General features: G+C 39.0%; 2 non-coding genes and 1 pseudogene across 2 annotated transcripts; 1 reads left to right on the top strand and 2 right to left on the bottom strand.

Annotated features, from left to right (window-relative positions):
• Window positions 1–7,934: 7,934 nt before the first annotated feature.
• Window positions 7,935–8,038, bottom strand: LOC112799228 (small nucleolar RNA R71). Its single transcript, XR_003200804.1, has one exon. It is a non-coding gene; the product is annotated as a small nucleolar RNA R71 (small nucleolar RNA).
• A 38,444-nt stretch (window positions 8,039–46,482) lies between these two features.
• On the bottom strand, window positions 46,483–46,586 carry LOC112799508 (small nucleolar RNA R71). The gene has a single exon (XR_003201084.1). It is a non-coding gene; the product is annotated as a small nucleolar RNA R71 (small nucleolar RNA).
• Window positions 46,587–53,510: 6,924 nt separating this feature from the next.
• On the top strand, window positions 53,511–54,227 carry LOC112794863 (uncharacterized; annotated as a pseudogene).
• Window positions 54,228–72,089: the final 17,862 nt, after the last annotated feature.

Genomic DNA, 72,089 nt, shown 5'->3' with positions numbered 1-72,089 from the left:
TGGAATGCAAAATGCACCAAGCAGTACTAAGGAAGCTTCATCTGAGGAAGAAGCTTATGATCCTGAGAACCCTTCAATAGAAGAGGTGAATTACATGGGAGAACCCTATGGAAACACCTACAATCCTTCATGGAGGAATCATCCAAATCTTTCATGGAAGGATCAACAGAGACCTCAACAAGGTTTCAATAACAATAATGGTGGAAGAAACAGGTTTAGCAATAGCAAGCCTTTTCCATCATCTTCTCAACAACAGACAGAGAGTTCTAAGCAGAATACCTCTGACTTAGCAACCATGGTCTCTGATCTAATCAAAACCACTCAAAGTTTCATGACTGAAACTAGGTCCTCCATTAGGAATTTGGAAGGACAAGTGGGTCAGCTGAGCAAGAAAATTACTGAACTCCCTCCTAGTACTCTCCCAAGCAATACAGAAGAAAATCCAAAAGGAGAGTGCAAGGCCATCAACATGGCCGAATTCTGGGAGGAAGAAGAGGCAGTGAACACCACTGAGGAAAACCTCACTGGACGTCCACTGGCCTCCAATGAGTTCCCCAATGAGGAACCATGGGAATCTGAGGCTCAAACTGAGACCATAGAGATTCCATTGGACTTACTTCTGCCATTCATGAGCTCTGATGAGTATTCTTCCTCTGAAGAGGATGAGTATGTCACTGAAGAGCAAGTTGCCAAATACCTTGGAGCAATCATGAAGCTGAATGACAAGTTATTTGGAAATGAGACTTGGGAGGATGAACCTCCTTTGCTCACCAAAGAACTGAATGACTTGTCTAGGCAGAAACTGCCTCAAAAGAGGCAGGATCCTGGGAAGTTTTCTATACCTTGTACCATAGGCACCATGACCTTCAAGAAGGCCTTGTGTGACTTAGGGTCAAGTGTAAACCTCATGCCCCTCTCTGTAATGGAGAAGTTAGGGATCTTTGAGGTGCAAGCTGCAAAAATCTCACTAGAGATGGCAGACAACTCAAGAAAACAAGCCTATGGACTTGTAGAGGATGTTCTGGTAAAGGTTGAAGACCACTACATCCCTACTGATTTCATAGTCCTAGAGACTGGGAAGTGCATGGATGAATCCATCATCCTTGGCAGACCCTTCCTAGCCACAGCAAAGGCTGTGATTGATGTTGATAGAGGAGAGTTGATCATTCAAGTGAATGAAGAATCCTTGGTGTTTAAGGCCCAAGGATATCCCTCTGTCATCATGGAGAGGAAGCATGAAGAGCTTCTCTCAAAACAGAGCCAAACAGAGCCCCCACAGTCAAACTCTAAGTTTGGTGTTGGGAGGCCACAACCAAACTCTAAGTTTGGTGTTGAACCCCCACATTCAAACTCTAAATTTGGTGTTGGGAGGTTCCAACACGGTTCTGAGTATCTGTGAGGCTCCATGAGAGTCCTCTGTCAAGCTAATGACAATAAAGAAGCGCTTGTTGGGAGGCAACCCAATGTTTTATAATTAACTATTTTCTTTTGTTATTTTATGTCTTTTGTAGGTTGATGATCATAAGAAGTCACAAAATCCATGAAAAAAGCAAAAACAGAATGAAAAACAGGAAGAAAACCAGCACACCCTGGAGGACGCACCCACTGGCGTTTAAACGCCAGTGAGGTTAGCTGGTGAGCGTTTAACGCCCAGTCTGGCACCATTCTGGGCGTTTAACGCCAGAAAGGGGCACCAGACTGGCGTTAAACGCCAGGAAAGGGCAAGAACCTGGCGTTAAACGCCAGAAATGGGCACCAGCCCGGCGTTTAACGCCAGAATTGGCTTAAAACGTGTTTTTGAATGCCATTTGGTGCAGGGATGACTTTTCCTTGACACCTAAGGATCTGTGGACCCCACAGGATCCCCACCAACCCTACCACCCTCTCTCTTCTTCACCCATTCACCAATCACCTCAACACCTCTTCCCCCAAAACCCCTCACCTATCAAATCCCATCTTTCTCTTCACCACCCACATCCATCCTTCATTTTCTCACACCCTAAACACTACTTCTCCCCCTTTTGGCCGAACCACAAAGCCATCTCCCTCTCCTCCATTTCTTCTTCTTCTACTCTCTTCTTTCTTCTTTTGCTCGAGGACGAGCAAACATTTTAAGTTTGGTGTGGTAAAAGCATTGCTTTTTGTTTTTCCATAACCATTTATGGCATCCAAGGCCGGAGAAACCTCTAAAAAGAGGAAAGGGAAGGCAAAAGCTTTCACCTCCGAGTCAGGGGAGATGGAGAGATTCATCTCAAGAGTGCATCAAGACCACTTCTATGAAGTTGTGGCCATGAAGAAGGGTCAACTTTGATCAAAGGTTGGACCAAGTCCTCATAGACATTTGTGAAGAGGGCGTTCAATAAAAGAGAGATTCAAGAGGGAAGCCGGTTCAACTGAGAAGGCATGACCTCAAGCCCATCACTAAGAAAAGGATGGAGCAACAAAGACAAGGAAGAGACATTGAGGAGCTCAAGCACTCCATAGGATCTTCAAGAGGAAGAACAAAGCCGCCATCACTAAGGTGGACCCGTTCTTTAATCTCCTTGTTCTTTATTTTCTTGTTTTTCGAATTTTATGCTTATGTTTATCTATGTTTGTGTCTTGTGATCATTAGTATCTTAGTGTCTATGCCTTAAAGTTATGAATGTCCTATGAATCCATCACCTTTCTTAAATGAAAACTGTTTTTATTACAAAAGAACAAGAAGTACAGGATTTCAAATTCATCTTTAAAACTAGCTTAATTAGTTTGATGTGGTGACAATACTTTTTGTTTTCTGAATGTATGCTTGAACAGTGCATATGTCTTTTGAATTTGTTGTTCATGAATGTTAAAATTGTTGGCTCTTGAAAGAATGATGAAAAAGGAGACATGTTACTGAGGATCTGAAAAATCATCAAAATGATTCTTGAAGCAAGAAAAAGCATTTCTATTCAAAAAAAAAGAGAAAAACGAAAAAAAAAAGAGAGAAGGAAATAAAGTTGTGATCCAAGGCAATAGGAGTGTGCTTAAGAACCCTGGACACCTCTAATTGGGGACTTTAGCAAAGCTGAGTCACAATCTGAAAAGGTTCACCCAATTATGTGTCTGTGGCATGTATGTATCCGGTGGTAATACTGGAAGACAGAGTGCTTTGGGCCACAGCCAAGACTCAATAACTAGCTATGTTCAAGAATCATCATACTTAACTAGGAGAATCAATGACACTATCTGGATTCTGAGTTCCTAAAGAAGCCAATCATTCTGAATTTCAAAGGATAAAGTGAGATGCCAAAACTGTTCGGAGGCAAAAAGCTACTAGTCCCGCTCATCTAATTTGGAGATAAGTTTCATTGATAATTTGGAGTCTATAGTATATTCTCTTCTTTTTATCTTATTTGATTTTCAGTTGCTTGGGGACAAGCAACAATTTAAGTTTGGTGTTGTGATGAGCGGATAATTTGTACACTTTTTGGCATTGTTTTTAGTATGTTTTTGGTATGATCTAGTTAGTTTTTAGTATATTTTTATTAGTTTTTAGTTAAAATTCACTTTTCTGGACTTTACTATGAGTTTGTGTGTTTTTCTGTGATTTCGGGTATTTTCTGGCTGAAATTGAGGGATCTGAGCAAAAATCTGATCCAGAGACTCAAAAGGACTGCAGATGCTGTTGGATTCTGACCTCCCTGCACTCGAAGTGAATTTTCTGGAGCTACAGAAGCCCAATTGGCGCGCTCTCAAAGGCGTTGGAAAGTAGACATCCTGGGCTTTCCAGCAATATATGATAGTCTATACTTTGCCCAAGATTTGATGGCCCAAACCGGCGTTCAAAGTCACCCTCAGAAATTCCAGCGTTAAACGCCGGAACTGGCACCTAAATGGGAGTTAAACGCCCAAACTGGCATAAAAGCTGGCGTTTAACTCCAAGAAGAGTCTCTACACGAAATTGCTTCATTGCTCAGCCCAAGCACACACCAAGTGGGCCCGGAAGTGGATTTTTATGTCTTTTACTCATCTCTGTACACCCTAGGCTACTAGTTTTCTATAAGTAGGACCTTTTATTATTGTATTATCATCTTGGTTCTTCTGGTTCCCTCTTTGGGGCCGAAACCAATGATCACTTTTGTTCTTATGTATTTTCAACGGTGGAGTTTCTACAAACCATAGATTAAGGTGTGGAGCTCTGCTGTACCTCGAGTATTAATGCAATTACTATTGTTCTTCCATTCAATTCCGCTTGTTCTTTGTCTAAGATATCACTTGTTCTTCAACTTGATGAATGTGATGATCCGTGACACTCATCATCATTCTCACCCATGAACAAGGTGACTGACAACCACTCTTGTTCTACAAGCGATCAAGGCTCTAGTGAATATCTCTTGGATTCCTGATTGCACGATGCATGGTTGATCGCCTGACAACCGAGTGCTCGTCTGACAAACGAGCCAACCATTCCGTGAGATCAGAGTCTTCGTGGTATAGGTGAGAACTGATGGCGGCATTCAAGAGAATCCGGAAGGTCTAACCTTGTCTGTGGTATTCTGAGTAGGATTCAATGATTGAATGACTGTGACGTGCTTCAAACTCCTGAAGGCGGGGCGTTAGTGACAGACGCAAAAAAATCATTGGATTCTATTCCGGCCTGATTGAGAACCGACAGATGAATTCCGCTATGCTGTGACAGAGCATATGCAATCACTTTCACTGAGAGGATGGGAGGTAGCCACTGACAACGGTGAAACCCTTGCTTAAGCTTGCCATGGAAAGGAATAAGAAGGATTGGATGAAGACAGTAGGAAAGCAGAGAGACGGAAGGGAAGGCATCTTCATGCGCTTATCTGAAGTTCCTACCAATGAATTACATAAGTATCTCTATCTTTACCTTTGTGTTATTTTCGTTTATCATCATACATCCATTTGAGTTTGCCTGACTAAGATTTACAAGATGACCATAGCTTGCTTCAATACTAACAATCTCCGTGGGATCGACCCTTACTCGCGTAAGGTTTATTACTTGGACGACCCAGTGCACTTGCTGGTTAGTTGTGCGAAGTTGTGTAATGCCATGGTATTGAGCTACCAAGTTTTTGGGGTTCATGACCGGGGATTATGAGAGTTGTGAAAAAGTATTGTTCACAATTTCGCGCACCACCATGGAAAGGAGTAAGAAGGATTGGATGAAGGAAATAGGAAAGCAGAGATTCAGAAGGAGCATATCATCTTCATACGCCTATCTGAAATTCCCATCGATGATCTACATAAGTATTTCTATCTTTATTTTCTATTTATTTATTATTATTATTCGAAAACTCCATAACCATTTATTATCCGCCTGACTGAGATTTACAAGATGACCATAGCTTGCTTCATACTAACAATCTCCGTGGGATCGACCCTTACTCACGTAAGGTTTATTACTTGGACGACCCAGTGCACTTACTGGTTAGTTGTGCGAGGTTGTGAAGAAAGTGCTGAGTTATAAACGCGCATACCAAGTTGAAATCCATTATTAGAGATCACAATTTCGTGCACCATGTTTTTGGCGCCGTTGCCGGGGATCGTTCGAGTTTGGACAACTGACGGTTCATCTTGTTGCTCAGATTAGGTAATTTTCTTTTTGTTTTATTTTCAAAAGAAAAAATTTCAAAAAAATTTATCCCTATGGCTTCAGAATTTTTTCGAAAAAAATATTTTAATTGAAAATAAATTATTCTTTGGCTTCAGAATTTTTAAGAATGGATTCTAGAGTTTCATGAAGCATGTTGAATCCTAGCCGGCTGTAAAGCCATATCCAAATCCTTTTGGAATGAGACTTTAACTAATCACCTCAATGCATGTAATGCCATCCTAAAGCTGGATGGCTATTAAGCCATGTCCAACCCTTGGATTGGAGCTTTAGGCTAACATTGAAAGATTCCTGGAATTCTTCTTAAAAATTTTGAATTTCTTATTTTCTTTTTCCTATATGTTTTTCAAAAAATATATACAAAAATCCAAAAAAATCATAAAAACATAAAAATAAAAAAAATTTGTGTTTCTTGTTTGAGTCTTGAGTCAATTTTTAAGTTTGGTGTCAATTGTATATTCATCTTGTTCTTGTATTTTTCGAAAATTCATGCATTCATAGTGTTCTTCATGATCTTCAAGTTGTTCTTGGTAAGTCTTCTTGTTTGATCTCTAAATTTTCTTGTTTTGTGTCTTTTGTTGTTTTTCATGTGCATTTTTGCATTCATGCATTTTTGCATTCATAGTGTCTAAGCATTAAAGATTTCTAAGTTTGGTGTCTTGCATGTTTTCTTTGCATCAAAATTTTTCAAAAATATGTTTTTGACGTTCATCATGATCTTCAAAGTGTTCTTGGTGTTCATCTTGACATTCATAGTATTCTTGCATGCATCATTGGTTTTGATCCAAAATTTTCATGTTTTGGGTCATGATTGTGTTTTTATCTCTCATCATTAAAAATTCAAAAAAATAAAAAATATATCTTTTCCTTATTTCTCTCAAAATTTTGAAAGTTTGGGTTGACTTAGTCAAAAAATTTTAAAATTAGTTGTTTCTTGTAATTCAAGTCAAATTTCCAAATTTTAAAAATCTTATCTTTTTCTAAAACTTTTTCAAAAATGAAATCTTTTTCATTTTTCTTACTAATTTTCGAAAATTTCTTTTTAAAAAAATATTTTTCAAAAATATTTTTCTTAATTTTATCTTTATTTTTGAAAATTATGCTAACAATTAATATGATTGATTCAAAAATTTGAAGTTTGTTACTTTCTTGTTAAGAAATGTTCAATCTTTAAATTCTAGAATCTTATCTTTTAGTTTCTTGTTAGTCAAGTAATCAATTTTAAATTTTAAAAATTAAATCTTTTTAATCATATCTTTTTATCATATCTTTTATATCATATCTTTTTCAAAATTTTATCTTTTTCAAAAATTTGATTTTAAAATATCTTTTCTAACTTATTAACTTCTTATCTTTTTAAATTGACTTTCAAATCTTTTTCAACTAACTATTTGACTTTTTGTTTATTTCTTATCTTTTTTTTTTCAAAACCACCTAACAACTTTTCTATCTCTAATTTTCAAAAATACCTCCCACTTTTTCAAAAATTCTTTTTAATTAATTAATTGTTTCAAATTTTAATTTTAATTTTAATTCCCCTTTAATTTTCGAAAATCATTAACTCCTCTTCAAAAGTTGTTTTCGAAAACTTCTCTCTCTCATCTTATTCTATTTATTTATTCATTTACTAACACTTCTCTTCATCTCTAATCTCTACCCCTATCCTCACCCTTGTGTTTGGATTATTCATTCTTCTTCACTCTTATTCCATTTCTTCTTCTACTAACATAAAAGAATCTCTATACTATGACATAGAGGATTCCTCTTCTTTTTCTATTCTCCTCTCTTTCATATGAGCAGGAACAAGGAAAAAGGCATTCTTGTTGAAGATGATCCAGAACCTGAAAGGACTCTGAAGAGGAAACTAAGAGAAGCTAAATTACAACAATCCAGAGACAACCTTACTGAAATTTTTGAACAAGAAAAGGAGATGGCAGCCGAACCCAATAACAATAATGCAAGAAGGATGCTTGGTGATTATACTACACCTACTTCCAAGTTTGATGGAAGAAGCATCTCAATCCCTGCCATTGGAGCAAACAATTTTGAGCTGAAACCTCAACTAGTTGCTCTAATGCAACAAAACTGCAAGTTTCATGGACTTCCATCAGAAGATTCCTACCAGTTTTTAACTGAGTTCTTGTAGATCTATGAGACTGTTAAGACTAATGGAGTAGATCCTGAAGTCTACAGGCTCATGCTTTTCCCTTTTGCTGTAAGAGACAGAGCTAGAACATGGTTGGACTCATAACCTAAGGATAGCCTGGACTCTTGGGATAAGCTGGTCACGGCCTTCTTGGTTAAGTTCTTTCCTCCTCAAAAGCTGAACAAGCTTAGAGTAGATGTTCAGAGCTTCAAGCAAAAAGATGGTGAATCCCTCTATGAAGCTTGGGAAAGATATAAGCATATGACCAAAATGTGTCCTTCTGACATGTTTTCAGAATGGACCATGATAGATATATTCTATTATGGTCTGTCTGAGTTCTCTAAGATGTCACTGGACCACTCTATAGGTGGATCCATTCACCTAAAGAAAACGCCTGCAGAAGCTCAGGAACTTATTGAAATGGTTGCAAATAACCAATTCATGTACACTTCTGAGAGGAATTCCGTGAATAATGGGACGACTCAGAGGAAGGGAGTTCTTGAAATTGATGCTCTGAATGCCATATTGGCTCAGAACAAAATGTTGACTCAGCAAGTCAACATGATTTCTCAAAGTCTGAATGGATGGCAAAATGCATCCAACAGTACTAAAGAGGCATCTTCTGAAGAAGAAGCTTATGATCCTGAAAACCCTGCAATGGCAGAGGTAAATTACATGGGTGAACCTTATGGAAACATCTATAATTCTTCATGGAGAAATCATCCAAATTTCTTATGGAAGGATCAACAAAAGCCTCAACAAGGCTTTAATAATGGTGGAAGAAACAGGTTTAGCAATGGAAAGCCTTTTCCATCATCTTCTCAGCAGCAGACAGAGAATATTGAGCAGAGCACCTCTAACATAGCAAACATAGTCTCTGATCTGTGTAAGGCCACTTTAAGTTTTATAAGTGAAACAAGGTCCTCCATCAGAAATTTGGAGGCACAAGTGGGCCAGCTGAGTAAGAAAGTCACTGAAACTCCTCCTAGTACTCTCCCAAGCAATACTGAAGAGAATCGAAAAAGAGAGTGCAAGGCCATTGACATAATCAACATGGCCGAACCTAGAGAGGAAGGAGAGGACGTGAATCCCAATGAGGAGGACCTCAAAGGACGTCTCTCAAGCAAGAAGGAGTTCCCTATTGAGGACCCAAGGGAATCTGAGGCTCATATAGAGACCATAGAGATCCCATTAAACCTTCTTCTGCCATTCATGAGCTCTGAAGACTATTCTTCCTCTGAAGAGGAAGAAGATGTAACTGGAGAGCAAGTTGCTCAATATCTAGGAGCCATTATGAAGCTAAATGCCATGTTGTTTGGTAATGAGACTTGGGAAGGTGAACCTCCCTTGCTCATTAGTGAACTAGATAAATGGGTTCAGCAAACTCTACCTCAAAAGAAGCAAGATCCTGGTAGATTCTTAATACCCTGTACCACAGGCACCATGACCTTTGAAAAGGCTCTGTGTGACCTAGGGTCAGGCATAAATCTTATGCCACTCTCTGTAATGGAGAAGCTGGGGATCATTGAGGTACAACCTGCCATATTCTCATTACAATTGGCAGACAAGTCAGTAAGACAAGCTTATGGATTGGTAGAGGACGTGTTAGTAAAGGTTGAAGGCCTTTACATCCCTGCTGATTTCATAATCTTAGACACTAGGAAGGAGGATGATGAACGCATCATCCTTGGAAGACCTTTCCTAGCCACAGCAGGAGCTGTGATATATGTTAACAGAGGAGAATTAGTCCTTCAATTGAATGGGGACTACCTTTTATTTAAGACTCAAGGGTGTTCTTCTGTATACATGGAGAGGAAGCATGAAAAGCTTCTCTCAGTACAGAGTCAAACAAAGCCCCCACAATCAAGCTCTAAGTTTGGTGTTGGGAGGCCACAGCCAAACTCTAAGTTTGGTGTTGGGAGTCTACAACATTGACCTGATCACCTGTGTGGCTCCATGAGAGCCCACTGTCAAGCTATTGACATTAAAGAAGCACTTATTGGGAGGCAACCCAATTTTTATTTGTCTAATTTTATTTTTCTTTTATTGTTCTTTAATATTTTATTAGGTTCATGATCATGTGGAGTCACGAAAAAATACTAAAATTAAAAACAGAATCAAAAATAGCAGAAGAAAAATCACACTCTGGAGGAAGGACTTACTGGCGTTCAAATGCCAGTAAGGAGCATCTGGCTGGCGTTCAATGCCAAAACAGAGCATGGATCTGGCGTTGAACGCCAAAAACAAGCAGCATCCTGGCGTTTGAACACCAGGAATATACCCTGAGGAGAGCTGGCGCTGAACGCTAGAAACATGCTGCAATTGGGCGTTGAACGCCTAAAATAAGCATCACTTCGGTGTTTAAACGCCAGAATTGTATGCAAAGGCATTTTGCATGCCTAATTGGTGTGCAGGGATGTAAATCCTTGACACCTCAGGATCTGTGGATCCCACAGGATCATCCCAGCATCTGTAGACCCCATAGGATCCCAACCTACCTCTACTCACCTTCTCTCCTCTTCTTCACATTCATCCTCTTTTCCCCATAAACACTCTTCCCCAAAAGCCCTTCACCAATCTCCTCAATCTCTCTTTCCAATTACCCACCTTCACCACTCTCATCCATCCACTCCTTGGCATAAACCCCACCTACCTTCAAAATTCAAAATTTTTTTCCCAGCCAAACCCACCCTAAATAGCCGAACCTACTCCCTCTCCCCTCACTATATAAACCCCTCCATTCTTCTTCATTTCGCACAACACAACCCTCACTTCTATACCTTGGCCGAATACACCTCCCCCCCTCTCTCCTCCATATTTTCTCTTCCTCTTCTTCTTTTCTTTCTTCTCTTGCTCGAGGGCGAGCAATATTCTAAGTTTGGTGTGGTAAAAGCATAGCTTTTTGTTTTTCCATAACCACCTATGGCACCTAAGACCGGAGAAACCTCTAGAAAAGCGAAAGGGAAGACAAAAGCTTCCACCTCTGAGTCTTGGGAGATGGAGAAACTCAACTCTAAAGCTCATCAAGACCACTTTTATGATGTTGTGGCCAAGAAGAAGGTGATCCCCGAGGTCCCTTTCAAACTCAAGAAAAATGAGTATCCGAAGATCCGACATGAGATCCAAAGAAGAGGTTGGGAAGTTCTGACCAACCCCATTCAACAAGTCAGAATCTTAATGGTTCAAGAGTTTTATGCCAATGCATGGATCACTAGGAACCATGACCAAAGTATGAACCCGAATCCAAAGAATTATCTTACAATGGTTCGGGGGAAATACTTAGATTTTAGTCCGGAAAATGTGAGGTTGGCGTTCAACTTGCCTACAATGCAAGAAAATGCACGCCCCTACACTAGAAGGGTCAACTTTAATCAAAGGTTGGACCAAGTCTTTATGGACATATGTGTGGAAGGAGCTCAATAGAAAAGAGACTCCAAAGGCAAGCCGATTCAATTAAGAAGACTGGACCTCAAGCCTGTGGCTAGAGGATGGTTGGAGTTCATCCAACGCTCCATTATCCCTACTAGCAACTGATCTGAAGTTACTGTGGATCGGGCCATCATTATTCATAGCATCATGATTGGAGAGGAAGTAGAAGTTCATGAAGTCATCTCCATTGAATTCTACAAAATAGCCGAAAAGCTGATGAGCGGATAATTTATACGCTTTTTGGCATTATTTTTAGGTAGTTTTTAGTATGATCTAGCTACTTTTAGGGATGTTTTCATTAGTTTTTATGTTAAATTCACATTTCTGAACTTTACTATGAGTTTGTGTGTTTTTCTGTGATTTCAGGTATTTTCTGACTGAAATTGAGGGACCTGAGCAAAACTCTGATAAGAAGGCTGACAAAAGACTACTGATGCTGTTGGAATCTGACCTCCCTGCACTCGAAATGGATTTTCTGTAGCTACAAAACTCCAAATGGTGTGCGCTTAACGGCGTTGGAAAGTAGACATCCAGAGCATTCCAGCAATATATAATAGTTCATACTTTGTTCGAGATTAGACGACGTAAACTGGCACTCAACGCCAGTTTCATGCTGCATTCTGGAGTCAAACGCCAGAAACACGTCACGAACCAGAGTTGAACGCCCAAAACACGTTACAACTTGGCGTTCAACTCCAAGATAAGCCTCAGCTCGTGTAACATTCAAGCTCAGCCCAAACATACACCAAGTGGGCCCCGGAAGTGGATTTATGCATCAATTACTTACTTCTGTAAACCCTAGCAGCTAGTTTATTATAAATAGGACTTTTTACTAGTATATTAGATATCTTTGAACGTTTAGTTCTTAGACCTTGGGGGCTGGCCTCTCAGCCATGCCTGAACCTTCATCACTTATGTATTTTCAACGGTGGAGTTTCTACACACCATAGATTAAGGGTGTGGAGCTCTGCTGTACCTCAAGTTTTAATGCAATTACTATTACCATTCGTACTTCAACCTGATGGATGTGATGATCCGTGACACTCATCATCATCCATCCATATGAACGCGTGCCTGACAACCACTTCCGTTCTACAAGCGAAAGCTAGAGTGCGTATCTTTTGGATTCCTTAATCAGAATCTTCGTGGTATAAGCTAGAATTGACGGCGGCATTCATGAGAATCCGTAAAGTCTAAACCTTGTCTTTGGTATTCCGAGTAGGATTCTGGGATTGAATGACTGTGACGAGCTTCAATCTCGCGATTGTTGGGCGTGATGACAAACGCAAAAGAATCAAGGGATTCTATTCCAACATGATCGAGAACCGACAGATGATTAGCCATGCCGTGACAGAGCATTTGGACCTTTTTCACTGAGAGGATGGGATGTAGCCATTGACAACGGTGATGCCCTACATACAGCTTGCCATGGAAAGGGGTAAGAAGGATTGGATGGATGCAGTAGGAAAGCAGAGATTCAAAAGGAATACAGCATCTCCATACACTTATCTGAAATTCCTACCAATGAAATTACATAAGTATTTCTATCCTTTATTAATAAATTAATTATCTCTTTATATTTTCGAAAACCTAATAATCAATTATTATCCGCCTGACTGAGATTTACAAGATGACCATAGCTTGCTTCATACCAACAATCTCTGTAAGATCGACCCTTACTCACGTAAGGTATTACTTGGACGACCCAGTACACTTGCTGGTTAGTTGTGCGGAGTTGTGACAAAGTGTGATTCACGTTTGAGAGCGCTACCAAGTTTTTGGTGCCATTGTTGATGATCACAATTTCGTGCACCAAAAGCCCTCTACCTTGGCAAGGCTAGCTTTTCCTCATCTTATTTGCCATCTATGTTATTCAGCTGGAGTTATCATAGAAGGAGACATCCCCATTGAGGAGGATAAGCCCATCACTAAGAAAAGGATGGAGCAAACAAGAGAGCCCACTCATGGATCCCAAGGGACGCATGAAGAAGATCATTACCAAGAAATCTCGGAGATGCCTCAAGGGATGCACTTTTCTCCCAACAATTATTGGGAACAACTCAATTCTTCTATAGAAGATTTGAGTTACAATATGGATCAATTAAGGGTGGAACATCAAGAGCACTCCATCATTCTCCATGAAATTAGAGAAGATCAAAGAGCAATGAGGGTGTGATGCCAGGGCATTTTGGCCACTTTCACTAACCTTTTCTTTACTGTTTTTAGGTAGTTTCATTGCATTTTCTTAGGAAATAAGCTAGTTTTGGGTAGAAAGTCATTTACATCCTGATTCAAGCATGCATTGTGCATTTTACATAATTTCATGAGGATTTTGCATGATTTTAATGACAAAATTGATATTGCATCCCCCATGACTTGGATTAGAACTTTGATGCACTTTATTGCTTGATTTTAGGACAAAGGAAGCAAAGAATGGGAGTAACTTGCAAGGCTAAGGAGAAAAGTGATTGCCAATAACACTCTCAGAGCCATCAATGCCACGTTAAGGAGTCACGTTAACTAAGTTAACGTGAACTCTAACGTGGAGAAGAGAAGTTGAGCGAACGTTAGTGACACTTAACATTGTCACTAACGTTGGCAATTGCTCACAAATGGCCACGTTAGGAGCCACGTTAACCTAGTTAATGTGGGCTCTAACGTTAAAGGGGGAAGAGAAGCCAACGTTAGTGACACTCAACATTGTCACTAACGTTGGCCTAAGGTGCAAAGTACCACGTTAACTCCCACGTTAACTTGGTTAACGTGGGAGCTAACGTAAGAGATGAAGAGTTGTCGACAACGTTAGTGACACTCAACATTGTCACTAACGTTGAAGCAACCACACAACCTCTAAGAGCCACGTTAATTTCCCCGTTAACTTGGTTAACGTGGAAGCTAACGATGAGGAATAAAGGATGGGCCAACGTTAGTGACACTCAACATTGTCACTAACGTTGGGATGGCTAAGAGTGGCCACGTTAGAAGCCACGTTAACCTAGTTAACGTGGACTCTAACGTGTGACCTATGGGCACATTGGAACGTTAGTGACAATGTTGAGTGTCACTAACGTTCTCGAAGGTTGGCAAAAGCCACGTTAGAAGCCACGTTAACTTAGTTAACGTGGGCTTTAACGTGAAGCAAGAAGGGGCACACTGGAACGTTAGTGACAATGTTGAGTGTCACTAACGTTCTCGAAGGTTGGCAAAAGCCATGTTAGAAGCCACGTTAACCTAGTTAACGTGGGCTTTAGCGTGAGGCTAAGGGGTGCATTGGAATGTTAGTGACAATGTTAAGTGTCACTAACGTTCTCAAACTTATACTTTCACTAAATGTTAAACACCCCTAACGTCTTGAGCTAAAGTCTCTACCCACTTCACACTTTCTCTCTGCAAGTAAAGCCAAGCCCAAATGAAGAAAGGAACTGCTTCAAACTCAAGATCTAAAGGCCCAAGACTTGAAGAGCCAACTAGAAGCTGAGAAGAGTAGTATATATAGGAGTAGCTTTGAATTGTTTAGAGGACGGACGGGGAGCTAGGAAATAGAACTACTCTTTGTATTTTACTTTCTCTGCACTTTTGGCTTTATCATGTATTCTCCATCTTTGATTTTGAATTCTAGAGCTATGAACAACTAAACCCTTTTTCATTGGATTAGGGAGCTCTGTTGTAATTTGATGGATAAATACTAGTTTTCATTATTCTTCTTCTATCTTTCCTCTTGATTTTACTTGAAAGCTTTCGATCTTCATCCAATTGGATAGTTATCTTGGAAAAGAAGCTATTCAAACTTGGATCTCTTCGGAACCTTGAAAGAGGAATGAAGAGATCAGCTAGAAATGCTTTCTCATGCTGGACCAAATTGGGTGTGGATGGGTATGTGGCTATAACCCTCTCAACACTTGATTTGGGAAATGCATGTGGTATAATCAGTGACCATACTTCATCTCTTCTCATGAGCAATTGACAAAGGAATTGGCTATTGATCAAGATTTGAGAGATTAAACCACAAGAAATTGTTGTCCAATCACTTAAGATTGCCAAGGAGATCAATGAGTGCATTGATTGAAGAAGAGATGAGAATGAAATTGATCCGGAGAATGTAACATCTCCTGAGCCCAATGAACTCCCCATTTCTGATCTTACCCATTCTCTTTAATTTCTGCAATTTACTTTTATGAGCAATTCCCCCATTCCCAATTACAATTCTGCAATTTACTTTCAGTCATTTACTTTTCAGCCATTTTATTTTCTGCAAGTATCAACTCTATTCATGGATTCGCTCAACTAGAACATTCCTCTAATTAAAGTTGCTTGATCAATCAATCCATGTGGGATTCAACCTCACCCTATTGTGAGTTTTTACTTGACGACAAATTCGGTACACTTGCCGAATGGAGATTTGTTGAGAGACAAGTTTTCCCCCGATCAAGTTTACGGCGCCGTTGCCGGGGATTGATTGTGCATCGACAATGATTACATTAGAGGATCACTAGATTGAGCATTTTTGTTTTGTTTGATTTAATTTTCTGTTTGAGTAATTTGCTTTCTATCTTAGTTAATTTCTCCCCTCCCCTGTTTCTTAGTTTTTCTTTGTTATTTACAATTCAGTTCACTAACCCCACTAACTGTTTGATATAATGCATCAATGACACTAACAGTAATCCTAACGAAATACTCTCTGCATTTCTTTTCCTTGCTTGTACTCTGTTGGTTGTATGACAGGGAGAAGAGGCGGGGCTTCAACTTCCTTTGATTCTGAACCTGAGAGAACCTTCTTGAGATTAAGAAGGGAGGCAAAAGAAAAACGTGTGGTTGGTGCTGAAAAAGAGGAGGAACACTTTGAAGAATACTTTGAAACAACCATGGAAGACCATCGTGAGGAAGAGGTTCACAACCATGGTGGAGGAGGTAGAGCAAATCCTGGTGGGGAGGATAGAAGAGTCTTGGGCTCTTATATCAACCCAAACCCAGGGAACTGCGGAAGTAGCATCCAAAAGCCAACCATCCATGCCAACAATTTCGAGCTAAAACCTCAGCTCATCACTCTTGTGCAGAATAATTGCTCATTTGGAGGAGGTGCTCAAGAAGATCCGAATCAACACTTGACCATCTTCTTGAAGATTTGTGACACAGTGAAGTCCAATGGAGTCCACCAGGATGTCTATAGGCTGCTCTTGTTCCCTTTCTCACTCATGGATAAGGCATTCAAATGGCTCGAATCCTTCCCAAAAGAAAGTCTGACAAATTGGGAGGAGATAGTGAATAAGTTTTTGGCAAGGTTTTACCCCCCGCAAAGGATCAATAGGCTGAGAACTGAAGTACAGACGTTCAAACAGCAAGATGGGGAGACACTTTATGAAGCTTGGGAAAGGTTCAAAGACCTAACAAGAAGGTGTCCACCAAATATGTTTAATGCATGGATGCAGTTGCATATCTTCTACGAAGGCTTGTCATATGAATCAAAGAAGACAGTAGATCATTCCTCTGGAAGATCCTTGAACAAGAAGAAGACCATTGAAGAAGCCATAGATGTCATTGAAACTGTAGCTGAGAATGACTACTTCTATGATTCCGAAAGAGGGAACATTAAGGGAGTAATGGAGCTAAACAGTGTGGATGCTCTGCTGGCTCAGAACAAGCTCATTACCAAGCAGTTAGCTGACCTCACCAAGAAGATGGAGAGGAACCAAGTGGCAGCAATCACCACCTCATCAACAACCCAAGAAGAAGTTGAAGAAAAGGACCTTGAGCAAGCCAACTACATTGGGAATTCACCTAGACAGAACCATGATCCATACTCCAAGACATACAACTCTGGATGGAGGAACCACCCAAACTTTGGGTGGGGGAATCAGCAAGAGCAAAGGCAAGACCAGAGACGTTACAACTCCAACAACAATGCAGCTCATCAATAATTCACACAGAGGACATATCAACACCCCCACATCAACACATCTCATCCATCTACCCCTAATCCCAACCTACCATCATTTGATGACAGAATCTCAAAGATAGAAACCCTCCTTGAAAGCATATGCAAAGACATTCAAGACAATAAGGTGTTCAAAGAGGAGGTGGGAGCCAGTATGAAGAATCGGGGAGAAGCAATCAAGAAGCTGGAATTCCAAGTGGGATATTTATCTGAGAAGATTCCCAAACCCACTGATAGCTTCCCAAGTGACACGGAGAAGAATCCGAGAGGTGAAACGAAGAAAGTAAGATGGGAGGATTGCAACATGGTCACTACAAATGATAAGGAGACTGAAGATAAGCCAAGCAATCTGACAGAACAACCTGAAGATACCTTAGTAGAGAAGGAGAAGAAAGACCATCGAGGACCAGAAATCTCACAACAGGAGCTGCTGAGACTATATGCACCATTTCCCCAACTGCTTAAGGGTGCTGTGGGAAAGAGAATATACTCAAGGTTCTTGGACTTGTTTGCATCCTTGAATGTGAACATACCATTCATCAAGGCCATTCAGCAAATGCCAGCATTCATCATATATATGAAGGAACTTCTTCCCAGGAAGAGTTCACTCAAGGGGGGCCAGACTATAGTGATGAACAAAGAATATAGTTCTCTGATTCAACCTGAGCTACCTACAAAAAGAAGAGACCCAGGGAGTTTTCACATCCCTTGTGCCATAGGGGAGACACTTTTTGATAGAGCACTTTGCGATTTAGGAGCAAGCATCAACTTAATGCCCCTATCCCTGGTGAAAAGGATGCAGATCAATGAGATACTACCCACAGATGTAGTCATAAGGTTGGCTGACAAGACTCAAAAGCAAGCAATAGGTGTGGTGGAAAATGTGTTGCTCAAAGTTGGAAAATACTTTCTCCCAACAGACTTTGTCATCCTGGACATGGAAGAGAGTCACCTGCACCCAATCATACTGGGGAGACCATTTCTCGCTACTGCTAGAGCACTCATAGATGTGGAGAAAGGAGAGCTAATACTGAGAATCCATGATGAGCAGCTTAGCTTTAATGTCTTCATAGAAGAAGACCAAGAGTACAAGGAATCAAGCAAACATCATGATGAGTTGTTAAAGGAAGAAGCAAGCACTGAAGCACAGCCAGCTCATCCTGAGATTTACTGGGTTGATGGACAAGGCAAACAGCGAGTGCCACAGGTCAAGGAAAAATTGGAAGAACCTAAGCCACCAGAGGCTCGTGAGGACATCAACAAAAGCTCATCAAAAAAGGAGGCGACCAAGAATAAGAAAACAGCACCGGGGGCAAAGAAGAAGGTACCAAGGGGGTGGTGGAACAAGAAGATCCCTACGGAAGATTTCTCTCCAGGGGATAAAGTAATCTCAGCCTACTTCACAGACATCCCCCCTAATCTCCCTACTGTGCCATCTCAGTTACCTAAGGTTTTCACCATCAACAGAGTTCTCTCCTTGGAGCATGTAGAGATAATTGATCCAACCAATGGATATAAGTCCACTGCCAGAGGAGAAGACTTCAAGCACTACCAACCTCCTTGATGAAAGCAAAACGTCAAGCTAGTGACGCTAAAGAAGCGCTTCATGGGAGGCAACCTATGTTTTATATGCCTTGAGAAAATAGTGAATAAATCAATATTCATGAATTCCAACCGAAACTTGACAAACACATGTGAAATTCTTGATATGCAGAATATAGTGAAGAACAAGTTTGGTGTTCAAAGCATTATTCTTAAGGCTTTGAACATAACTTTTCATCACAGTGCTCCAAACTAAGTTTGGTGTCACCTTATGGTGCCACCAATGTGCATATAAGGATACACAGTTAGTTAGTTAGTCGGAGTTCATGAATAAACAAAAAACCCTTTTTCTTGCTTTTATTATGCTAGCCGTAGAATTCAATTTGGTTCAGACATTCCTTTTTACTTTTCTCATTTTATTTTATAGGGAAAAGGAGAGGAGCATTGAAGATGATTGATTGGGCAATCAAATGTGGAAAGTTTGGCCACTTCATGATGAGGAGCCACACACGTGACTCAAGGAAGAATGTATTGGAAAATGTTGCCATGCAACATTGAAGAGAGAAGACCCTTGAAGACCGAGCAATATCCATCATAAAGTGGTGATCCTTGTCCCTTATCCATGCACTACCCCAACCGTCCATCAAGCAACAACTCCAACAATCCACAGCCTCCATTCACTTACAACCTCCCTATATAAGTGACCCTTGTTCCGTACCCATCCTTAACTTTCTTCACACACTCTTCATACATATCCATTTCGAAACGCAGCACTTCTTACCTCATTACAAACGTTTCTCCTCACTCTCTTCATTGCCATAAAACCCTAAACAACCAAAAGTCTCCACAACCTTACCACCTTCACATAATAACTATCATTCATGGCATCTTCAAGTGCCAAGAGAAGGAAGGGAAAGGAACCCATGGAGGAACACCCATATGATGAGAAGAGGTTTAGAAGCTTGCATCATGCATTGGAATACGGGTGGATGGTTGATAAGGAAATCATCTATGAGTTGGGATTTCAAGTTAAGAAGAGTGAGTGCCCAGAGATCACAGAAAAGTTAGAAAGGAGAAGATGGGAGCTCCTCACTGACCCTGTCACTAAGGTGAATCCAAACCTCATAAGAGAATTTTATGCAAATGCAGTCCGGTATGATAAGAAAGATGAGTCATATACAAGCTTTGTGAGAGGAAAGATAGTGGATTTTGGTCCCATGAGTGTAATGAGGGCATTGAAGCTACGGTCTATACCGTTTGAAGAAGAAAGTTATCGCTCAAGGATGGACAACAACCCCAATTATGACCAGCTCTTGCGAGACCTTTGTGTACCCGGAGCTGACTGGGAAAGGGGCGCGGGAAATAAGCCAAAATTCATCAAGAGAACAGATCTCACTCCTGAAGCCAAGGGGTGGTTTGAGCTAGTGAGGAGATCTATCCTCCCAGCTGCAAACAACTCGAAGGTGAATCTGGAGAGAGCAACAATGGTGCATCGCATACTCAAAGGAGGAGAAATCAAGGTTTACGAAATCATAGCTCAAGGCATTAGAAAGATGGCAGAGAAAAGTGACGCAAGAGGAACGTTAGGTTACCCCAGCACTATTTACCAAATATGCAAGAAAGTTGGGGTGGAGTTTGAAGATGAGGATCCTGTATGGATAAAGGAAGGCATTCTAATAACTGTCCGAAGGATGAATGCTGCAGTATCCCCCGTACCTCAAAAGAAGCAAAGAAAGAGTACAGGGCCTCAAGTAGTGGAAGGGCAAGCTCTAGAGGGGCGAACACCACAGACCTTGGACATGCACCAACTACAGGAAGCCATTAATGGCTTGTCTAGACAGTATTTGGAAGGCCAAGAAGCACAGAAAGAGCTTCAACTACAGATGATGGAACAGCAACAAAGTCAAGGGCAACAATGGGGAGAAACATTCAACAGGATGGAACAAAGGCAAAATGAGCAACAAGAGTCCATCCAGAGGCTAATCAACATCCAAGCACATCAAGGGGCACACATACATGAGATGCATCGAAGACAAATAGAACACACAGAACTACTGGACGAGCAAAGGGCATTTGCAGAAGGAGTTTACATGAGCGAGACAGGGCATCACATAAACACTCAAGCCAGGCTCGGGTACCTAGTAGGACAGCTGCCTATATTACACCCAGGAATTGCAAGGTATGAAGAAATGAAGGATGAATTAGCACGAGAAGAGAGACAAAGGGTGGAAGAGAGTCATGAATCGGTGAGGAAGGCACTTGCGGATTGGAAGCAAGCGAGATTGGCACGGCTGCGAGGAAGTGCAAGAGGACACAAGGAGGACCAGCAAGGAAAAGAGCATGGACAGCCATAAAAGTAAAAGGTGGTGGAGTTCCTTTTTTACTCCATCTTTTCTCTATGCTTGAATAAGGAAGATCTTGTATGAAATAGAACATGCTTCCATATTAGCTTAAGCACTTTTCAATCTTGTCTTTTAAGCTTTTGATTGAAAATGGTTTATGATTCTGGTTGGAATGTCATTGCATCTTTCATTTACTTACTTGTATGCTTGTCTTTTAAATCAAACAAAAAGAGAATGAGTGTTTATGTTTCTAAAAGACCAGAGTGGAGCCCATAATGTGGAAGTGTATTCATGAATCTTTGGGGTGTAATCATAAGTTAGCTAAGTTGGTGCAACCATAAGGTTAGGATGACAACTATCTATCCTGAATACTTTACTTTTGATATACCCATGAGACTAAGATAACAACAAGATCCTAATAAGAGAAAAGGGAAAGAACAATGGAAGCGAAAAACAAAAGACAAAGAATAAGCAATAAGGCTAGGCACCAATGGTTTAACTTAAGACATGTGTCTGTGGTGCTCCTGTGTGGGGGATCTACTTGGATGAATAAGCTCTTAGGGGTGCTTTATCACTTGGTAACTTGGGTTAACTAACCCGGGATTATCAGCTAAAAATCCACTATCAAGAGTAACCCTCACTACAGAACACTTAGTAACCCAAAGAGGTGCTGGACACCAAGGTCTCAAGGAAGAAAATAAATGAACCAGATGCCTGTGGTGTGTATGTAAGGGGGAGAGACTTGAGGGAGTAAGTCCTTAGGGGTGTTTCAACACCTAGAACCTTGAACCAACTGGTTCGGGAGTGTTGGCTGAAAGCTTATCTTAAAGAGTTGCCCCCATACAGAGCACTTAGCCTGAAGAACACAAACAACCCTTGAAATAACAATAAAAGGATCAATAAAGGTGTCATGGGATATAACAAAGTGAGTATTTTAGGAGATGATAAAGGTCTGAAAGCCAACAGTGGAATGAACCTAAGTTGCTATGCATGAAACCACCATAAAATCAGTAATATGACTTCCACAAGAATGACTCATTTCTCTGGAGATTACATTCATCATTCTCTTGTTCCAGTACTTGCTTAGGGACAAGCAAGCTTAAAGTTTGGTGTTATGATGCCAGGGCATTTTGGCCACTTTCACTGACCTTTTCTTTACTGTTTTTAGGTAGTTTCATTGCATTTTCTTAGGAAATAAGCTAGTTTTGGGTAGAAAATTATTTACATCCTGATTCAAGCATGCATTGTGCATTTTACATGATTTCATGAGGATTTTGCATGATTTTAATGACAAAATTGATATTGCATCCCCCATGACTTGGATTAGAACTTTGATGCACTTTATTGCTTGATTTCAAGACAAAGGAAGCAAAGAATGGGAGTAACTTGCAAGGCTAAGGAGAAAAGTGATTGCCAATAACACTCTTAAAAGCCATCAATGCCACGTTAAGGAGTCACGTTAACTAAGTTAACGTGAACTCTAACATGGAGAAGAGAAGTTGAGCCAACGTTAGTGACACTTAACATTGTCACTAACGTTGGCAATTGCTCACAAATGGCCACGTTAGGAGCCACGTTAACCTAGTTAACGTGGGTTCTAACGTTAAAGGGGGAAGAGAAGCCAACGTTAGTGACACTCAACATTGTCACTAACGTTAGCCTAAGGTGCAAAGTACCACGTTAACTCCCACGTTAACTTGGTTAACGTGGGAGCTAACGTAAGAGATGAAGAGTTGTCGACAACGTTAGTGACACTCAACATTGTCACTAACGTTGAAGCAACCACACAACCTCCAAGAGCCACGTTAATTTCCCCGTTAACTTGGTTAACGTGGAAGCTAACGATGAGGAATGAAGGATGGGCCAACGTTAGTGACACTCAACATTGTCACTAACGTTGGGATGGCTAAGAGTGGCCACGTTAGAAGCCACGTTAACCTAGTTAATGTGGACTCTAACGTGTGACCTATGGGCACATTGGAATGTTAGTGACAATGTTGAGTGTCACTAACGTTCTCGAAGGTTGGCAAAAGCCACGTTAGAAGCCACGTTAACTTAGTTAACGTGGGCTTTAACGTGAAGCAAGAAGGGGCACATTGGAACGTTAGTGACAATGTTGAGTGTCACTAACGTTCTCGAAGGTTGGCAAAAGCCACGTTAGAAGCCACGTTAACCTAGTTAACCTGGGCTTTAACGTGAGGCTAAGGGGTGCATTGGAACGTTAGTGACAATGTTAAGTGTCACTAACGTTCTCAAACTTATACTTTCACTAAATGTTAAACACCCCTAACATCTTGAGCTAAAGTCTCTACCCACTTCACACTTTCTCTCTGCAAGTAAAGCCAAGCCCAAATGAAGAAAGGAACTGCTTCAAACTCAATATCCAAAGGCCCAAGACTTGAAGAGCCAACTAGAAGCTGAGAAGAGTAGTATATATAGGAGTAGCTTTGAATTGTTTAGAGGACGGATAGGGAGCTAGAAAATAGAACTACTCTTTGTATTTTACTTTCTCTGCACTTCTGGCTTTATCATGTATTCTCCATCTTTGATTTTGAATTCTAGAGCTATGAACAACTAAACCCCTTTTATTGGGTTAGGGAGCTCTGTTGTAATTTGATGGATCAATACTAGTTTTCATTATTCTTCTTCTATCTTTCCTCTTGATTTTACTTGAAAGCTTTCGATCTTCATCCAATTGGATAGTTATCTTGGAAAAGAAGCTATTCAAACTTGGATCTCTTCGGAACCTTGAAAGAGGAATGAAGAGATCAGCTAGAAATGCTTTCTCATGCTGGACCAAATTGGGTGTGGATGGGTATGTGGCTATAACCCTCTCAACACTTGATTTGGGAAATGCATGTGGTATAATCAGTGACCATACTTCATCTCTTCTCATGAGCAATTGACAAAGGAATTGGCTATTGATCAAGATTTGAGAGATTGAACCACAAGAAATTGTTGTTTAATCACTTAAGATTGCCAAGGAGATCAATGAGTGCATTGATTGAGGAAGAGATGAGAATGAAATTGATCCGAAGAATGCAACATCTCCTGAGCCCAATGAACTCCCCATTTCTGATCTTACCCATTCTCTTTAATTTCTGCAATTTACTTTTATAAGCAATTCCCCCATTCGCAATTACAATTCTGCAATTTACTTTCAGTCATTTACTTTCCATCCATTTTATTTTCTGCAAGTATCAACTCTATTCATGGATTCGCTCAACTAGAACATTCCTCTAATTAAAGTTGCTTGATTAATCAATCCCTGTGGGATTCTACCTCACTCTATTGTGAGTTTTTACTTGACGACAAATTCGGTGCACTTGCCGAATGGAGATTTGTTGAGAGACAAGTTTTCCCCCGATCAGGGAGGAGCAACAAAGGCAATGAAGAGACATAGAAGAACTCAAGGACATCATTGGTTCTTCAAGAAGAAAGCGCCACCATCACTAAGGTGGACTCATTCCTTGTTCTTATTTTTTCTGTTTTTCGGTTTTTATGCTATATGTGTGTTTATGTTTTGTGTCTCTACCTCATGATCATTAGTTTTTAGTATATTTTTATTAGTTTTTAGTTAAAATTCATTTTTCTGGACTTTACTATGAGTTTGTGTGTTTTTCTGTGATTACAGGTATTTTCTGGCTGAAATTGAGGGTCCTGAGCAAAAATCTGATTCAGAGACTGAAAAGGAATGCAGATGCTGTTGGATTCTGACCTCCCTGCACTCGAAGTAGATTTCCTGGAGCTACAGAAGCCCAATTGGCGCGCTCTCAACGGCGTTGGAAAGTAGACATCCTGGGCTTTCCAGCAATGTATAATAGTCCATACTTTGCCCAAGATTTGATGGCCCAAACCGGCGTGGCAATTCAGCCTCAGAATTTCCAGCGTTTAACGCTGGAACTGGCATAAAACTTGGAGTTAAACGCCCAAACTGGCATAAAAGCTGGCGTTTAACTCCAGAAAAGGTCTCTACACGAAAATGCTTCATTGCTCAGCCCAAGAACACACTAAGTGGACCCAGAAGTGGATTTTTACGTCATTTACTCATTTCTGTATACCCTAGGTTACTAGCTTACTATTAATAGGATCTTTTGACATTGTTTCTGGACCTCATGACACTTTACACGTTTCTCATTGTATCTTCTACAGCATGAGTCTCTAAACCCCATGGTTGGGGGTGAGGAGCTCTGCTGTGTCTTGATGGATTAATACAATTACTACTGTTTTTCATTCAATCATGCTTGCTTCCATTCTAAGATATTACTTGTTCTTAAACCGGATGAATGTGATGATCCGTGACAATCAGCATCATTCTCAACTATGAACGTGTGCCAGACAACCACCTCCGTTCTACCTTAGATTAAGTAGATATCTCTTGGATTCTTTAATCAGAATCTTCGTGGTATAAGCTAGAACTGATGGCGGCATTCAAGAGAATCCGGAAGGTCTAAACCTTGTCTGTGGTATTCTGAGTAGGATTCAATGATTGAATGACTGTGACGAGCTTCAAATTCCTGAAGGCGGGGCGTTAGTGACAGACGCAAAAGAATCATTGGATTCTATTCCGGCCTGATTGAGAACCGACAGATGGATAGCCGTGCCGTGACAGGGTGCTTTGAACATTTCCACTGAGAGGATGGGAGGTAGCCATTGACAACGGTGAAACCCTACATACAGCTTGCCATGGAAGGAGCCTTGCGTGTTTGAAGAAGAAGACAGTAGGAAAGCAGAGATTCAAAAGATGTAGCATCTCCAAAACCTCAACCTATTCTCTATCACTGCAAAACAAGTACTTATTTCATGTTCTTTTACTTTTCACAATCAATCCTGATAATTCCTGATATCCTGACTAAGATTTACAAGATAACCATAGCTTGCTTCAAGCCGACAATCTCCGTGGGATCGACCCTTACTCACGTAAGGTATTACTTGGACGACCCAGTGCACTTGCTGGTTAGTTGTGCGGGGTTGCAAAAGTGTGATTGCAATTTCGTGCACCAAGTTTTTGGCGCCGTTGCCGGGGATTGTTCGAGTTTGGACAACTGACGGCTTATCTTGTTGCTTAGATTAGGACTGTTTTATTTTTGTTGGTTTAGAGTCTTTTAGTTGAGTCTAGTTTCATATTTTAAGTTTGGTGTCAATTGCATGCTTTTGTTTTCTTTTAGTTTTTCGAATTTGCATGTCCTTAGTCTCTTTTTGATCTTTAAAAATTCTAAGTTTGGTGTCCTCTTGTGTTTTTCCCTTAAAAATTTTCGAAAATTAGTGTTTGATTTTCTAAAAATTTTAAGTTTGGTGTCATTTTGTTGTTTTTCTCTTTCCTCATTTCAAAAATCAAATCTTTTTCATAAAAATTTTCAATCATATCTTTTAATTGCTATTTTTAAAATCTTTTTAATTGACTAATTGATTCTGTTCTCAATTTGCTTTGATCTTATTTTCTTTTTAATTTTCGAATTTTTATTTTATTTTTTTTATTATATTTTATTTTTTTCGTTTAATTCAAAAAAAATAATAAAATAAAAAAATATTTTTATCTATTTGCAATCCATATCATTTCCCTTTATCCATTATGGACCTAAGTGGGATTGATCAGTCCAGAAGGACTCTGGGATCATATGCTAACCCCATTACAGCTGCATATGGGAGCAGCATTTGTACACCTCCCATCAAAGCAAGCAGCTTTGAGCTAAATCCTCAACTCATTATCATAGTGCAGCAAAATTGCCAGTATTCCGGTCTTCCACAGGAAGAGCCTACTGAGTTTCTGGCACAATTCTTACAAATTGCTGACACAGTACATGATAAAGAGGTGGATCAGGATGTCTACAGACTATTACTGTTTCCATTTGCTGTAAAAGATCAAGCTAAGAGGTGGTTGAATAACCAACCTACAGCAAGCATAAAAACATGGAAACAGTTATCAGACAAATTCTTGAATCACTTTTACCCTCCAAAGAGGATGACACAGTTAAGGCTGGACATCCAAGGCTTTAAACAAGAGGATAATGAATCCCTTTATAATGCCTGGGAGAGGTATAGAGGTATGCTAAGAAAATGCCCCTCTGAAATGTTTTCAGAGTGGGTACAGTTAGACATCTTCTACTATGGGCTCACAGAAAAAGCTCAGATGTCTTTAGACCACTCAGCTGGTGGATCTATCCACATGAGGAAGACAATTGAAGAGGCTCAAGAGCTTATAGACACTGTTGCTAGAAATCAATATTTGTACTCTAGCAATGAGCTCTCTCCAAAAGAGGAAGTCATGACAGTAGTCACTGATCCTAATCCTCAAGAACAAATGATTGAGCTTAATCAACAATTGCTCCGGATGACAGAACAGTTAGCAGAATTTAAAGAGATGCTCCATGAAACTAAAGTTGCTAACAAGAACATAGAACTGCAGTTGAATCAAGCAAAACAGCAAATATCTAAACAGATAACAGAGGAATGTCAAGCAGTTCAACTGAGGAGTGGGAAGACACTGAATAACACTGCTCAAAGTAGCAAAAAGCCAAACAATAAACAATTGACAGGGGATAACCAAACCACTGTTCAAAATCCCTCTGAGGACAGTAAGAGCCCAGAGAGGAATGTTATTGGCGTTCAAACGCCAGAGAGGGAAGGAAAACTGGCGTTAAACGCCCATTCCTTGCCCAGTTCTGGCGTTCAAACGCCAGAAAAGGGGGAAAAGTTGGCGTTAAACGCCCATTTTCCACCCAATCCTGGCGTTTAGACGCCAAGGGAGGGTCAGACACCTGAGAGTGCTGACAGTAATCCCTCTAAAAAGGCTTCTTCAACCACTTCTGTAAGGAATAAACCTGCAGCATCTAAGGTTGAAGAATATAAAGCCAAGATGCCTTATCCTCAAAAACTCCGCCAAGCGGAACAGGATAAGCAATTTGCCCGCTTTGCAGACTATCTAAGGACTCTTGAAATAAAGATTTCATTTGCAGAGGCACTTGAGCAAATACCTTCTTATGCTAAGTTCATGAAAGAAATCTTAAGTCATAAGAAGGATTGGAGAGAAACTGAAAAAGTGTTTCTCACTGAAGAATGCAGTGCAGTCATTCTAAAAAGCTTACCAGAAAAGCTTCAAGATCCAGGAAGCTTTATGATACCATGCACATTAGAAGGTGCTTGCACCAAGACAGCCCTATGTGATCTTGGAGCAAGCATCAATCTAATACCTGCATCCACTATCAGAAAGCTTGGGTTGACTGGAGAAGTCAAACCAACCCGGATATGCCTCCAACTTGCTGATGGCTCCATTAAATATCCATCAGGCATAATAGAGGATATGATTGTCAAGGTTGGACCATTCGCCTTTCCAACTGACTTTGTGGTGCTGGAAATGGAGGAGCACAAGACTGCAACTCTCATTCTAGGAAGACCTTTCCTAGCAACTGGACGAACTCTCATTGATGTACAGAGAGGGGAAGTAACCCTGAGAGTCAATGAGGATGAGTTCAAGTTGAATGCTGTAAAAGCTATGTAGCATCCAGACACACCAAATGACTGCATGGGCGCTGACATTATTGACTCTCTGGTAGAAGAGATCAATATGACTGAAAGCCTAGAATCAGAGCTTGAGGACATCTTCAAAGATGCTCAACCTGATCAAGAAGAATCAGTGGAAACAAAGGAATTTTCGAAAATTCCTCAGGAGGAGGATAAGCCTCCCAAACCTGAACTCAAACCACTACCACCATCCCTGAAGTATGCATTTCTGGGAGAGGGTGACACTTTTCCAGCGATTATAAGCTCTGCTTTAAATCCACAGGAAGAGGAAGCACTGATTCAAGTGCTAAGGACACACAAGACAGCTCTTGGGTGGTCCATAAGTGATCTTAAGGGCATTAGCCCAGCTAGATGCATGCACAAGATCCTATTGGAGGATAATGCCAAACCAGTGGTTCAACCACAAAGGAGGCTAAATCCAGCCATGAAGGAGGTGGTGCAGAAAGAGGTCACTAAATTACTAGAGGCTGGGATTATTTATCCTATTTCTGATAGCCCCTGGGTGAGCCCTGTCCAAGTTGTCCCCAAAAAGGGAGGCATGACAGTGGTTCATAATGAAAAAAATGAACTGGTTCCTACAAGAACAGTCACAGGATGGCGTATGTGTATTGACTACAGAAGGCTCAATACAGCCACCAGAAAGGATCATTTTCCTTTACCATTAATAGACCAAATGCTAGAAAGACTAGCTGGTCATGATTATTACTGCTTTTTGGATGGCTATTCAGGCTACAACCAAATTGCAGTAGATCCTCAGGACCAGGAGAAAACAGCATTTACTTGTCCTTCTGGCGTTTTTGCCTACAGGAGGATGCCTTTTGGTCTGTGTAATGCTCCTGCAACCTTTCAGAGATGCATGTTATCCATCTTCTCTGATATGGTGGAGAAATTCCTGGAAGTCTTCATGGATGACTTCTCAGTATATGGAGACTCATTCAGCTCCTGTCTTAATCACCTAGCACTTGTCCTGAAAAGGTGCCAAGAGACTAACCTGGTTTTAAACTGGGAGAAATGTCACTTTATGGTGACTGAAGGAATTGTCCTTGGGCACAAAATTTCAAGCAAGGGAATAGAGGTGGATAAGGCAAAGGTAGAGGTAATTGAAAAATTACCACCACCTGCCAATGTTAAGGCAATCAGAAGCTTTCTGGGGCATGCAGGATTCTACAGAAGGTTTATAAAGGATTTTTCAAAAATTGCAAAACCTTTGAGTAACCTGCTAGCTGCTGACACTCCATTTGTGTTTGACACACAGTGTCTGCAGGCATTTGAGACCCTGAAAGCTAAACTGGTCACAGCACCAGTCATCTCTGCACCAGATTGGACATCGCCATTTGAACTAATGTGTGATGCCAGCGACCATGCCATTGGTGCAGTGTTAGGACAGAGGCATAACAAGCTTCTGCACGTCATTTATTATGCCAGCCGTGTTCTAAATGACGCACAGAAGAATTACACAACCACAGAAAAAGAGTTACTTGCAGTGGTCTATGCCATTGACAAGTTTAGATCCTATCTAGTGGGATCCAAAGTGGTTGTGTACACTGACCATGCTGCTCTTAAATACTTACTCACAAAGCAGGATTCAAAACCCAGACTTATAAGATGGGTGTTGCTTCTGCAAGAGTTTGATATAGAAATAAGAGACAGAAAAGGGACAGAGAACCAAGTAGCTGATCATCTATCCCGAATAGAACCAGTAGCTGGGGCGTCCCTCCCTTCTACTGAGATCTCAGAGACCTTCCCAGATGAGCAACTCTTTGCCATTCAGGAAGCTCCATGGTTTGCAGATATTGCAAACTATAAAGCTGTGAGGTTCATACCCCAGGAGTACAGCAGAGTGCAAAGAAAGAAATTGATTTCAGATGCCAAGTACTACCTATGGGATGAACCATATCTCTTTAAGAGATGTGCAGACGGAATGATCCGCAGATGTGTACCCAGAGAAGAAGCACAAAGGATCCTATGGCATTGCCATGGATCACAGTATGGAGGACATTTTGGAAGTGAGCGAACAGCCACTAAAGTCCTCCAATGTGGCTTCTACTGGCCTACTCTCTATAAAGATTCCCGAGAGTTTGTGCGTAACTGTGACAGTTGCCAAAGAGCTGGTAACTTGCCTCACGGATATGCCATGCCTCAACAAGGGATATTAGAGATAGAATTGTTTGATGTATGGGGAATTGACTTCATGGGTCCATTCCCACCATCATACTCAAACACTTACATTCTGGTGGCAGTGGACTATGTATCTAAGTGGGTAGAAGCAATTGCTACACCCACTAATGATACCAAGACCGTGCTGAAATTCCTCCAGAAACACATCTTCAGCAGGTTTGGTGTTCCCAGAGTACTAATCAGTGACGGGGGCACTCATTTCTGCAATAGACAGCTATACTCTGCTATGGTTAGATATGGAATTAGCCACAAAGTGGCAACTCCATATCATCCACAGACAAATAGGCAAGCTGAAGTCTCTAACAGAGAGCTAAAAAGAATCCTGGAATGGACTGTGATAGCCCGGAGAAAGGATTGGGCAAAGAGCTTGGATGATGCTCTGTGGGCATACAAAACAGCATTCAAGACTCCTATAGGAACCTCTCCATACCAACTGGTGTATGGGAAGGCCTGTCATCTGCCCGTGGAACTGGAACATAAAGCCTACTGGGCAACCAGATTCCTAAACATGGATGCTCAGTTAGCTGGTGAAAAAAGATTGCTCCAGCTAAATGAGCTAGAAGAGTTCAGACTCACTGCCTTTGAAAATGCAAAAATTTATAAGGAAAAGGCAAAGAAGTGGCATGACAAGAAGTTGTCAACCAGAGTCTTTGAGCCAGGACAAAAAGTTCTGCTCTTCAACTCTAGGCTCAAATTGTTTCCAGGAAAACTCAAATCCCGGTGGAGGGGTCCGTATGTGATTACAGGAGTGTCACCATATGGATATGTTGAGCTTCAGGATACTGATTCTGACAAAAGGTTCATTGTTAATGGACAGAGAATCAAGCATTATCTTGAAGGCAATTTTGAGCAGGAATGCTCAAAATTGAGACTTGAGTGATTCTCAGTAAAAGTCCAACTAAAGACAGTAAAGAAGCGCTTGCTGGGAGGCAACCCAGTCATTAGCAGGTTATATGTTTTGTTTTTACAGAGGCAAGTATCAAAAATGAAGGAATTCACAGAGTTACAGAAGGATTCAGCTCAAAAAGCAGGGAAAAAGAGCTTACTGGTGAAAAAATGCCAGTAAGGGGCATTTTGGGCGTTAAACGTCAGAATGGGCACCATTCTGGGTGTTTAACGCCAGTAAAGGTACCATTTTGGGCGTTAAACGCCAGAATGGGCACCATTCTGGGCGTTTAACGCCAGGTGTGCAGCATCCTGGGCGTTTTAGAAAAACGCCCAGTGATAAAGGAATTCTGGCGTTTAACGCCAGCCAGGGTACCTGGCTGGGCGTTAAACACCCAAAAGGGGCAACAAATGGGCGTTAAACGCCAGAATGGGTGCCATTCTGGGCGTTTAACGCCAGAAAGGTGGGGGGACCACGATTTTGATTTTCAATCAAATTTTTTTTTAATTTTCCTTTTCTTGCCCATACTTTTCTACATAAATACATCTTAACCTTTCATCATTCACCTTCAAATCTTCAAAAATCAAAATCATTCTTCAAATCCCTCTCAAATCAATCCCATATCTTACTCAAAAACTCACTCTTCTCTCAAATTCTCTCCATATCTTCTCAAATCTCCCTTCAATTTTTTCGAAATCTCCTTCCCCCCCTTATAAATACACGTTTGGCCCCCTAATTCCCCCACACCATTCGAATTTGCTCTTCTCTTCTCTCTCTTCTTTCCTTTCTTTTGCTTGAGGACAAGCAAACCTCTAAGTTTGGTGTGCTTTTCCGTGATCACTAAGCCAAGATTCATCAAGATCATGGCTCCTAAGGGAAAACAAACCAATTTAAGAGGAAAGAAAGAGAATAATCCAAAGAATCTTTGGAATCAAGAGAAGTTCTTAACCAAAGAACATGAAGACCATTATCACAAAATAATGGGTCTTAGGTCAGTGATCCCGGAAGTTAAATTTGATCTGAAAGAAGATGAATATCCGGGGATCCAAGAGCAAATTCGAAACAGAGGATGGGAAGTTCTAACCAATCCTGAGATAAAGGTTGGAAGGAATATGGTTCAGGAATTCTACTCAAATCTGTGGCTAACAGATAAGCAGAGAATGACTGGAACTGCTTACCATACCTACAGAACCATGGTCAGAGGGAAAGTTATGTACTTCCATCTGGACAAAATAAGAGAAATCTTCAAATTGCCTCAACTGCAAGATGATCCTGAATCCTTTAATAGGAGAATGGTGAGAGCAAATAAAGGGTTGGATCAAGTTCTAGAGGACATATGCCTCCCTGGAACTAAGTGGATAACCAATCCTAATGGTGTCCCAAACCAACTCAAGAGGAGAGACCTCAAACCAATTGCAAGAGGTTGGCTAGACTTTATTGGGCGTTCCATATTGCCCACTAGCAACCGTTCTGAGGTCACTATCAAGAGAGCAGTGATGATTCATTGCATTATGCTTGGAAAAGAAGTGGAGGTTCATCATGTAATTGCTTGTGAGATCTACACAATTGCAAATAAAAATTCCACTGAAGCCAAATTGGCTTACCCAAGCTTGATCTCCTTGCTCTGTAAAGAGGCTGGGGTAAAGATGGGAGTAGATGAATTCATACCCATTGAACATCCAATCACCAAGAAGTCAATGGAAGGACAAATGCAAGACAACTCTATCAAAAGGAGGGCGCAGGAGTTCCTCCCTGAATTCCCTAAAATTGACTACTGGACCAGCCTAGAAGCATCTATCACCAAGTTGCAAGAAACTATGGAGCAACTGAAGGAAGACCAGCAGAATCAGAACTGCATGCTCTGCAAATTGCTGAAGGAACAAGAGAAGCAGGGGCGTGAACTCCAAGAGTTGAAACGCCAAAAGCTTTCATCTCAAGTTGAGGGAGCATCCACTTCTCAAAATCAAGGTTGTTGAGTCCTAACTCTGTGAAAACCTCTATCATTAGGAGCCTATTTAAATTTTTGTTTTCTATTTTTATTTTCTAGTCTAATCTTATATCTATTTTTGAGTCTTGTTTTTAATTCATAATTAATAGAATTTAAAATTCATGTCTTAAAGCTATGAATGTCCTATGAATCCATCACCTCTCTTAAAATGAAAAATGCTTTAATCACAAAAGAACAAGAAGTACAGGATTTCGAAATTTATCCGTGAAACTAGTTGAATTAGTTTGATGTGGTGACAATAATTTTTGTTTTCCGAATGAATGCTTGAACAATGCATATGTCTCTTGAATTTGTTGTTTTGAGAATGTTAAAAATTGTTGGCTCTTGAAAGAATGAGGAAAAAGAGAACTGTTATTGAGGATCTAAAAAATCATCTAATTGATTCTTGAAGCAAGAAAAAGCAGTGGATACAAAAAAAAAATTTCGAAAAAGAAAGAAAGAGAAAGAAAAAGAAAGAAATAAAGTTGTGATCCAAGGCAAAAAGAGTGTGCTTAAGAACCCTGGACACCTCTAATTGGGGACTCTAGCAAAGCTGGGTCACAATCTGAAAAGGTTCACCCAATTATGTGTCTGTGGCATGTATGTATCCGGTGGTAATACTGGAAAACAGAGTGCTTTGGGCCACAGCCAAGACTCATACACTAGCTATGTTCAAGAATCATTATACTTAACTAGGAGAATCAATAACACTATCTGAGTTCTGAGTTCCTATAGATGCTAATCATTCTGAACTTCAAAGGATAGAGTGAGATGCCAAAACTGTTCGGAGGCAAAAAGCTACTAGTCCCGCTCATCTAATTGGACCTAAGTTTCCTTGATATTTTGGAGTCTATAGTATATTCTCTTCTTTTTTATCCTATTTTGATTTTCAGTTGCTTGGGGACAAGCAACAATTTAAGTTTGGTGTTGTGATGAGCGGATAATTTATACGCTTTTTGGCATTGTTTTTAGTATGTTTTTGGTATGATCTAGTTAATTTTTAGTATATTTTTATTAGTTTTTAGTTAAAATTCACTTTTCTGGACGTTACTATGAGTTTGTGTGTTTTTCTGTGATTACAGGTATTTTCTGGCTGAAATTGAGGGTCCTGAGCAAAAATCTGATTCAGAGACTGAAATGGAATGCAGATGTTGTTGGATTCTGACCTCCCTGCACTCGAAGTAGATTTTCTGGAGCTACAAAAGCCCAATTGGCGCGCTCTCAACGGCGTTGGAAAGTAGACATCCTGGGCTTTCCAGCAATTTATAATAGTCCATACTTTGCCCAAAATTTGATGGCCCAAACCGGCGTGGCAATTCAGCCTCAGAATTTCCAGCGTTTAACGCTGGAACTGGCATAAAACTTGGAGTTAAACGCCCAAACTGGCATAAAAGCTGGCGTTTAACTCCAGAAAAGGTCTCTACACGAAAATGCTTCATTGCTCAGCCCAAGCACACACTAAGTGGACCCAGAAGTAGATTTTTACGTCATTTACTCATTTCTGTATACCCTAGGTTACTAGCTTACTATTAATAGGATCTTTTGACATTGTTTCTGGACCTCATGACACTTTACACGTTTCTCATTGTATCTTCTACAGCATGAGTCTCTAAACCCCATGGTTGGGGGTGAGGAGCTCTGCTGTGTCTTGATGGATTAATGCAATTACTACTGTTTTTCATTCAATCATGCTTGCTTCCATTCTAAGATATTACTTGTTCTTAAACCGGATGAATGTGATGATCTGTGACAATCAGCATCATTCTCAACTATGAATGTGTGCCTGACAACCACCTCCATTCTACCTTAGATTAAGTAGATATCTCTTGGATTCTTTAATCAGAATCTTCGTGGTATAAGCTAGAACTGATGGCGGCATTTAAGAGAATCCGGAAGGTCTAAAGCTTGTCTGTGGTATTCTGAGTAGGATTCAATGATTGAATGACTGTGACGAGCTTCAAATTCCTGAAGGCGGGGCGTTAGTGACAGACGCAAAAGAATCATTGGATTCTATTCCGGCCTGATTGAGAACCGACAGATGGACAGCCGTGCCGTGACAGGGTGCGTTGAACATTTCCACTGAGAGGATGGGAGGTAGCCATTGACAACGGTGAAACCCTACATACAGCTTGCCATGGAAGGAGCCTTGCGTGTTTGAAGAAGAAGACAGTAGGAATGCAGAGATTCAAAAGATGTAGCATCTCCAAAACCTCAACCTATTCTCTATCACTGCAAAACAAGTACTTATTTCATGTTCTTTTACTTTTCACAATCAATCTTGATAATTTCTGATATCCTGACTAAGATTTACAAGATAACCATAGCTTGCTTCAAGCCGACAATCTCCGTGGGATCGACCCTTACTCACGTAAGGTATTACTTGGACGACCCAGTGCACTTGCTGGTTAGTTGTGCGGGGTTGCAAAAGTGTGATTGCAATTTCGTGCACCAGTAACTATGTCTTAAGGCTATGAATAATTCCATAAATCCTTCACCTCTCTTAAATGAAAAATGTTTCTAATTCAAAAGAATAAGAAGTACATGAATTTCGAAATTATCCTTGAATTTAGTTTAATTATATTGATGCGGTGACAATACTTTTTGTTTTTTGAATGAATGCTTGAACAGTGCATAATTTTGATCTTGTTGTTTATGAATGTTAAAATCGTTGGCTCTTGAAAGAATGATGAACAAAGAGAATGTTATTCACAATCTGAAAAATCATGAAAATTGATTCTTGAAGCAAGAAAAAGCAATGAAAAAGCAAAAGCTTGCGAAAAAAATGGCGAAAAAAATTAGAAAGAAAAAGAAAAAGCAAACAGAAAAAGCCAATAGCCCTTAAAACCAAAAGGCAAGGGTAAAAGGGATCCAAGGCTTTGAGCATCAATGGATAGGAGGGCCCAAGGAAATAAAATCCAGGCCTAAGCGGCTAAATCAAGCTGTCCCTAACCATGTGCTTGTGGCATGCAGGTCCAAGTGAAAAGCTTGAGACTGAGTGGTTAAAGTCATGATCCAAAGTAAAAAGAGTGTGCTTAAGAACTTTGGACACCTCTAACTGGGGACTTTAGCAAAGCTGAGTCACAATCTGAAAAGGTTCACCCAGCTATGTGTCTGTGGTATTTATGTATCTGGTGGTAATACTAGAAAACAAAGTGCTTATGGCCACGACTAAGACTCATAAAAGTAGCTGTGTTCAAGAATCAACATACTTAACTAGGAGAATCAATAACACTATCTGAAATTCTAAGTTCCTATATATGCCAATCATTCTAAACTTCAAAGGAAAAAGTGAGATGCCAAAACTGTTCAGAGGCAAAAAGCTACAAGTCCCGCTCATCTAATTAGGACTAATATTCATTGATATTCTGGAATTATAGTATATTATCTTCTTTTTATCCTAATTGATTTTTAGTTGCTTGGGGACAAGTAACAATTTAAGTTTGGTGTTGTGATGAGCGGATAATTTATACACTTTTTGGCATTGTTTTTAGATAGTTTTTAGTATAATCTAGCTATTTTTAGGGATTTTTTCATTAGTTTTTATGCTAAATTCACATTTCTGGACTTTACTATGAGTTTGTGTGCTTTTCTGTGATTTCAGGTAATTTCTGGCTGAAATTGAGGGACCTGAGCAAAACTCTGATAGAAGGCTAACAAAGGACTGCTGATGCTGTTGGATTCTGACCTCCCTGCACTAGAAATAACTTTTCTAGAGCTACAAAACTCCAAATGGCGTGCCCTCAACGGCGTTGGAAAGTAGACATCCAGAGCTTTCCAGCAATATATAATAGTCCATACTTTATTCGTGATTAGATGATGTAAACTGGCGCTCAACGCCAGTTCCATGCTGCATTCTGGAGTCAAACGCCAGAAACACGTCACAAACCAGAGTTGAATGCCAAAAAACACGTTACAACTTGGCATTCAACTCCAAAAGAAGCCTCTGCACGTGTAAAGCTCAAGCTCAGCCCAAGCACACACCAAGTGGGCCCCAGAAGTGGATTTCTGCAACAATTACTTACTTCTGTAAACCCTAGTAGCTAGTCTAGTATAAATAGGACATTTTATTATTGTATTAGGCATCCTGGATCCTGGATTGTATTTTTTGATCCTGTGATCATGTTTTGGGGGCTGGCCATTCGGCCATGCCTGAACCTTCATCACTTATGTATTTTCAACGGTGGTGTTTCTACCCACCATAGATTAAGGGTGTGGAGCTCTGTTGTACCTCGAGTTTTAATGCAATTACTATTATCTTTTATTCAAATTCAATCTTATTTCTGTTCTAAGATACTACTCGTACTTCAACCTGATGGATGTGATGATCTGTGACACTCATCGTCATCCATCTCTATGAACGCGTGCCTGACAACCACTTCCGTTCTACAAGCGAAAGCTAGAGTGTGTATCTCTTGGATTCCTGATGCACGACGCATGGTTGCCCTCGCCTGACAACTGAGCCTTCCATTCCGTGAGATCAGAGTCTTCGTGGTATAAGCTAGAATTGATGGCGGCATTCATGAGAATCCGGAAAGTCTAAACCTTGTCTGTGGTATTCCGAGTAGGATTCCGGGATTGAATGAGTGTGACGAGCTTCAAACTCGCAATTGTTGGCCGTGATGACAAACGCAAAAGAATCAAGGGATTCTATTCCGACATGATCGAGAACCGACAGATGATTAGCCATGCCATGACAGAGCATTTGGACCTTTTTCACTGAGAGGATGGGATGTAGCCATTGACAACGGTGATGCCCTACATACAGCTTGCCATGGAAAGGAGTAAGAAGGATTGGATGAAGGCAGTAGGAAAGCAGAGATTCAGAAGGAGCACAGCATCTTCATACGCCTATCTGAAATTCCCATCGATGATCTACATAAGTATTTCTATCTTTATTTTCTGTTTATTTATTATTATTATTCGAAAACTCCATAACCATTTATTATCCGCCTGACTGAGATTTACAAGATGACCATAGCTTGCTTCAAACCAACAATCTCCGTGGGATCAACCCTTACTCACGTAAGGTTTATTACTTGGATGACCCAGTGCACTTGCTGGTTAGTTGTGCGAGGTTGTGAAGATAGTGCTAAGTTATAAACACGCATACCAAGTTGAATGCCATTATTAGAGATCACAATTTCGTGCACCATGTTTTTGGCACCGTTGCCGGGGATTGTTCGAGTTTGGATAACTGACAGTTCATCTTGTTGCTCAGATTAGGTAATTTTCTTTTTGTTTTATTTTCAAAAAAAATTTTAAAAAAATTTATCCCTATTTTTGAAAAAAATATTTTAATTAAAAATAAATTATTCTATGGCTTCAGAATTTTTAAGAATGGATTCTAGAGTTTCATGAAGTATCTTGAATTATAGCTGGCTGTAAAGCCATATCCAAATCCTTTTGGAATGAGACTTCAACTAATCACCTCAATGCATGTAATGCCATCCTAAAGCTGGCTGGCTATTAAGCCATGTCCAACCCTTGGATTGGAGCTTTAGGCTAACATTGAAAGATTCCTGGAATTCTTCTTAAAAATTTTGAATTTCTTATTTTCTTTTTCCTATATGCTTTTCGAAAAATATATACAAAAATCCAAAAAAATCATAAAAACATAAAAATAAAAATAAAATTTTGTGTTTCTTGTTTGAGTCTTGAGTCAATTTTTAAGTTTGGTGTCAATTGCATATTCATCTTATTCTTGTATTTTACGAAAATTCATGCATTCATAGTGTTCTTCATGATCTTCAAGTTATTCTTGGTAAGTCTTCTTGTTTGATCTCTAAATGTTCTTGTTTTGTGTCTCTTGTTGTTTTTCATGTGCATTTTTGCATTCATAGTGTCTAAGCATTAAAGATTTCTAAGTTTGGTGGCTTGCATGTTTTCTTTGCATCAAAATTTTTCAAAAATATGTTCTTGATGTTCATCATGATCTTCAAAGTGTTCTTGGTGTTCATCTTGACATTCATAGTGTTATAGCATGCATCATTGGTTTTGATCCAAAATTTTCATGTTTTGGGTCATAATTGTGTTTTTATCTGTCATCATTAAAAATTCAAAAAAATAAAAAATATATCTTTTCCTTATTTCTCTCAAAATTTCGAAAGTTTGGGTTGACTTAGTCAAAAATTTTTAAAATTAGTTGTTTCTTGTAACTCAAGTCAAATTTTCAAATTTTAAAAATCTTATCTTTTTTTAAAACTTTTTCAAAAAAATGAAATCTTTTTCATTTTTCTTACTCATTTTCGAAAATTTCTTTTTAAAAAAATATTTTTCTTAATTTTATCTTTATTTTCGAAAATTATGCTAACAATTAATATGATTGATTCAAAAATTTGAAGTTTGTTACTTTTTTGTTAAGAAATGTTCAATCTTTAAATTCTAGAATCTTATCTTTTAGTTTCTTGTTAGTCAAGTAATCAATTTTAAATTTTAAAAATTAAATCTTTTTAATCATATCTTTTTATCATATCTTTTATATCATATCTTTTTCAAAATTTTATCTTTTTCAAAAATTTGATTTTAAAATATCTTTTCTAACTTCTTAACTTCTTATCTTTTGAAATTGACTTTCAAATCTTTTTCAACTAACTATTTGATTTCTAATTTATTTCTTATCTTTTTTTTTTCAAAACCACCTAACAACTTTTCTATCTATAATTTTCGAAAATACCTCCCTCTTTTTCAAAAATTCTTTTTAATTAATTAATTATTTCAAATTTTAATTTTAATTTTAATTCCCCTTTAATTTTCGAAAATCATTAACTCCTCTTCAAAAATTGTTTTCGAAAACTTCTCTCTCTCATCTTATTCTATTTATTTATTCATTTACTAACACTTCTCTTCATCTCCAATCTCTGCCCCTATCCTCACCCTTGTGTTTGGATTATTCATTCTTCTTCACTCTTATTCCCTTTCTTCTTCTACTAACATAAAGGAATCTCTATACTGTGACATAGAGGATTCCTCTTCTTTTTATGTTCTCCTCTCTTTCATATGAGCAGGAACAAGGAAAAAGGCATTCTTGTTGAAGCTGATCTGGAACCTGAAAGGACTCTAAAGAGGAAACTAAGAGAAGCTAAATTACAACAATCCAGAGACAACCTTACTGAAATTTTCGAACAAGAAAAGGAGATGGCAGCCGAACCCAATAACAATAATGCAAGAAGGATGCTTGGTGATTATACTACACCTACTTCCAAGTTTGATGGAAGAAGCATCTCAATCCCTGCCATTGGAGCAAACAATTTTGAGCTGAAACCTCAACTAGTTGCTCTAATGCAACAAAACTGCAAGTTTCATGGACTTTCATCAGAAGATCCCAACAAGTTTTTAACTGAGTTCTTGCAGATCTGTGAGACTGTTAAGACTAATGGAGTAGATCCTGAAGTCTATAGGCTCATGCTTTTCCCTTTTGCTGTAAGAGACAGAGCTAGAGCATGGTTGGACTCACAACCTAAGGATAGCCTGGACTCTTGGGATAAGCTGGTCACGGCCTTCTTGGTTAAGTTCTTTCCTCCTCAAAAGCTGAGCAAACTTAGAGTGGATGTTCAGACCTTCAAGCAAAAAGATGGTGAATCCCTCTTTGAAGTTTGGGAAAGATACAAGCAGATGACCAAAAAGTGTCCTTCTGACATGTTTTCAGAATGGACCATGATAGATATATTCTATTATGGTCTATCTGAGTTCTCTAAGATGTCACCGGACCACTCTGCAGGTGGATCCATTCACCTAAAGAAAACGCCTGCAGAAGCTTAAGAACTTATTGAAATGGTTGCAAATAACCAATTCATGTACACTTCTGAGAGGAATTCCGTGAATAATGGGATGATGCAGAGGAAGGGAGTTCTTGAAATTGATGCTCTAAATGCCATATTGGCTCAGAACAAAATGTTGACTCAGCAAGTCAACATGATTTCTCAAAGTCTGAATGGATGCCAAAATGCATCCAACAGTACTAAAGAGGCATCTTCTGAAGAAGAAACTTATGATCCTGCCTACAATTGCAGAGGTAAATTACATGGGTGAACCTTATGGAAACATCTATAATTTTTCATGGAGAAATCATCTAAATTTCTTGTGGAAGGATCAACAAAAGTCTCAACAAGGCTTTAATAATGGTGGAAGAAACAGGTTTAGCAATGGCAAGCCTTTTCCATCATCTTCTCAGTAACAGACAGAGAATACTGAGCAGAGCACCTCTAACTTAGCAAACATAGTCTCTGATTTGTCTAAGGCCACTTTAAGTTTCATGAGTGAAAAAAGGTCCTCCATCAGAAATTTGGAGGCACAAGTGGGCCAGCTGAGTAAGAAAGTCACTGAAACTCCTCCTAGTACTCTCCCAAGCAATACTGAAGAGAATCCAAAAAGAGAGTACAAGGCCATTGACATAATCAACATGGCCGAACCTAGAGAGGAAGGAGAGGACGTGAATCCCAATGAGGAAGTCCTCAAGGGACGTCTCTCAAGCAAGAAGGAGTTTCCTATTGAGGACCCAAGGGAATCTGAGGCTCATATAGAGACCATAGAGATCCCATTAAACCTCCTTCTACCATTCGTGAGCTCTGAAGACTATTCTTCCTCTGAAGAGGAAGAAGATGTAACTTGAGAGCAAGTTGCTCAATATCTAGGGGCCGTCATGAAGCTAAATCCCAAGTTGTTTGGTAATGAGACTTGGGAAGGTGAACCTCCCTTGCTCATTAGTGAACTAGATAAATGGGTTCAACAAACTCTACCTCAAAAGAAGCAAGATCCTGATAGATTCTTAATACCCTGTACCACAGGCACTATGACCTTTGAAAAGGCTCTGTGTGACCTAGGGTCAGGCATAAATCTTATGCCACTCTCTGTAATGGAGAAGTTGGGGATCATTGAGGTACAACCTGCCATATTCTTATTACAATTGGCAAACAAGTCAGTAAGACAAGCTTATGGATTGGTAGAGGACGTGTTAGTAAAGGTTGAAGGCCTTTACATCCCTGCTGATTTCATAATCTTAGACACTGGGAAGGAGGAGGATGAATGCATCATCCTTGGAAGACCTTTCCTAGCCACAGCAGGAGCTGTGATAGATGTTAACAGAGGAGAATTAGTCCTTCAATTGAATGGGGACGACCTTGTATTTAAGACTCAATGGTGTTCTTCTGTATACATGGAGAGGAAGCATGAAAAGCTTCTCTCAGTACAGAGTCAAACAAAGCCCCCACAATCAAGCTCTAAGTTTGTTGTTGGGAGGCCATATGAGCGGATAATTTATGCGTTTTTTAGCATTGTTTTTAGGTAGTTTTTAATAGGTTCTAGTTAATTTTAAGGAAGTTTTCATTAGTTTTTATGCTAAATTCACATTTCTGGACTTTACTATGAGTTTGTGTGTATTTCTGTGATTTCAGGTATTTTCTGGCTGAAATTGAGGGACCTGAGTAAAACTCTGATAAGAAGGCTGACAAAGGACTGCTGATGCTGTTGGAATCTGACCGCCTTGCACTCGAAATGGATTTTCTGGAGCTACAGAACTCCAAATGGCACGCTCTCAATGGCGTTGGAAAGTAGACATCCAGAGATTTCCATCAATATTTAATAGTCCATACTTTATTCGTGATTAGATGATGTAAACTGGCGCTCAACGCCAGTTCCATGTTGCTGTCTCGAGTCAAACGCCAGAAACACGTCACGAACCGGAGTTGAACGCCCAAAATACGTTACAACTTGGCGTTCAACTCCAAAAGAAGCCTCAGCTCATGGATAGATCAAGCTCAGCCCAAACATACACCAAGTGGGCCCTAGAAGTGGATTTATGCATCAATTACTTACCTTTGTAAACCCTAGTAGCTAGTTTAGTATAAATAGAACTTTTTACTAGTCTATTAGACACCTTTGATTGTATTATTCAATCTCTGGACGTTTAGTTCTGAGATCTTGGGGGCTGGCCTCTCGGCCATGCCTGGACCTTTCACTTATGTATTTTCAATGGTGGAGTTTCTACACACCATAGATTAAGGGTGTGGAGCTCTGCTGTACCTCAAGTTTTAATGCAATTACTATTATTTTCTATCCAATTCGACTTATTCCTATTCTAAGATATTTGTTGCACTTCAAATTGATGAATGTGATAATCCGTGACACTCATCATCATTCTCACCTATGAAAGTGCGTGACTGACAACCACTTCCGTTCTACATTAGGCCGGGCGCATATCTCTTGGATTCCTTAATCAGAATCTTCGTGGTATAAGCTAGAATTGATGGCGGCATTCATGGGAATCCGGAAAGTCTAACCTTGTCTGTGGTATTCCGAGTAGGTTTCCGGGATTGAACGACTGTGACGAGCTTCAAACTCCTGAAGGCTGGGCATTAGTGACAGACGCAAAAGAATCACTGGATTCTATTCCAACCTGATTGAGAACCGACAGATGATTAGCCGTGCTGTGATAGAGCATTTGGACCATTTTCACTGAGAGGATGGGATGTTGCCATTGACAACGGTGATGCCCTACATATAGCTTGCCATGGAAAGGATTAAGAAGGATTGGATGAAAGCAGTAGGAAAGCAGAGATTCAACAGGGACAAGCATCTCCATACACCTATCTGAAATTCCCACCATTGAATTACATGAGTAACTCTATCTTTATTTTCTGTTTATTTTATTATTTTTATTTAAACCAATAATCTCTTAAATTAGTTAAATCCACCTGACTGGGATTTACAAGATGACCATAGCTTGCTTCATACCAACAATCTCCGTGGGATCGACCTTTACTCACGTAAGGTATTACTTGGACGACCCAGTGCACTTGCTGGTTAGTTGTGACTAAGTGTAATTCACGTGTGAGAGCTACCAAATTATTGGAGCCATAGTTGATGATCACAATTCCGTGCACCAAGTTTTTGGCGCCGTTGCCGGGGATTGTTCGAGTATGGACAACTAACAGTTCGTCTTGTTGCTTAGATTAGGTAATTTTCTTTTCAAAAAGTTTTGAAAAAAATTTTCAAAAAATTTTTTCTTTATTTTCATTTTTCTAAAGAATATTTTCGAAAAAAATAATAAAAATACAAAAAAATCATAAAATCATAAAAATAAAAAATATTTTGTGTTTATTGTTTGAGTCTTGAGTCAACTTTTAAGTTTGGTGTCAATTGCATGCTTTAAAAATTTTTCTTGCATTTTTCATGGTGTTCTTCATGATCTTCAAGTTGTTCTTGACAAGTCTTCTTGTTTGATCTTGATGTTTTCTTGTTTTGTGTTGTTTGTTATTTCTCATATGCATTTTTCGTTTGTTAGAGTCCATGCATTAAATATTTCTAAGTTTGGTGTCTTGCATGTTTTCTTTGCATAAAAAATTTTTCAAAATTATGTTCTTGATGTTCATCATGATCTTCAAAGTGTTCTTGGTGTTCATCTTGACATTCATAGTGTTCTTGCATGCATCATGAGTTTTGATTCATAATTTTCATGTTGTGAGTCATTTTTATGTTTTTCTCTCTCATCATCAAAAATTCAAAAATAAAAAAAAATATTTTCCTTATTTCTCTCCAAATTTTCGAAATTTTGGGTTGACTTGGTCAAAAAATTTTAAAAATTAGTTGTTTCTTACAAGTCAAGTCAAATTTTCAATTTTAAAAATCTTATCTTTTCAAAACTTTTTCATTTTTATCTTATTGATTTTGAAAATTTCAAAATATTTTTTCAAAAGTCTTTTTCTTAATTTTATTTCAAAATTTCGAAATTACACTAACAATTAATGTAATTGATTAAAAAATTTGAAGTTTGTTACTTTCTTGTTAAGAAAGGTTCAATCTTTAAACTCTAGAATCTTATCTTTTAGTTTCTTGTTAGTCAAGTAATCAATTTTAATTTTAAAAATTAAATCTTTTTCAAAATATCTTTTTCTTAAAAATCTTATCTTTTTATCATATCTTTTTATCTTATCTTTTATCATATCTTTTTCAAAATTTTATCTTTTTCAAAAATTTGATTTCAAAATATCTTATCTAAACTTCTTATCTTCTTATCTTTTCAAATTTGATTTTAATATCTTTTTCAACTAACTATTTGACATTTTGTTTGTTTCTTATCTTTTTAATTAATTAACTAATTATTTTAAAATTTTAATTTTAATTCTATTTCATCTTTAATTTTCAAAAATCATTAACTACTTTTTCAAAATTATTTTCAAATTCTCTCTCTATTCTCTTCTTCTATTTATTTATTTATTTACTAACACTTCTTCACCTCTCTTCATCTCCAATCACTGCCTCTATCCTCACCCTTGTGTTTGGATTCTCCACTCTTATTCCTTTCTTCTTCTACTAATAATAAGGATCCTCTTTATTGTGACATAGAGGATTCTTCTTCCTTTTCTTTTTCTCTTCTCTCTCATATGAGCAGGAACAAAGAAAAAGGCACTCTTATTGAAGCTGATCCTGAACCTGAAAGGACTCTGAAGAGGAAACTAAGAGAAGCTAAATTACAACAATCCAGAGGCAACCTTTCTGAAATTTTCGAACAAGAAAAGGAGATGGCAGCCGAACCCAACAACAATAATGCAAGGAGGATGCTTGGTGATTTCACTAAACCAACTTCCAAATTTGATGGAAGAAGCATCTCAATTCCTGCCATTGGAGCAAACAATTTTGAGTTGAAACCTCAACTAGTTGCTCAAATTCAGCAGAACTGCAAGTTTTATGGACTTCCATCTGAAGATCCTTACCAGTTTTTAACTGAGTTCTTGCAGATTTGTGAGCTTATAAAGACGAATGGAGTAGATCCTGAAGTCTACAGGCTCATGCTTTTCCCCTTTGCTGTAAGAGACAGAGCTAGAACATGGTTGGACTCACAACCTAAAGATAGCTTGGACTCCTAGGATAAGCTGGTCACTGCCTTCTTGGATAAATTCTTTCCTCCTCAAAAGTTGAGCAAGCTTAGAGTGGATGTTCAGACCTTCAAGCAAAAAGATGGTGAATCCCTCTATGAAGCTTGGGAAAGATACAAGCAGATTACCAAAAATTGTCCTTCTGACATGTTTTCAGAATGGACCATATTAGATATATTCTATTATGGTCCATCTGAGTTTTCCAAGATGTCATTGGACCATTCTGCAGGTGGATCCATTCACTTAAAGAAAATGCCTGCAGAAGCTCAAGAACTTATTGACATGGTTGCAAATAACCAATTCATGTACACTTCTGAGAGGAATTCTGTGAATAATGGGACGCCTCAGAGCAAGGGAGTTCTTGAAATTGATGCTCTGAATGCCATATTGGCTCAGAACAAAGTGTTGACTCAGCAAGTCAACATGATTTCTCAAAGTATGAATGGATGGCAAAATGCATCCAACAGTACTAAAGAAGCAGCTTCTGAAGAAGCTTATGATCCTGAGAACCCTGCAATAGTAGAGGTAAATTACATGGGTGAACCTTATGGAAACACCTATAATTCATCATGGAGAAATCATCCAAATTTCTCATGGAAAGATCAACAAAAGCATCAACAAGGCTTTAAAAATGGTGGAAGAAAAGGCTAAGCAATAACAAGCCTTTTGTATCATCTTCTCAGCAACAGACAGAGAATTCTGAGCAGAGCCCCTCTAATTTAGCAAATTTAGTCTCTGATCTGTCTAAGGCCACTTTAAGTTTCATGAGTTAAACAAGGTCCTCCCTCAGAAATTTGGAGGCACAAGTGGGCCAGCTAAGTAAGAAAGTCATTGAAACTCCTCCCAGTATTCTCCCAAGCAATACAGAAGAGAATCCAAAAGGAGAGTGCAAGGCCATTGATGTAATCAATATGGCTGAATGCACAAGGGAGGAGAAGGACGAAATTCCTAGTGAGGAAGACCTCCTGGGACGTCTCTCAAGCAAGAAGGAGTTCCCTATTAAGGACCTAAAGGAATCTGAGGCTCATATAGAGACCATAGAGATTCCACTAAATCTCCTTCTGCCATTCATGAGCTCTGAAGACTATTCTTCCTCAGAAGATGATGAAGATGTGACTGGAGAGCAAGTTGCTCAATATCTAGGAGCCATCATGAAGCTGAATGCCAAGTTATTTGGTAATGAGACTTGGGAAGGTGAACCTCCCTTGCTCATTAGTAAACTTGATACATGGGTTCAGCAAACTCTACTTCAAAAGACACAAGATCCTGGAAAATTCTTAATACCCTGTACCATAGGCACCATGACCTTTAACAAGGCTCTGTGTGACCTAGGGTCAGGCATAAATCTTATGTCACTCTCTGTAATGGAGAAGCCGGGGATCATTGAGGTACAGCCTGCCTTATTCTCATTACAATTGGCAGACAAGTCAGTAAGACAGGCTTATGGATTAGTAGAGGACGTGTTAGTAAAGGTTGAAGGCCTTTACATCCCTGCTGATTTCATAATCTTAGACACTAGGAAGGAAGAGGATGAATGCATCATCCTTGGAAGACCTTTCCTAGCCACAGCAGGTGCTGTGATTGATGTTAACAGAGGAGAATTAGTCCTTCAATTGAATGGGGACTACCTTGTGTTTAAGGCACACGGCCATCCCTCTATAACAAAAGAGAGTAAGCATGCAGAACTTCTCTCAGTACAGAGTCAAAAAGAGCCCCCACAATCAAACTCTAAGTTTGGTGTTGGGAGGCCACCACCAAACTCTAAGTTTGGTGTTGAGAAGATCCCACATTCAAACTCTAAGTTTGGTGTTGGGAAACCTTCATCATGCTCTGAACTTCTCTAAGGCTCCATGAGAGCCCACTGTCAAGCTATTGACATTAAAGAAGCGCTTGTTGGGAGGCAACCCAATTTTTATTTATCTAATTTTATTTTATTTTATTGTTATTTTGTGTTTTAGTAGGTTCATGATCATGAGGAGTCATGAAAAAGTTATTAAAATTAAAAACAGAATCAAAAACAGCAGAGAAAAAATCACACCCTGGAGGAAGGACTTACTGGCATTTAAATGCCAGTAAGATGCATCTAGCTGGCGTTCAACGCCAGAACAGAGCATGGATCTGGCGCTGAACGCCAGTAACAAGCATGGAACTGGCGTTCAATGCCAGAAATATGCTACACATGGGCATTGAACGCCCAGAACATGCACCACTTCGGCATTTAAATGCCAGAATGGTATGCTAAGGCATTTTACATGCCTAATTAGTGCAGGGATGTAAATCCTTGACACCTCAGGATCTGTGGACCCCACAGGATCATTTCAAGATCTATGGACCCCACAGGATCCTCACCTAACATATTCTTCCCTCTTCTTCACATTCATCCTCTCTTCCCCATAAACACTCTTCCCCAAAAACCCTTCACCAATCACCTCAATCTCTCTTTCCAATTACCCCCCTTCACCACTCACATCCATCCACTCTTTCCCATAAACCCCACCTACCTTCAAAATTCAAAATTTCTTTCCCACCCAAACCCACCCTAAATAGCCGAACTTACTCCCTCTCCCCTCACTATATAAACCCCTCCATCCTTCTTCATTTTCACACAACACAACCCCCTCTTCTACACCTTGGCCAAATACACCTCCCCCCTCTCTCCTCCATATTTTCTCTTCCTCTTCTTCTTTTCTTTCTTCTCTTGCTCGAGGGCGAGCAATATTCTAAGTTTGGTGTGGTAAAAGCATAGCTTTTTGTTTTTCCATAACCACCTATGGCACCTAAGACCGGAGAAACCTCTAGAAAAGGGAAAGAGAAGACAAAAACTTCCACCTCTGAGTCATGGGAGATGGAGAGATTTATCTCTAAAGCTCATCAAGACCACTTCTATGATGTTGTGGCCAAGAAGAAGGTGATCCTCGAGGTCCCTTTCAAACTCAAGAAAAATGAGTATCCGGATATCCGACATGAGATCCAAAGAAGAGGTTGGGATGTTTTGACCAACCCCATTTAACAAGTCGGAATCTTAATGGTTTAAGAGTTCTATGCCAATGCATGGATCACTAGGAACCATGACCAAAGTATGAACCCGAATCCAAAGAATTATCTTACAATGGTTCGGGGGAAATACTTATATTTTAGTCCAGAAAATGTGAGCTTGGCGTTCAACTTGCCTACAATGCAAGAAAATGCACGCCCCTACACTAGAAGGGTCAACTTTAATCAAAGGTTAGACCAAGTCCTTATGGACATATGTGTGGAAGGAGCTCAATGAAAAAGAGACTCCAAAGGCAAGCCGGTTCAATTAAGAAGACTGGACCTCAAGCTTGTGGCTAGAGGATGGTTGGAGTTCATCCAGCGCTCCATCATCCCCACTAGCAACTGATCCAAAGTTACTGTGGATCGAGCCATCATGATTCATAGCATCATGATTGGAGAGGAAGTAGAAGTTCATGAAGTCATCTCCCTTGAATTCTACAAAATAGCCGAAAAGCCCTCTACCTTGGCAAGGCTAGCTTTTCCTCATCTTATTTGCCATCTATGTTATTCAGCTGGAGTTATCATAGAAGGAGACATCCCCATTGAGGAGGATAAGCCCATCACTAAGAAAATGATGGAGCAAACAAGAGAGCCCACTCATGGATCCCAAGGGACGCATGAAGAAGCTCATCACCAAGAAATCCCAGAGATGCCTCAAGGGATGCACTTTCCTCCCAACAATTATTGGGAACAACTCAACACTTCTCTAGAAGATTTGAGTTACAATATGGATCAATTAAGGGTGGAACATCAAGAGCACTCCATCATTCTCTATGAAATTAGAGAAGATCAAAGAGCAATGAGGGAGGAGCAACAAAGGCAAGGAAGAGACATAGAAGAACTCAAGGACATCATTGGTTCTTCAAGAAGAAAGCACCACCATCACTAAGGTTGACTCATTTCTTGTTCTTATTTTTCTGTTTTTCGATTTTTATGCTATATGTGTGTTTATGTTTTGTGTCTCTACCTCATGATCATTAGTATTGAGTAACGATGTCTTAAGGCTATGAATAATTCCATAAATCCTTCACCTCTCTTAAATGAAAAATGTTTCTAATTCAAAAGAACAAGAAGTACATGAATTTCGAAATTATCCTTGAATTTAGTTCAATTATATTGATGTGGTGACAATACTTTTTGTTTTCTAAATGAATGCATGAACAGTGCATAATTTTGATCTTGTTGTTTATGAATATTAAAATCGTTGGCTCTTGAAAGAATGATGAACAAAGAGAATGTTATTGACAATCTGAAAAATCATGAAATTTGATTCTTGAAGCAAGAAAAAGTAGTGAAAAAGCCAAAGCTTGCGAAAAAAATGGCAAAAATAAATTAGAAAGAAAAAGAAAAAGCAAACAAAAAAAGCCAATAGCCCTTAAAACCAAAAGTCAAGGGTAAAAAGGATCCAAGGCTTTGAGCATCAATGGATAGGAGGGCCCAAGGAAATAAAATACAGGCCTAAGCGGCTAAATCAAGCTGTCCCTAACCATGTGCTTGTGGCATGCAGGTCCAAGTGAAAAGCTTGAGACTGAGTGGTTAAAGTCGTGATCCAAAGCAAAAAGAGTGTGCTTAAGAACTCTGGACACCTCTAACTGGGGACTTTAGCAAAGCTGAGTCACAATCCGAAAAGATTCACCCAGCTATGTGTCTGTGGCATTTATGTATCCGGTGGTAATACTGGACAACAAAGTGCTTAAGGCCACGACCAAGACTCATAAAAGTAGCTGTGTTCAAGAATCAACATACTTAACTAGGAGAATCAATAACACTATCTGAAATTCTAAGTTCCTATATAAGCCAATCATTCTAAACTTCAAAGGAAAAAGTGAGATGCCAAAACTGTTCAGAGGCAAAAAGCTACAAGTCCCGCTCATCTAATTAGGACTAATATTCATTGACGTAAACTGGCGCTCAACGCCAGTTCCATGCTGCATTCTGGAGTCAAACGCCAGAAACACGTCACAAACCAGAGTTGAACGCCAAAAAATATGTTACAACTTGGTGTTCAACTCCAAAGAAGCCTCTGCACGTGTAAAGCTCGAGCTCAGCCCAAGCACACACCAAGTGGGCCTCGGAAGTGGATTTCTGCATCAATTACTTACTTTTGTAAACCCTAGTAGCTAGTCTAGTATAAATAGGACATTTTATTATTGTATTAGACATCCTGGATCCTGGATTGTATTTTTTGATCCTGTGATCACATTTTGGGGGCTGGCCATTCAGCCATGCCTGAACCTTCATCACTTATGTATTTTCAACGGTGGAGTTTCTACACACCATAGATTAAGGGTGTGGAGCTCTGTTGTACCTTGAGTTTTAATGCAATTACTACTATCTTTTATTCAAATTCAATCTTATTTCTGTTCTAAGATACTACTCGTACTTCAACCTGATGGATGTGATGATCCGTGACACTCATCATCATCCGCCCCTATGAACGCGTGCCTGACAATCACTTCCATTCTACAAGTGAAAGCTAGAGTGTGTATCTCTTAGATTCCTGATGCACGATGCATGGTTACCCTCGCTTGACAACCGAGCCTTCCATTCTGTGAAATCAGAGTCTTCGTGGTATAAGCTAGAATTGATGGCGGCATTCATGAGAACCCAAAAAATCTAAACCTTGTCTGTGGTATTCCGAGTAGGATTCTGAGATTGAATGACTGTGACGAGCTTCAAACTCGCGATTGTTGGGTGTGATGACAAACGCAAAAGAATCAAGGGATTCTATTCCGACATGATCGAGAACCGACAGATGATTAGCCGTGCCGTGACAGAGCATTTGGACCTTTTTCACTGAGAGGATGGGATGTAGCAAGAGTAAGATAATTGCCATTGGAAAAGTTGGTAAAATTTCTCTTCTTTTATCGATAATATTCTTCGAGTTGATGGATTGAAATACAATTTGATTAGCGTTAGTCAATTATGCGATCTTAGCTATTTGGTTTCTTTTAACCGAGTTGAATGCAAAGCTATTAATGAAGAAACTGAATCTATTATAATTATAGCCAAAAGGTGTGGTAATGTATATGGTTTTACCTTAGACGATTTGAAAAATCAAAATGTAAAATATTTTTCTTTTTTATTCTAAAAATTAAATTTGGCATAAAAGATTGGAACATGTTAGCATGTTTTAAATCTCAAAATTAATAAAAAAAAGTTAGTTAGAGGTCTTCCTAATATCAAGTTTAACAAAGACATTATTTGTAATGCTTGTCAAATGGGTAAATAAGTAAAATCATATTTTAAAGTTAAGGAAGATGTCTCAACGAAAAGAGTTTTGAAACTTTTGCATATTGATCTTTTTGGTCCTATTAGAACTCAAAGAGTAGGTAAAAAATCCTATGGCTTGGTTGGTTTTTTCCTTGCTCATAAGAAAGATGCTTTCCATGCTTTTGACAAATTTAGTAAAAGAGTTCAAAATAAAAAAGAATGTAAAATTTTTTCTATTAGAAGTGACCATAAAAAAATTTGAAAACTATATTTTTGAAATCTTCTTTGTCAAACTAGAATTTTACATAATTTCTCTTGTCCAAGAACTCCTCAACAAAATAGACTTGTGAAAAGGAGGAATAGAAGTCTCCAAGAGATGGCTAAAGCAATGCTATGTGAGAATGAAATTTTCAAATTTTTATGGGCTGAAGCTATTAACAATGCTTACTATATTTTGAACTGAACCATCATTAGAAAATTCTTGAAAAAGACACTTTATGAACTATGAAAAGGAACTCCTCCTACTTTGCACTAATTTTATGTTTTTAGAACACAATGTTTTGTTTTAAGAGAAAAGGATAAATAAGTCCATGAGTTTTTAAATTTTTGACAAATAAGCCCCTTAAAAAATTAATTACAAATACATCCTTAACCTTTGCAAACGGCAGACAGATACATCCTTTTGTCCATTTGCCTCTCCAAAAACAAATGAAGATGACTCAGGTGGTACCAATATATCCGTTATAAAGTGACGTGTCCATTACAGTGCCAAGGTGGCATGTAACAAAAAAGATAGAGGACAAATAGGTCTCTGCGTTAGAAAAATGTCAATATTTTGTTGAACAAGCAGATTCTCGATATTGGCAGTGAGGTTGGGGTTGCCAAACACTAGGCTGATCTCTTATGGTGAAATGTTAGATCAAGGTCGCCTCCTTACTGAATTTGCCTCCATCCTAATCATTGGTGACACTGACAACGTCTATGGCAATCCCATCAACCTCAAGAAAATAGTCAGGGGCTTCATCCGAGTGGTTTTTCTGGAATCCTTCTTGAGGATCAGGTCTCTCCCAAAGTATACGGCCACACACGAGGAAGGAAGGTGGTTTCCATGCAAAAGATTGTCAACAAGATTAAAGTTGCCGTCACTACTACTCGACACAAGATCGGCTCTAATATTGTCATCATTTCTTACACTAATGCTCGCCAGGCTGTCTCCCTCGACGAATATGCTTGAAGAAGTAGGCAAGACACCAATACTCACTCCTCAGTAAGTTAAAGACATTGATTACAAAATTGTTGTTTATCCTCTCTCCTTGATTGGTATCTCTATACGAGCAATACGAGTCATATCATTTACCAACACATTCACCAATCATTATTTAGTTGAATAGTTTTTAAGATTGAGATAAGATATGTTATGGTTGAATTTGTAGGATGCACTCCCTGCCCTTAAAAGACGTTGCATTCCTCTACTAGGAAGCATATTGTCTTTTGAAAAAATCAAAGATATCATAAGGTTCAACAAAGCAATATTTTTCTAACGCAGGTACTATTTGTCCTCTATCTTTTTGGTTACATGCCACGTTGGCATTGTAATGGATATGTTGCTCCATAATAGATACATCGGCGCCACCTCAGCCATCTCCATTTGCTTTTGGAGAGGCAAAAGGATGGAATGATGTATCCGTCCACCATTTGCAAAGGTCAGGAATGTATTTGTAATTAATTTTTATGAGGGAGTTATTTGTCAAAAATTTAAAAGTTCAGGGACCTATTTATTTTTTTCTTATTTTAAATATCAAAGAAAATCTAGAAAAATTTGATTCAAAAACATATGAAGGTATTTTTGTTGGTTACTCCACTTCTAGCAAGGCTTATAGAATTTATATTAAAATCAGTAAAACTATTAAAGAGACTATCCACATTACCTTCTCTGATACTAATGCTTTTTCTAGTGTTCTTAATAGATGATTGTGCAAATATTCCAAATATTGAAGCTATACAAGTCACTACAAGCCCAGAATAAGTATTTGTTCAAGGAGCTATCCATGAGCATTCTGCAGGAGACAATTCCATTTTATCTCTTACTAGGCTTGTAGAAATCGCTACTACAGAAAGTAATACTGAAACCACTAGCTCTAAAATAACAAGCACTTAAATTAAACTCAGAGAACAGAGATCTTATCTAAACTATCCTCATGAATTCATTATTAGAGATCCATCAATAGGATGAATCACAAGTTCAACATTAAAAAATCTGAATTCAAGCAAATTGGCTATTATCTCAACTATTGAGCCTAATAATATTGAAGAAGCTCTTGATGATCCATTTTAGGTGAAAGCAATGGAAGAGACCTCCAGTAATTTGATAAAAACCAAGTATGGAGGTTGATGCCTAGACCTATTAGAAAGAAAGTGACTGAAATTAGATGGATTTTTAGAAAGTGCCTAGACAATTGGAAAGAAAGTGCCTAGACCAATTGTCGTGTCGGGAAGATAGGGAGTGCGATGTTTGATCATGATGACTTTGGACTTAGATTGAAATATAAACTGATTTATTTGAAAGATAGATTTGGAGAGCATTGAATTGAAATTCTAATGTTTTATTAAGGTTGATTGAAGGGAGCTAAGAGTGAGAAGGACAGGTACGACATAAGCTTCAATTCAGTTAAAATATGGAGTTACAAATAGGAATAGAAGATGTAAATAGGAATTTGAGCTAACCTAGAGGAATGAAATGATGAATGGTGAGAGGTAGGTTTAAGTTGAAGGCATATTTAAGAATGATAACGGGTAAGCGAAATTTTGAGGACAAATTCTTATTTTGTGGGGAGAAAGTAAGAACTGCAAATTAATTAACCGTTTAATCAAATAATTAATATTTCCCAAAATATGATCCAAAAATTTAGAATGTGAATTGGAGGATTTAACTATGATTTTTGGACTCAGTAGATTTTTTTGAGTCGAAAAACATAATTTCTGCAAAAAACTGAGTAAAATCACAAACTGACAAATAAATTGGCCAAACCGGTTTAAGTCTATCCGGTACGGTGCGAGAATAATTAAAAATAGTGAAAAACCTTAGAAAAATAATTAAAGTAAAAAATTGGGCATTAATTTTAAAGGTTTGGCCCAAAGTTGAGCCAAACGGGCCAAAAACACTGACGGGTTAGACCAGGCCCAAGTTGGGCCCAAGCCCAACATATATAAGTTCAATAAATGAACTCATTCAGCACACCACATACACAAACACACCAAAACACAGCTGCAAGTTGAGAGTGAAGACAGGAGAAGAGTTACTATTGACTCTCTTCTTCAATCCACCATAACTTGAGCTACAGAGCTCCGATCGCCGCATTGTTTCCGGCTACGCGATCACCGTGGAGAGATTTACAAAAACCACCCAAGAAACTAGTAAGAATATCACGAAATTTCTCTCAGTTCTTCCTTTCAAAAAATCAAAATTTTAGGGTTTTGTATTGAGTGAAATTTTGTGATTTTGATTATTTAGGTACACCCTAGAACTTGATTATTATTGGGTTTTGTCCTAACCAACTGTGGGTAAGGAAAGTTTATTCTTAATCCATGTGAAATTGTGATTTTGATGAACCCTAGGTTGATTTAGTTATGAATTATGTGTATATAGCTTGAATTAGTGTTGTATGGAGAATGTTGGTGACTTGAATAGCTTGGAAGTGGATTTCGTGACTTGAGAACTTGTGGATGCTTGATTTGTACTCAATATTGGGTTTTAGTGCATATTGGGAATCAGCCAAGGTATGGTTTCGGTTTCATTTATGTAATATATAATATTTCTAGACACTTAGGCTAGTGACCCATAGGATAGGTTTGGATTATATTGGTTGTTGACTTGTTGAATGATGATGTATGATGATGTGATGATTTTGGCTATTTTAAGAATTATGCTATGGATGTTGATAAAATAATGTTAAAGCTTGAGATTGGGGTTGAATGAGGTTAATCATGATGACTATTGGTGATATAATTATGATGGATGATTGTGTTGGTTGAGAAAAGGGTTTTAGTGTGATATATTTGATAATTGAGGTTGAGGATTATGTAATGTGAGTGGAAATTTGTATGAATAGTGAATTTATGGTGTAAAGGGGTAAATTATGAGATAAATTGGAGTTTGCTATGGTTTTGATGTGATTTTGGTTATGAATTTTAAGAATTTGAGAAAGTAGTGAACTTTGGTTAAAATAGATTTTTGTGAACTTTGAGTGATCATAACATGAGCCTCAAAGCTTAAAATTAGATGAAACTTATTTTAAATTAAAGATGGCTTTGAGAGCTTTAAACTGATATAAAGTTTGTAGAAAATGGATTTTTGTAAGGGAAGTTATGATCATTCAAAGTTTGGTGTCAAAATCTGAATTATGTGATGTTGCAAAATTTTTAAGATTTCTGGTTTGTGTGCGCACGCATACCCTGTGTATTTTTAAAACTGTGCGCACGCACACATGAGGATGTGGCTGCTGTTGGGAGCACTAGTACGCAATGTGCGCACACACATCAAACAAAGTATTGCAAGAGGTGTGCACGCACCGCCTTGTGCGCACGCACACGTTGGAAGGTGCAATCTGTTGAGGGAGTTTGCACACATTGTGCAAGCGAACAGAATAGGAAAGTTTTACTCCTATGCGTACGCACACCTCTATGCGTATGCACACATCTTGAAAATCCTCCTATGCATATGCACACTGCCCTATTTTTCAATAAAAATCTTGTTTATTTAACTGTTTCACCTTCCCGGCAAGTTTGTAAATATCTGTGACACCTATCTAAGACTTTTTGGCTTGTTTTTGGATGTTAAAACATAAAGAAGGTCTTAGGTGGAATTATTTTGGTATTTTTGGTAAAAGTTAGAGAACAGAGGCTTAGATTTCTGGTGTACTGAGGATGAGTTTAGTTGAGTGAAAACGAAGAATAGTATATTGGTGGTTACTGAAAATGAATTGAGAAAGTGATAACCTAATGAGTTCTGAATGAAATGTGAAAGTGGTGAACTAATGAGTTCTGAATGAATTGTGGAAGTGGTGAACTACTAATTACTGAAATAAATAATTTTTGAAAACCACTAACGAAATGTTTTTAAACTGAGACATTGTTGAGACGCTATTCGCCTGGCAGGGACGACTGTTGGATCCAGCCTATTGAGGTAGAGGCGGCAGCGTAAGGGCAGTGGTTCATCCCGCTTACATTGAGATGTGAGGTCTGTGGCAAGAGTATCCAGCTCGCATCCCTACGGATCACTACAGTGTGCAGGCACAAAATCCTGGACGGTGTTCCGAGCACCATATATCGGGGGTTCCCATTATGATTCCGAAGGGCGACATCTCCATGGAGATGTGTCGGATTGGCAGTTGAACCAACAATGTGATATCACAGCCAGTAGGATAGTCATTCATCATGTGCATATTCTATCTATTTGTTTGCTTTGCCGACTTGAAATTGCATGCCTAATTGTATAACATGCCTAATTGCCTACTTGAATTACTTGACATATATGCCTATACTTGTGTTTTACATGCATTGTATTAACTGTGTATTCTACTAGGATTGAGGAGGTTCAGAAGGCGATGGCGATGGGATCATGGTGCATGGAATTATGATCACACTTTTCACAACTCTAGTGCAACTAACCAGCAAGTGCACTGGGTCGTCCAAGTAATAAAACCTTACGCGAGTAAGGGTCGATCCCATGGAGATTGCCGGCTTGAAGTAAGCTATGGTCATCCTGTAAATCTTAGTCAGGAGGATTCAATTGGTTATGAGTTTTGATAATTGAAAGATAAATAAAACGCAAATTAAAATAAAGATACTTATGTAATTCATTGGTGGGAATTTCAGATAAGCGTTTGGAGATGCTTTGTTGCTTCTGAATCTCTGCTTTCCTATTGTCTTCACACAATCATGCGTGCTCCCTTCCATGGCAAGTTGTATGTTGGTGGATCACCGTTGTCAATGGCTACCATCCGTCCTCTCAGTGAAAATGGTCCCGCTACAATTTCTGTACGGCTAATCAACTGTCGATTTCTCGTCTCGGATGAAAAATACCAAGCACAACTACCGCACAGCTAATCATCTGTCGGTTCTCACTTGTATCGGAATAGGATCTCTCTATCCTTTTGCACACTGTCACTGCACCCAACATTCATGATTTTGAAGCTCGTTATAGTCATCCCGTCCCAGATCCTACTCGGAATACCATAGCAAGGTTTAGACTTTCCGGATCTCAGGAATGCTGCCAATTGGTTCTAGCCTCTACCACGAAGGTTCTAATCTCACGGATTCTAATGCTCTGTTGTCAGGGAAGAAAAGCCAGATCCTTGGGCTGAGCATTGAGCTTTACACATGCATAGGCCTTTTCTAGAGTTAAACACCAGCTTGGATGCCAGTTTTGGCGTTTTACCCCAGAAAAGGGTCTCTGGCTGGCGTTTAACGCCAGTTTGGGCCATAAAATCTCGGATAAAGTATGGACTATTATATATTTCTGGAAAGCCCAAGATGTTAGCTATCCATCCCAATTTAGAGCGCTTCAATTAGATTTCTGTAGCTCTAGACAAATGCGTTTGAGTGTAGGGAGGTCAGAATCCAACAGCATCTGCAGTCTTTTTTCAGCCTCTAAATCAGATTTTTGCTCAGGTCCCTCAATTTCAGCCAGAAAATACCTGAAATTATAGAAAAACACACAAACTCATAGTAAAGTCTAGAAATGTGATTTTTACATAAAAACTAATAAAATATACTAAAAAGTAACTAAAACATACTAGAAATTATGTAAAAACAATGCCAAAAAGCATATAAATTATCCGCTCATCACAACACCAAACTTAAATTGTTGCTTGTCCCCAAGCAAATGAAAACAAAATAGGATAAAAAGAAGCAAAAATACAATAAATTTCAAAATATCAATGAAGCTTAGTTCCAATTAGATGAACGGGACTAGCAGCTTTTTGCTTCTGAACAGTTTTGGCATCTCACTTTATCCTTTGAAGTTCAGGATGATTGGCATCCATAGGAACTCAGAATTCAGATAGTATTATTGATTCTCATAGTTTAGCATGTTGATTCTTGAACACAGCTACTTTATGAGTCTTGGCCGTGACCCTAAGCATTTTGTCTTCCAGTATTACCACCGGATACATAAATGCCACGGACACATAACTGGGTGAATCTTTTTAGATTGTGACTCAGCTTTGCTAGAGTCCCCAGTTAGAGGTGCCCAGAGTTCTTAAGCACACTCTTTTGCTTTGGATCACGACTTTAACTATTCAGTCTCAACCTTTTCACTTAGACCTTCATGACACAAGCACATGGTTAGGGACAGCTTGATTTAGCCACTTAGGCCAGGATTTTATTCCTTTGGGCCCTCCTATCCATTAATGCTCAAAGCCTTGGATTCTTTTTACCCTTGCCTTTTAGTTTAAAGGGTTACTAGCTTTTTCTGCTTGCTTTTTCTTTTTCTTTATTTTTCGCCATTTTTTTGTTTTTTTTTCGCAAGTTTTGTGTTTTTCACTGCTTTTTCTTGCTTCAAGAATCAATTTTATGATTTTTCAGATTAGCAATAACATTTCTCTTTTTTTATTATTCTTTCAAGAGCCAACAATTTTAACATTCATAAACTTTACTATAAAAAAATATGCACTGTTCAAGCATTCATTCAGAAAACAAAAAGCATTGAGTTGCTCCATGTTGGAACTCAATTCTCCTAAAGAGGTGTTGAGTTGCTCCCAATAGTTGTGTGGAGGGAAATCCATCGCTTGAGGCATCTCAGGGATTTCTTGATGAGGGACTTCCTCATACTCTTGTTGAGGTCCATGAGTGGGCTCTCTTGTTTGCTCCATCCTCTTTCTAGTGATTGGCTTTTGAGATGAATCTCTCCATCTCCCATGACTCAGAGTTGGAAGCAACTACCTTCCCTTTCCTCTTCCTAGAGCTTTCTCTGGCCTTAGGTGCCATTAATGGTTATGAAAAAAAAAGCAGAGGTTTTTTCCACACCAAACTTAAAAGGTTTGCTCGTCCTCGAGCAAAAGAAGAAAGAAAGGATTAGATGAAGAAAAGATGAAGGAGATGGAGGTGTGTGAATGGTTCGGCCAAGGGGGGTTTTAGGTGGTTATGATGTGTGAAAATGGAGGAGTAAGGGGGGTATTTATAGGGTAAGGGAGAGGGGGAATTCATGTGAAAAGGGGTGGGTTTGGGGGGGAAATGTTTTGAATTTGAATGGTGAGGTAGGTGGGGTTTTATGATGGGTTTTTGGGGAATGGTGGATGGATGTGAGTGGTGAAGAGAATATAGGGGAGAGGGTAGGATTTGATAGGTGAATGGTGTTTGAGGAAGAGTGTGATGGAAAGGTGTAAAGAGGAGAGAGAGTGAGTTGGGGCAGGTGGGGATCATGTGGGATCCATAGATCCTGAGGTGTCAAGGATTTCTCATCCCTGTACCTTTCTGGCATTTAAACGCCCTCTGTGTGCCATTTCTGGCGTTTAACGCCCAGAATACTGGCAGACTGGGCGTTAAACACCTATTCTGCCATCCTTACTGGCGTTTAACGCCAGCTAGACACCATACACCCTTTTCTGGCGTTAAACGCCAGTCTGACTGCCAATTCTGGCGTTTAACGCCCAGAATGCTGCCAGAGTAGGCATTAAACGCCCATTTATGCTATCCTTACTGGCGTTTAAAGGCCAGTAAGCTCGTCCTCTAAGGTGTGCTATTTTTTTATGCTGTTTTTTATTCCGCTTTAATTTTGTAGCTGTTTTGTGATTCCACATGATCATCAACCTAAAGAAAACATAAACTAATAATGGAAATTGAAATGAAAAAGTAATTAACATAGATAAATAAAATTCGGTTGCCTCCCAATAAGTGCTTCTTTAATGTCAAAAGCTTGACAGTAAGCTCTTACAGAGCTTCACAGATACTCAAAGCATGATTGTGGCCTCCCAACACCAAACTTAGAGTTTGAGTGTGGAGGCTCTGCTTGACTCTGTCTGGAGAGAATTGGATGAAGCTTTTCATTGTCTCTCTCCATGTTTACAGAAAAAGATCCTTGAGCCTTAAACACAAGGTAGTCCTCATTCAATTGAAGGACTAACTCTTCCCTGTCCACATCAATCACAGCGCTTGCTGTGGCTAGGAAGGGTCTTCCAAGGATGATAGATTCATTCTTATTCTTCCTAGTGTCTAGGATTATGAAGTTAACAGGGATGTAAAGGCCTTCAACCTTCACCAAGACATCCTCTACAAGTCCATAAGCCTGTTTCATTGATTTGTCTGCCATCTCTAGTGAGATTCTTGCAGCTTGTACTTCAAAGATTCCTAGTTTCTCCATTACAGAGAGTGGCATGAGGTTTATACCTAACCTCAGGTCACACAGAGCCTTCTCAAAGGTCATGGTGCCTATGGTACAAGGTATTAAGAACCTTCCAGGATCCGGTTTCTTCTGAGGTAATGTTTGCTGAACCAAGGCATTCAGTTTATTGGTGAGCAATGGAGATTCATCCTCCCAAGTCTCATTACCAAATAACTTGGCATTCAACTTCATGATTGCTCTTAGGTATTGAGCAACTTACTCTTCAGTAATGTCTTCATCTTCTTCAGAGGAAGAATGCTCATCAGAGCTCATGAATGGTAATAGTAAGTTCAGTGGAATCTCTATGGTCTCTGTATGAGTCTCAGATTCCTTTGGTTCATCATTAGGGAACTTCTTAAAGGCCAGTGGACGTCTATTGAGGTCTTCCTCACTGGAAATCACTGCCTCTTCCTCCTCTATAGGTTCGGCCATTTTGGTTATATTGATGGCCTTGCACTCTCTCTTTGGATTCTCTTCTGTATTGCTTGGGAGAGTACTAGGAGGAGTTTCAGTAACTCTTTTACTCAGCTGACCCACTTGTGCCTCCAAATTTCTGATTGAGGACCTTGTTTCAGTCATGAAACTGAGAGTGGCCTTAGAAGATCAGAGACTATGGTTGCTAAGCCGGGAAGGCTCTGCTCAGTATTCTCTGTCTATTGCTGAGAATATGATGGAAAAGGCTTGCTATTGCCAAACCTTTTTCTCCCACCATTATTATTATTGAAGCCTTGTTGAGGCTTCTGTTGATCCTTCCATGAGAAATTTGGATGATTTTTTCATGAAGGATTATAGGTGTTTTCATAGGGTTCTCTCATGTACTTCACCTCTTCCATTGCTGGATTCTCAGGGTCATAAGCTTCTCCTTTAGAGGAGGCTTCTTTAGTACTGCCGGATGCAGCTTGCAATCCAGTCAGATTCTGAGAAATCATATTGACTTGCTGAGTCAATATTTTGTTCTAAGCCAATATGGCATCTAGATTATCAATCTCAACAACTCCTTTCTTCTGAGTCATCCCATTATTCACAAGATTTCTTTCAAAAGTGTACATGAACTGGTTATTTGCAACCATCTCAATGAGTTCCTGGGCTTCTGCAGGGATTTTCTTCAGATGAAGAGATCCACCAGTAGAATGGTCTAATGACATCTTAGACAATTCAGACAGACCATCATATAATATATCTAAGATGCTCCATTCTGGAAGCATGTCAGAAGGACACCTTCTGATCAATTGCTTGTATCTTTTCCAAGCTTCATAGAGGGATTCACCTTCTTTCTGTCTAAAGGTTTGGACTTCCACTCTAAACTCGCTCATCTTTTGAGGTGGAAAAAATTTGGCCAAGAAAGCATTGACCAACTTTTCCCAAGAGTTCAGGCTTTTCCTAAGTTGTGAGTCTAACCATCTCCTAGCTATATCTCTTAGAGCAAAGGGAAAAAGCATAAGTCTATAGACCTCGGGATCAACCCCATTGGTCTTAACAGTGTCACAGATTTGCAAGAATTCAGCTAAGACATGATGAGGATCTTCTAATAGAAGTCCATAAAACTTGCAATTATGCTGCATTAGAGAAATTAATTGAGGCTTAAGCTCAAAGTTGTTTGCTCCAATTGCAGGAATTGAGATGCTTCTTCTATAGAAGTTGGAAGTTGGTGCAGTAAAGTCACCAAGCATCTTCCTTGCATCTCCACCATTGTTCTCAGGTTCGGCTGCCATGTTTGCCTCTTTTTTGAAATTTTCTGTAAGGTCCTCTCTGGAGTGTTGTGCTTTGGCTTCTCTTATCTTCCTCTTCAGAGTCCTTTCAGGTTCAGGATCAGCTTCAACAAGAATGTCCTTATCCTTGTTCCTACTCATATGAAAAAGAAGAGAACAAAGAAAGTAGTGGAATCCTCTATGTCACAGTATAGAGATTCCTTTATGTGAGTATAAGAATAGAAGAATAGAAGAATGAGAAGAGAGAGGAGATGAATAATTCGAACAGAGAGAAGAGAGAGGGGTTCGAATTATTAGTAGAAGAGAAGTGTTAGCAATTAAATAAAATAAATAGAAAGGGATGAGAGAGAGAGTATTCAAATTTTAAAAGAGGGAAAAGAAAATTTTTTTATTTTTATTTAATTAATTAAGTTAGTTTCAAAAATTTGAAAAAAAATAAAATTAAATTAAAATTTAAAACAATTAGTTAATTAAAAATATTTTTGAAAAAGTGGTTAGTGATTTTTGAAAATTAGAAGTGGAAAAGTAGTTAGGTGGTTTTGAAAAAGATAAGAAATAACAAAGTTTTTAAAATTAAAACAAACAAGTCAAGTAGTTAGTTGAAAAAGATTTGAAAATAAATTTTGAAAAGATAAAAGGTTAGAAAAAGATTTTTCAATTAAAATTTTAAAAAGATATGATTGAAATTTATTTTGAAAAAGAATTGAAAAAGAAATAAAAAGATTTGATTTTTAAAATTAAAGTTGATGACTTGACTAACAAGAAACTAAAAGATATTATTCTAGAATTCAAAGATTGAACCTTTCTTAACAAGAAAGTAACAAACTTAAAATTTTTGAATCAAAACATTAATTGTTAGCAAGGATTTTCGAAAATATGAAATAAAATTAAGAAAAAGATTTTGAAAAATTAGTTTTAAAATTTTCAAAAACATTAAAAGAAAAATGAAAAAGATTTTGAAAAATTTTAAGAATGAGACTCGAAAATCATAAAAAAATGAAAAAGAATTTATTTTGAAAAAGATTTGAAAAGATAAAGTTTTTAAATTGAAATTTTGATTTAACTAACAAGAAACAACTAAATTTTAAAAATTTTTGACCCAGTCAACTCAAAATTTCGAAAATTATGAGAAGAATAAGGAAAAGACATCTTTAAAAATTTTGCATACTTGTCCCATTTTATTAGTTTGATTGAAAATTTTTAAGTTTGGTGTTTTCTTGTTAAGAAAGCTTCAATCTTTAAAATTTTAAATCATATCTTTTCCAAATCTTTTCTTTTCTTACAAGTATTAATTTTCAAGTATCTTTAATTTTAGGACATATCTTTTTCAAAACTTCCTAACCACTTTCTCTGTCCTCATTTTTTTTGAAAATCCACACAAAAAAATTTTTAAATTTTTTTAATTAATTAATTAGTTTAGTTTTCTAGTTTCTCTTATTTCTTTTTCCCTTCTTAATTTTCGAAACTTATATTCAATTTTTCATTTATTTTATTTTATTTTATTTTTCTTTTTAATTTCGGTTTTCAAAAAAAAGTGAGAGAAAATTATCCAATAACCTTCAACCAAATATATTCATCGACAAATTACTAAACATTAAACATACACCTGTATTCCAACTTATCCTATGGTCATCTAGCCTAAGTTTTCACAGAACATTATATATCAAATGCAAGAAACCTAAACCATACCTTGGCCGATTTCCACATAACGACCAAAGCTATTTATTCAAAATCTAGGCAGCCCCTCAAAACTCACTAATCCACTTCCTCCAAGTTTCAGTATTCACAATTTCAAGTCCCAATCATTTATTCACAACCTAATACACATTCATAACACATATATATCCAATTTAATACTCAAAGCTCAAATTCAATGAAAATAAAATAGAATTATCGTATCCTCACCTTACCCAAGCTTCACATAAGCAATAGTGAACGTTTTTCTAGAGCTAATTGGATCCTAAAACATCAGAAATCAAAGAAATTCAACCTTCCCATCAAAAATTCAAAAATTGGGGGAAAGAGGGCTGAGAGTGATTAAACAAGTTACTAATGAAATTGTTCTGGTAGAAATGTAGAGCTCAACACGGTAGACGCATGGCTGCAAACGGTGCGACAATCGGAGCTCGGACGGAGAAGTTATGGGATTTGGAAAGTAACGTAAGGGTTTACGGTGAAGTTTTCGTTCTTCCCTCCCATGGAAGCTGAAAGCTTCGTTTCTGCTGGAATGAAGGGGACGAAGGGCTTGGTTTCACTTAAAAGGGCTGGTCTGGTTGGACCGACAGCCCGATTCACATCATCTCCCTTTCTCCATCATGGACCTAAGTGGAAATGAACAGTCCAGAAGGACTCTGGGGTCTTATGCCAACCCCACTATTGCTTTATATAGACGTAGTATCTGTATACCCTCTATTAGAGCCAATAGTTTTAAGTTAAATCCTTAGCTCATTATCATGGTGCAGCAAAATTTCCAGTATTCCGGTCTTCCACAGGAAGAACCTACTGAGTTTTTGGCATAGTTCTTACAAATTGCTGACATAGTACCTGATAATAAGGAAGTGGATCAGGATGTCTACAGATTATTGATGTTTTCATTTGTTGTAAAAGACCAAGCTAAGAGGTGGTTAAAAAACCAACCCAAAGCCAGCATAGGAACATGGAAACAGTTATCAGACAAATTCCTGAATCAATATTTCCCCCCAAAAAGGATGACACAGCTAAGACTGGACATCCAAGGCTTTAAACAAGAGGATATTGAATCCCTTTATGATGCCTGGGAGAGGTACAGAGAGATGCTAAGGAAATGCCCCTCTAAAATGTTTTCAGAGTGGGTGTAGTTAGACATCTTCTACTACGGACTTACAGAAAAGGCCCAGATATCTCTAGACCACTCAGCTGGTGGATCTATACACATGAGAAAGACAATTGAAGAGCCTCAAGAGCTTATAGATACTGTTGCTAGAAATCAACATCTGTACTTAAGTAGTGAGTCCTCCATGAAAGAAGAGGCTAAAACAGTATCCACTGAACTTAGTCCCCTAGAACAAGTTGCTTAATTCAGTCAGCGACTATTTTCTATAACAAAACAGTTAGCAGAATTTAAGGATATGCTACAAAAGACCAAAGATGCTAACCAGAATGTAGAAAAACAATTGAATCGGACAAAACAATAGTTATCTAAATAGATAATAGAAGAATGCCAAGGCTATTCATTTAAGGAGTGGAAAGACATTAAATGCCTCAACTCAAAGCAGCAGGAAGCCAAGAAAGGAACATCTGACAGAAGATAACAAATTCATTGCCCAAAACCCCTCTGAGGACAGTAAGAGCCCAGAGTGGAATGATTCTGGCGTTCAAACGCCAGATGAGGGCAGCAACCTGGCGTTAAATGCCCAAAAAGCACCCAGTTCTGGCATTCAAATGCTAATGAGGGATCAGACACCCGCAAGTGCTGATAACAACCCCCTTAAGCAGGCTTCTCCAACCACTTCTGTAGGTAATAAACCTGCAGCAACTAAGGTTGAAGAATATAAAGCCAAGATGCCTTATCCTCAGAAACTCCGCCAAGCGAAACAGGATAAACAATTTGCCCGCTTTACAGACTATCTTAGGACTCTTGAAATAAAGGTTCCGTTTGCAGAGGTACTTGAGAAAATACCATCTTATGCTAAGTTCATGAAAGAGATCTTAAGTCATAAGAAGTATTGGAGAGAAACTGAAAAAGTTTTCCACACTGAAGAATGCAGTGCAGTCATTCTGAAAAGCTTACCAAAGAAGCTTAAGGATCCTATAAGCTTTATGATACCATGCACATTAGAGGGTGCTTGTACCAAGACGGCTCTGTGTGATCTTGGTGCAAGTATCAACCTGATACCTGCATCCACTATCAGAAAGCTTGGTTTGACTGAAGAAGTCAAACCAACCCGAATATGTCTCCAACTTGCTGATGGCTCTATTAAAATGCCATCAAGCATAATTGAGGACATGATTGTCAAGGTTGGGCCATTTGCCTTTCCCACTGACTTTTTAGTGCTGGAAATGGAGGAGCACAAGAGTGCAACTCTCATTCTAGGAAGACCTTTCCTAGCAACTGGACGAACTCTCATTGACGTTCAAAAAGCAGAGGTGACCTTGAGAGTCAATGAGGATGAATTTAAGTTGAATGCTATCAAAGCTATGCAGGATCCAGACACATCAAAAGACTGCATGAGCGTTGATATTATTGACTCCCTGGTGGAAGAGGTCAATATGACTGAGAGTCTCGAATCAGAGTTAGAGGACATCTTTAAAGATGTTCAGCCTGATCTGGAGGAACCAGAGAAAATAGAAGAACCTTTGAAAACTCCTCAGGAAGAGTGGTGCACGAAATTGTAATCACACTTGCAATTCCAAACAACTAACCAGCAAGTGCACTGGGTCGTCCAAGTAATACCTTACGTGAGTAAGGGTCGATCCTATGGAGATTGTCGGCTTGAAGCAAGCTATGGTTACCTTGTAACTCTTAGTCAGGAGATTAATGATAAAAAGGGTTTTTGTTTGCAATATAATAAAAGAACATGAAATAAAAAGTACTTGTGGTTCAATAATGGAGAATAGGTTGGAGTTTTGGAGATGCTATGTCTCTAAATCTCTGCTTTCCTACTATCTTCTTCTTCACGCACGCAAGACTCCTTCCATGGCAAGCTGTATGTAGGGTGTCACCATTGTCAATGGCTACTTCCCATCCTCTTAGTGAAAATGGTCCATGTGCGCTGTCACCGCACAGCTAATCATCTGTCGGTTCTCGATCATGTTGGAATAGATTCCAGTGATCATTTTGCGTCTGTCACTACGCCCAACACTCGCGAGTTTAAAGCTCGTCACAGTCATCTCTTCCGAGATCCTACTCAAAATACCACAGACAAGGTTTAGACTTTCCAGATCTCAGGAATGGCCACCAATAATTCTAGCTTATACCACGAAGACTCTTAATGCACAAGTTCGAACACTCTGTTGTCAGGAAAGATACTCAAATTCATGATCCAGGAACCTAAGAGATATACATTCAATCTAAGATAGAACGGAGGTGGTTTTCAGGCACACGTTCATAAGTTGAGAATGGTGATGAGTGTCATGGATCATCACATTCATCATGTTTAAGTGCGAATGAATATCTTAGAATGGAAACAAGCGTGATTGAATAGAAAATAGTGGTAATTGCATTAATCCATCGAGACACAGCAGAGCTCCTCACCCCCAACAATGGAGTTTAGAGACTCATGCTGTAGAGATACAATGTAAAACGTGAAAATGTCATGAGGTACAAATAAATCTCTAAAGGTAGTTTTTATACTCAACTAGTAACCTAGGTTTACAGAAAATGAGTAAACTAAGATAGGTAGTGCAGAAATCCACTTCTGGGGCCCACTTGGTATGTGCTTGGGCTGAGCATTGGAGCTTTCACGTGCATAGGCTATTCCTAGAGTTAAACACTAGCTTTGGTGCCAGTTTGGGCGTTTAACTCCAACTTTTATGCCAGTTCTGGCGTTTTAACGCCCATTTATGTCGTCAAAACTCACTCAAAGTATGGACTATTATATATTGCTGGAAAGCCCTGGATGTCTACTTTCTAACGCAATTGGGAGCGCGCCATTTGGAATTCATGGAGCTCCAGAAAATCTACTTCGAGTGTAGGGAGGTTAGAATCCAACAGCATCTGCAGTCCTTTTTCAGCCTCTGAATCAGATTTTTGCTCAGGTCCCTTAATTTCAGCTAGAAAATACCTGAAATCACAGAAAAACACACAAACTCATAGTAAAGTCTAGAAATATGATTTTTGCATGAAAACTAATAAAAATATATGCTAAAAAGTGGCTAAATTCTACTAAAAACTATATGAAAATACCCCCAAAAAGCGTATAAAATATCCACTCATCAAAGAGAAAAAGCCTCCTAAGCCCGAGCTCAAACCACTACCATCATCCTTGAAATATGCATTTCTGAGAGAAGATGACACTTTTCTGGTAATCATAAGCTCCGTTTTAGAGCCACAGGAAGAGCAAGCACTAATCTAGGTTCTAAGAACACACAAGACAGCTCTTGGGTGGTTCATACGTGATCTTAAGGGCATTAGCTCAGCCAGATGCATGCACAAGATCCTATTGGAGGATGATGCCAAGCCAGTGGTTCAACCACAGAGGCGGCTGAATCCAGCCATGAAGGAGGTGATGTAGAAAGAGGTCACTAAATTACTAGAGGCTAGCATTATTTATCCTATTTTTGCTAGCTCCTGGGTGAGCCATGTCCAAGTTGTCCCCAAAAAAGGATGCATGACAGTGGTTCATAATGAAAAGAATGAAATGGTTCCTACAAGAATAGTTACAGGGTGGTGTATGTGTATTGACTACAGAAGGCTCAACATAGCCACCAGAAAGGATCATTTTCCTTTACCATTCATAGACCAAATGCAAGAGAAACTAGCAGGTCTCGGATACTACTGCTTTTTGGATGGCTACTCAGGTTACAACCAAATTGCAGTGGATCCTCAGACCAAGAGAAAACAGCATTTACATATCCATTTAGAGTATTTACCTACAGAAGGATGCCGTTTGGTCTGTGCAATGCGCCTGCAACCTTTCAAATGTGCATGCTCTCTATCTTCTTTGATATGGTTGAGAAATTTCTGGAAGTCTTCATGGATGATTTCTCGGTATTTGGAGATTCATTCAGCTCCTGTCTTGATCATCTAGCACTTGTTCTGAAAAGGTGCCAAGAGACTAACCTGGTTTTAAACTAGGAGAAATGTCACTTTATGGTGACTGAAGGAATTGTCCTTAGACACAAAATTTTGAATAAGGGAATAGAGGTGGATCAAGCTAAGATAGAGGTAACTGAAAAAATTACCACCACCTGCCAATCAGAAGCTTTCTAGGGCATGTAGGATTCTATAGGAGGTTTATAAAGGATTTTTCAAAAATTGCAAAACCTCTGAGCAATCTGCTAGCTGCTGATATGCCATTTGTCTTTGACATAGAGTGTTTGCAGGCGTCTGAGACTCTGAAAGCTAAGCTGGTCACAACACCAGTCATTTCTGTACCAGACTAGACATTACTATTTGAACTAATGTGTGATGCTAGTGACCATACCATTGGTGCAGTATTGGGACAGACGCATGACAAGCTTCTGCATGTCATTTATTATGCTAGCCGTGTTTTGATGATGCGCAGAAGAATTACACAACCACAAAAAAAGAGTTGCTTGCAGTGGTTTATGCCATTGACAAGTTCAGATCTTATTTAGTAGGATCAAAAGTGATTGTGTACACTGACCATGCTGCTCTAAAATATCTCCTCACAAAGCAGGATTCAAAACCCAGACTCATAAGATGGGTGTTGCTTCTGCAAGAGTTTGATATAGAAATAAGAGACAGAAAATGGACAGAGAACCAAGTAGCAGATCACCTGTCCTGGATAGAACCAGTAGTAGGGGCGCCCCTCCCTCCTACAGAGATCTCTGAAACCTTTCCAGATGAGCAACTCTTTGCCATTCAGGAAGTACCGTGGTTTGCAGACATTGCAAACTATAAAGCTGTGAGATCCATACCCAAAGAGTACAGTAAACAGCAAACAAAAAAATTGGTTTCTGATGCAAAGTACTACTTGTGGGATGAACCATATCTCTTCAAGAGGTGTGCAGATGGAATAATCCGTAGATGTCTACCTAGAGAAGAGGCATAGAAGATCCTATGGCATTGCCATGGATCGCAATATGGAGGACATTTCGGAGGTGAGCGAACAGCCACTAAGGTTCTCCAGTGTGGCTTCTACTGGCCTACTCTCTATAGAGACTCCTGAGAGTTTGTACGTAACTGTGAAAGTTGCCAGAGAGCTGGTAATCTGCCTCACAGTTATGCCATGCCTCAGCAAGGGATCTTAGAGATTGAGTTGTTTGATGTATGGGGTATTGACTTCATGGGGCCTTTTCCACCATCGTACTCAAACACTTATATTCTAGTGGCAGTAGACTATGTATCTAAATATTTAGAGGCAATTGCAACACCCACTAATGATACTAAGACAGTACTAAAATTCCTCTAGAAGCATATCTTCAGCATGTTTGGTGTCCCTAAAATACTAATCAGTGATGGAGGCACTCATTTCTGCAATAAACAGCTTGACTCCGCTCTGATCCGATATGGAATTAACCACAAAGTAGCAACTCCATATCATCCACAGACAAATGGGTAGGCTGAGGTCTCAAATAGAGAACTGAAATAAATCCTGGAACGAACTGTAAATACCCGTAGAAGAGATTTGGCAAGAAGTCTGGATGATGCT

Source organism: Arachis hypogaea, chromosome 4 (genome assembly GCF_003086295.3).
Source record: "Arachis hypogaea cultivar Tifrunner chromosome 4, arahy.Tifrunner.gnm2.J5K5, whole genome shotgun sequence".
NCBI lineage: Eukaryota > Viridiplantae > Streptophyta > Magnoliopsida > Fabales > Fabaceae > Arachis > Arachis hypogaea.
This window is presented reverse-complemented; position numbering and strand designations above follow the sequence as displayed.